Source organism: Nicotiana tomentosiformis, chromosome 4 (genome assembly GCF_000390325.3).
Source record: "Nicotiana tomentosiformis chromosome 4, ASM39032v3, whole genome shotgun sequence".
Lineage (NCBI taxonomy): Eukaryota > Viridiplantae > Streptophyta > Magnoliopsida > Solanales > Solanaceae > Nicotiana > Nicotiana tomentosiformis.
Genome location: NC_090815.1, coordinates 99,843,713 through 99,915,801, shown reverse-complemented (window position 1 = coordinate 99,915,801; position 72,089 = coordinate 99,843,713). Strand labels below are relative to the sequence as shown.

General features: G+C 38.0%; 2 protein-coding genes across 6 annotated transcripts; both read right to left on the bottom strand.

The window, feature by feature from the left end:
• Positions 1-11,989: 11,989 nt before the first annotated feature.
• Positions 11,990-27,735, bottom strand: LOC104089327 (uncharacterized). 4 transcript variants are annotated; one of them, XM_009594194.4, is made up of 10 exons: positions 27,459-27,735; positions 26,818-27,110; positions 20,099-20,237; positions 19,708-19,829; positions 19,333-19,536; positions 19,033-19,092; positions 14,810-14,948; positions 14,061-14,179; positions 13,430-13,660; positions 11,990-12,266 (listed from the first exon to the last, which is right to left on the bottom strand). In XM_009594194.4, the coding sequence occupies exons 1-10, from the start codon at positions 27,700-27,702 to the stop codon at positions 12,072-12,074; spliced, it is 1,746 nt and encodes a 581-aa protein (XP_009592489.1). In that variant the 5' UTR covers positions 27,703-27,735; the 3' UTR covers positions 11,990-12,071. The 4 variants fall into 4 exon arrangements, with proteins under 4 accessions (XP_009592489.1, XP_009592494.1, XP_009592500.1 ...); XM_009594199.4 differs by having other exon boundaries at positions 13,430-13,654; XM_009594205.4 differs by having other exon boundaries at positions 27,507-27,735.
• Positions 27,736-34,769: 7,034 nt separating this feature from the next.
• On the bottom strand, positions 34,770-40,459 carry LOC104089302 (sulfate transporter 1.3-like). Of its 2 annotated transcripts, none has more exons than XM_009594159.4 (14): positions 40,227-40,459; positions 38,126-38,480; positions 37,978-38,026; positions 37,685-37,892; positions 37,353-37,527; positions 37,193-37,258; positions 36,996-37,109; positions 36,767-36,883; positions 36,554-36,680; positions 36,104-36,390; positions 35,821-36,011; positions 35,617-35,702; positions 35,423-35,499; positions 34,770-35,320 (listed from the first exon to the last, which is right to left on the bottom strand). In XM_009594159.4, the coding sequence occupies exons 2-14, from the start codon at positions 38,453-38,455 to the stop codon at positions 35,174-35,176; spliced, it is 1,974 nt and encodes a 657-aa protein (XP_009592454.1). In that variant the 5' UTR covers positions 38,456-38,480; positions 40,227-40,459; the 3' UTR covers positions 34,770-35,173. The 2 variants fall into 2 exon arrangements, with proteins under 2 accessions (XP_009592454.1, XP_009592462.1); XM_009594167.4 differs by having other exon boundaries at positions 40,232-40,459.
• Positions 40,460-72,089: the final 31,630 nt, after the last annotated feature.

Below are 72,089 nucleotides of genomic sequence, written 5' to 3'. Positions count from 1 at the left end.
ATCAGGGACCGATATCAAACATATAGTGGAGACCATGGGGGGAACAAACCAAGACATAACCCCGTACAAGACAATAAAAGAAGTGATTGAGGCCAAGGGTTTCGGGGGCTGATGAACAGAAATAGGTTCGACAGGCATACCGGACCTAAGGAAGCACCACGGTTATCGGAGTATAACTTCAGCATCGATGCATCTGCTATCGTGTCGGCTATCGGACGCATCAAAGATACTAAATGGCCTCGACCTATGCAGGCCGATCCTGCCCAGAGGAATCCTAATCAAATGTGCGATTATCATGGCACTCATGGCCATAGAACAGAAGATTGCAGGAAACTGAAAGAAGAGGTAGCTCGGGTATTAAATAAAGGGCACCTTCGAGAATTTTTAAGTGACAGGGCCAAAAACCATTTCAAAAACAGGGATTCCAATAGGCAAAACGAACAGGAAGACCCACAACACAACATCTACATGATCATCGATGGGATCGATATCCCTTAAGGGTCAGTGCTTAAACGCACTAAGACGTCGGTTATAAGAGAGAAGCGATCTCAAGCTCAGGATTACACACCCGTAGGAACCCTGTCCTTTAATAACGAAGACGCGGAAGGAATCACACAACCACATAATGATGCACTGGTAATAACTGTACTTATGAATAAAACTCAAGTTAAATGTGTTTTAATTAATCCAGGTAGTTCGGCCAACATCATTTGATCGAGGGTCATAGAAAAACTCGGTCTACAGGACCAGGTCGTGCTCGCAACCTTGGTACTAAACGGATTCAATATGGCATGTGAAACAACTAAGGGAGAAATAATCCTACCAGTTAACGTGGACGGGACCATCCAAGAAACGAAGTTCCACGTGATCGAAGGCGATATTAGATACAACGCCATGTTCGGAAGACCATGGATCCACAATATGAGGGTTGTACCCTCGACCCTCCACCAGGTTTTGAAGTTCCCAACATCGGAGGGAATCAAAACGATTTACGGGGAGCAACCGGCCGCTAAAGAATTTTTTTCCGTCGATGCAGTGATTCAGATATCATCATTATCATCAGCAAAAGTATCGTATTCGAAGGAGGAACGGAATACCAAATAGCAATCACAAACGTCAGCTTCGACCCAATTAAAGAATCAGAAGACTGACGAAGATGATGAACATGGGGTCCCTCGATCCTTCATAGTTCCCGATAATTCCGACGTTACCCAATCAACGGTCGAAGAATTGGATCAAGTCATACTAATTGAATATCTGCCCAAACGAAAGGTATACCTGGGCACGGGGTTAAATCCCGAGCTCAGGAGAAAGCTTATTCAATTTCTTATAGCTAACATAGACTGTTTCTCTTGGTCCCATCTTGACATAACAGGGATCCCACCGAGAATCACCACTCATAAGCTAAGCTTGGACCCAAAGTTCCATCCGGTAAAACAAAAAAAAGGCCCCAGTCCGAGGTCAAACATGCCTTCATCAAAGACGAGGTAACCAAACTTCTTAAAATAGGGTCCATTCGGGAAGTAAGATATCCCGAATGTCTAGCAAATATGGTGGTAGTCCCTAAAAGGGGAACAAGCTTAGAATGTGTGTAGATTATAAAGTCCTCAATAACGCATGTCCTAAGGATTCTTTTCCTTTGCCTAATATCGATCATATGATCGATGCCACGGTCGGCCGCGAGACTCTCAGTTTTCTCGATGCCTATTCTGGGTACAACCAAATATAGATGAACCCGGAGGATTAGGAAAAGACCTTGTTTATCACTAAGTACGGGACTTATTGTTATAATATAATGCCATTCGGTCTAAAAAATGCTGGTGCAACTTACCAACGTATAGTAAACTGAATGTTCAAAAAGCAAATAGGAAAATTAATGGAGGTTTATATTGATGACATGTTAGTTAAATCACTGCGAGCAGAGGACCATTTAAAGCATTTGCAGGAAACTTTCGACATACTAAAGGAATACAATATAAAGCTCAATCCCGAAAAATGTGCATTCGGAGTTGGCTCGGGTAAGTTTCTCAGTTTCATGGTGTCCAATCGAGGAATCGAGATTAACCCCGATAAAATCAAAGCTATCGAGGATATCACAGTGGTAGATAATGTAAAGGTCGTACAAAGGCTAATGGGGCGGATAGCCGCCCTGGGACGATTCATTTTGAGATCCTCAGATAGGAGCCACCGATTTTTCTCCCTGCTTAAAAAGAAAAGCAATTTTTCATGGACTTCGGAATGTCAGCAGGCTTTGGAAGAGCTAAAACAGTATTTATCGAGCCCTTCATTGCTTCGTACCCCGAAGTCAGACGAACAACTTTATTTGTATCTAGTTGTCTCGGAGATAGCGTAAGTAGAGTCCTAATTAAGAAGAGCGAGGTACGCAATTCCATATTTATTATGTCAGTCAAACTTTAGGTGAGGCCGAAACTAGATATCCATACTTAAAAAAATTAGCGCTTGCTTTAATAAGTGCCTCTAGGAAACTAAAACCATATTTCCAGTGCCATCCCATACATGTTGTAACGACTTATCCTTTATGAAATATTTTACACAAACCTGAGCTTTCAGGTCGATTGGCCAAATGGGCCATACAGATCGGCGGGTACGACATCGAGTATCGACCTCAAATCGCTATCAAATCTCAAATCTTAGCAGACTTCGTGGCTGACTTTACAATGGCCTTTGTACCCGAGATTGAAAAAGAATTACTAATAAAATCGGGTACCTCTTCGGGAGTCTGGACCCTCTTTACGGACGGTGCCTCAAACGAAAAGGGGTCTGGACTGGGCATCGTACTAAAATCACCCACAAGTAATGTAGTTAGACAGTCTATTAAAACTACAAAATTGACTAACAATGAGGCTGAGTATGAGGCCGTGATTGCAGGTCTCGAACTAGCTAGAAGTTTGGGAGCCGAGATCGTGGAGGCTAAATGTGATTCCCTCCTCATGGTAAATCAAGTCAACGGGACTTTTGAGGTCCGAGAAGAACGAATGCAGAGGTACTTGGATAAATTACAAGTGACCCTACATCGATTTAAGGAATGGACTTTGCAACATGTACTTCGAGAGAAGAACAGTGAGGCCGACGCTCTTGCAAACTTAGGTTCGTCGGTCGAGGATGACGAACTCAACTCGGGGACTATCATACAACTCATGAAATCAGTAATCGAAGAAGGCCACACCGAGATAAACTACATGAGTTTAACCTGGGATTGGAGAAACAAATACATAGAGTACTTCAATAACGGGAAGCTTCCGTCAGATCCAAAAGAATCGAGGGCTCTGCACACAAAGGCAGGATGGTTCACCTTATCCGAAGACGGAACGCTATTTAGGAGGACGTTATATGGTCCACTGGTAATATGTTTGGGACCGGGAGACATCGATTACATCTTACCTGAAATTCACGAAGGCATTTGTGGAAATCATTCCGGTGCCGATTCGTTGGTTCACAAAATAATCAGAGCAGGGTATTATTGGACCGATATGAACAAGGATGCAAAGGAGTTCGTTCAAAATTACGACAAATGCCAAAGGCATGCGCCCATGATTCATTAACCCGGGGAACTTCTCCACTCGGTCCTATCTGCCTTTCATGAAATGGGGGATGGACATCGTCGGCCCCTCCCATCGGCCCCAGGTAAGGCTCAGTTTATTTTGTTTATGACTGATTAGTTTTCTAAATGGGTTGAAGCACATGCTTTTGAGAAAGTCAGAGAAAAGGAAGTAATAGACTTTATTTGGGACCATATCATATGTCGGTTCGGGATGCCATCCGAGATTGTATATGATAATGGAAAGCAATTCATCGGCAGTAAGGTAACTAAATTTCTCGAGGACCATAAAATCAAAAGGATCCTATCAACACCTTATCATCCCAGTGGGAACGGACAGGCTGAATCAACAAACAAAACCATCATCCAAAATCTTAAGAAAAGATTAACCGACACTAAAGGAAAATAGAGAGAAATACTACCCGAAGTCCTATGGGCATACCGAACAACATCGAAATCCAGTATCGGAGCAACACCATTCTTGTTGGTTTATGGCGCTGAAGCCCTTATCCCAATTGAGGTCGGAGAACCTAGCGTTAGATTTCGGTATGCAACAAATGAGTCGAATAACGAAACAATGAACACGAGCCTTGAATTATTGGATGAAAAACGAGAAGCAGCTCTCGTCCGATTGGCCGCCCAAAAATAACGGATCGAAAGATACTATAATCAAAGAACCAATCTTCGCCATTTTAAAATCGGGGACTTAGTGCTAAGGAAAGTCACCCGAAATCCAAATGAAGAAAAACTGGGTCCTAACTGGGAAGGACCATATCAGATTCTCGAAATAGTCGGTAAAGGATCCTACAAGCTCGGTGTTATAAACAGCAAACAACTACCAAGCAACTGGAATGTGTCGCACCTAAAATGATACTACTGCAGAGTACTGCTAAGGTATGACCCTCCCATGTTCATTTATATTTCGAAACTAACCCTTGTAGGAGTTCGACCAGGAACAGGGATGGATTATTCAACCCAAAGCCTTTAGGCCTGAAAGCACGCGTTGCACTCTTTTTCCCTTAGCCCGATTTTATCCCAAATGGGTTTTTCGGCAAGGTTTTTAATGATGAAACCATTAATCGTCCTAACTTAGAATAATTCAACAGTATCCAATGCCTCTTTACAATTAACCTCGAATACCGGGGGGCATTGCCATCGAATATATCAAGTTCGATCATCAAGTTCGAAGCAGGGAAGTTACTTCATGATAATAAGGTTTCGATAGGAAAAATTGTAAGAGCCAAATGGTCAAAATGAACCATGCTCGTGTAGTTTTCTCGATCCCTAGTACAAAACATGAACACATGTATAATGACATAAAGAGAAATTTCTCCTTTATCGATATCTCATATCTCAGAATCCATCCTCTATTTTGTTATCTATTATGCAAACAGGCTTAAGGGCTGACCATTACCCCATAAATCGGGGACTGCCAACCGAAAAATCAACAAGATCAAGCCCCACATAAGCCTAAGGGCTACGTCACTCACATTACTTCGAGTTTGAGCAATCACTCACTCGACTACTAAGCCTACGGGCTACATTACTTCGAGTTCGAGCAAATACTCACTCGACTACTAAGCCTAAGGGCTAATCTTATTTCGAGTTCGAGAAAACACTCACTCGACTATTAAAGCCTACTGGCTACTCTTACTTTAAGTTCGAGCAAACACTCACTCGACTATTAAAGCCTACAGGCTACATTACTTCGAGTTCGGGAAAACACTCACTCGACCTTAAAGCCTAAGGGCTACCTTATAAAGCCTACGGGTTACATTACTTCGAGTTCTAGCAAACACTCACTCGACCTTAAAGCCTAAGGTCTACCTTATAAAGACTACAGGATACATTACTTCGAGCTCGAGCAAGCACTCACTCGACTACTAAGCCTAAGGGCTAATCTTATTTTGAGTTCGAGAAAACACTCACTCGACCATAAAAGCCTATGGGCTATATTACTTCGAGTTCGAGCAAACACTCACTCGACTATTAAAGCCTACAGGCTACATTACTTTGAGTTCGAGCAAACACTCACTCGACTACTAAGCCTACGGGCTACATTTTTCGAGTTCGAGCAAACACTCACTCAACTACTAAGCCTACGGGCTACATTACTTCGAGTTCGAGCAAGCACACACTCGACTACTAAGCCTACGGGCTACATTACTTCGAGTTCGAGCAATCACTCACTCGACTATTAAAGCCTATGGGTTACTCTTACTTCGAGTTCGAGCAAACACTCACTCGACTACTAAGTGTAAGGGCTACTCTTTCTTTGAGTTCGAGCAAACACTTACTCGACCATAAAAGCCTACGGGCTACATTACTTCGAGTTCGAGCAAACACTCACTCAACTATTAAACCTAAAGGCTACTTTTTCGAGAAACCAAATACACTCGACTATTAAGCCTAACGGCTACTTTTTATTTCAAGTTCGAACAAACGCTCACTCGGTTATAAAGGCTAAAAGGTCCGACCTCGATCAAATTGCCTAAGGCCTCAAACTTATGAAAACCTTCATAAGGCATGAATGAAACAAAATCTTCATAAGGCAGAGAATAAAACAGAGACAAGTCGGGAAAGGAAAAGATCTTTTTATATATATAAGAGTATTTACAACGTACGATCAAGACCCTACACAAAAAATCAAAATGGAAGAAACCCTAAGTTTCTTGGTTATATCCGGGGGCAGTCTCTTCTCCATCGGGCTCCTCCCCGCTCTCAGACCCACTATTGCTTCCATCATCATCATCATCATCGAAAGCCAAGGCTCCGGCATCGGCTTCAAGCTCTTTAGCCTTTTTTTATCTCTTCGGTAAGATCAAAACCTCGAGCAAGGATCTCCTCGAGGGTTTCCTTTCGAGATTGACATTTGGCGAGTTCAGAAACCCAATATGCTCGAGTTGAGCGGTCTCGGCTGCCTTTTTCGCTTGTACTTGAGTGCCTTCAACATCGGCCCGATAGACGGACACGAATGCATCTGCCTCGACCTTTGCTTTTTTGGCTTCAGATTTGGCCTTGGCAAGTTCAGAAGCCAACCGAGCCTCGAGCTCCTCTATTTTTCTTGCTTGAACCGAGCTCTTCTCCTTCATGCCTTGAAGTTGACTTTCGACCGATGACAATTGGGCTCGAGTAGTCTCTTTTTCTGCAGCGAGGCGGTTCATGCCTTCTTTCCACCCCAAGGTCTCCGCCCTTATCGTATCGACCTCCTCACGAAACAACCCGATCACCTCAAGCATTTGTTGCAGCTGTGAGATCGAAATATTAGCCATTGTTCCCGAATCGAGCCCATGATTTTTTAAGATTATCATTACCTGCTCGGGCAGGTCGGTCTGATCTTGGTATGCCTTGGCCAACTCGGCTCGAAGATCTTTGATCTCTTCCGTTTTCTGCCCATTAAGAAGTTTGAGGGCATTTCTCTCCTTCGAAAGTACTCAGAAGTCGGCCTCACATCGGTTCAGCTCTGCACGAGATTTGGAAAACTCCTCTTGATGAAGAGCTAAAGCCTATACGAAAAATAGAAAAAATTAGGCAGAAAATGGAAAAATAAGACATCAACAAAGGAAATCGAGACTTACCCGATTCAGGGCTCGTTGAACCTCGAAGAAAAGACCCGGCGCGTCACTCGAACTGTCAGCATCCTCGATACCGGTAAAAAATCATGAAAGGGGTCCTCATCCTCATGGGCCCCGGCTACCTCGAGGGTCCCCAAACCTCGGGCTTCCCGAATTTCCCATTCGGAAAAAGCGGGGAGAGTAGGCGAGTTTCCAATTACTATTGCCCCATGCGAGTCGCTTGGGGCATTCTCCTCAGTTCGAAGAGCTTCAAGGTCGGCCCCTTCTGATATACTCATCGATTGATGACTTCGGTGGGAGGCATCCTCGATCTCTAATGACTCGGGGACTTTATCCGAGTCCTTCTTCGATATCCCCTCAGTTCGAGATGGAGCCTCATCAACCGCCATCGACCCAGTTGACTTTGGGGCATCGATGGTTTTCTTCACTCGGGCCACCAGTATGGACCCGTCGTTTTCTTCTTCTTCGTCGTCTTCATCCCTTAGAAGCCGAACAGATTCTTCGGTCAAAGGGATGATGTTCTTCCTCAGATTACGAGTCGTCCTCGTCTTAAGCTTTGGATCCTCGGTAGTAGAGGCCCTTTTCCTCTTGTTATTATTCGCCGGTTTCGGAACCGGGGCCAAAGTCTCTTCCTCGCCAGACGAGGGTCTCATGACTGCATCTTTGCCCAGGCCTACACACAAGAAAATTGGTTAAGTATAAAAAAAACTTTTTGTTCGAATCATCGAAGACATGGGAAAGAGGCTTACCATTATTTTTAGCCTCTCATCGGCCCTTTGATAAGTCGCGCCACGAGCGCTCGGCATATGTGGAGGTCGAAGCCAAGTCTCGTACCCAGCTCTTAAGGTTAGGAATAGCACTGGGCATCCAAGCAACCGCTACATTACGGAAAAGGATATCGGTGAGAAAGAAACAAAGGAGAAAAATAATAGGAGGTAACAATAGAAATTATACTTATGCTTCGTGTTCCATTCCTCGAAAAACGGCATCTTCTCGGTCGGGATTAAGTCAAAAGTCTTCACTCGAACGAACCTGCCCATCCAGCCTCGATCATTGTCCTCGTTTATGCTCGAGACAATACTTTGGTAGCCTGGTGCTGGAGTTTTATTAACCCACCTCGATAGAGGCGGGAGCTGTACAATCTAATGAGGTGGTCGAGGGTGAAAGGCATCCCCTCGACTTTGCTCACAAAGAAGCGGATCAGAATAACGATCCGCCAAAAAGAAGGATGGATTTGGCCTAGGGTTATTTGGTATTGGCGGCAAAAATTGATGACAACTGGGTCGAGTGGGCCCAACATGAAAGGGTAAGTATAAACACTTAAAACCCATTTTCAAATGAGTAGTAATATCTTCTTCGGGATCCGGGATTATCACTTATTTGTCCTCCCAGTTGCAATCTTTTCTTAACTGTTTAAGATGGCCCTCGGTTATCGAGCACATATACCTTGATACTAGCTCGCATCGACCAGGGACCGGTGAAGCTTTGTCGATCTTAAAATCGGAGGTAAGAACACACCCCCCGGGAACACACTCCTCAGGTAGTGGCTCCACCGGTGTTTTATCGCCGGCAGGCCGCGAAGAAGAACCATTTTCTTTTTGAGGAACGGTTTTCAATGTTTTTGCCATTGGGATTTGAAGATAAAAGAATATGACAAGATTTGGTGTTCTAAAGAGGGATTTTACAGTGAAAATCAGAAATTTACAGATGAAGAACTCAAAAGATGCGAAAGGGAACTTAGAAGATTTGGAGATGTAAAAGTAAAAAGTAGTAAAAGGAGGGGCTATTTATAGGGTTGGCAATGACGGTTCAATGTCGACAATGGCCGACCATCGTCTGACACGCATTTAATGCCTTGGTAAACTGAACCGACGGGACATCTATCATGTACGTCATGGTCGGGCTCGATGCAAACGTCATTTTATATCGAGTCATACCGTTGGAAAATCATGTCGTTTCTCGCCATATTCTTCCCGAGAAACGAGGGGACTATCTGTATACGATCAAAATCGGTTTCGACCTTCGTATGATTAGTCAAGATTGGAACATAATGACCGAAGGTCATCTTCATAATATCGGGTATGAGATCCGAAGCCAGATTACCGAGCTCAAATTCCTGGGACCGATCAAATATCGAGCTCGAAGTCATTACCGAGCTCGAATCCAAATCGAACTATAATGCGAAGCGGGGTTATTGAGCTTGAGAGCCAGAGACCGACCAATACCGAGCCCGAGTCAATACCGGACCCCGAGTCAATATCGAGCTCAAGTCAATATCAGGCTCTAAATCTGAAAACCAACCAAAACCAAGTCCGATCAAGATCGAGCCAAGGGACAAAAGTTGTTACAGCCGCACTAAGGGAGAAAATCTCGGCGGGAATTAGGGAAAAGCTAATCTATCATAGGTTCTCCACTATATATTTTTAATTATATCCAAAGTAGGATCCCTCCACTATAAGAGAGATGGCTATTATTTCTGTAAGGGGATCCAACATCAAGGCATACATACACTTTCATATTCAGATATTACCATTCATAGAGAAATACAGTAGAGATTATCCTCTTGTGAGCTTTATACATTGATTCATCTTGCTTGTTCATAAAATCGCATTATATTCAATATTGGTTCGTATTTCATTCTTTACAGTCAATATTCGATATATTTCTACTTACTTTTCTGATTTGTGCCAAGTTATACCACGTACCCTTAGAAGTTATAACTACGTATAAATTCAACTCTATCCGTTTTTCGAGTAAACAGTCTCAAGAAAGATTAAATGGTTGGTTATATTATCAATTGAAAAGCAACTATTGGAAGAAATCGATCATAAAAAATTATTAATAACTTTGTATCTCAATAAGTAAAAAAATATATATAATAATTGTTTCAAAAAAAAAATTAGACCTCACGTTAAACTTTAGTTTTAGATCGCATATATGTTTGAGTAACCCCTGCCATTGTCCTGTCTTATTATAGTACGTAGTTAGTTATCACCTTACGTGGGAGGAAAACACATCATCATTTATTTATAGAAAAAAGTTACAAAGAGAAAGGTAAACAATTAAGAAAGCTAACCTGGTTGGGTAGACTGTCTATGCTCTTGCACGGGGGCAGCTCAAGGGGAAGTGAAGCATTTGCTGTAACCTGTAAGTCTCAAAATTTTGAGGCCTCAAAAGATTTTAAGTAGTGAATTTTAAGATTTTGTGTTTCGTTTAGACAATATTAAAATTTATAGGAAAAAAGTATGAAATCTTATAAGAAAGAAAGAAAGAAAGACTAATTTTTAATAATAGAAATATTTTAAAACTGTGAATTAAACTAATTAAATCTTCATATTAATAAATAAAGTTTTTTTACAACAAGATCCAAGGTAATGTATTGCAAGCACATGGTTAACATCATATTAACTTGAGTTATCATTAAATATAACAAAAAAGAAAGGCATTAGTAATTTTTGGAAAAAGATAAAACTAAAAAACATATTATTCATCCAAATTTCAATTTAAAATTCTTTTAGTTAACCCTAAACGAGGATACATCCATGAGAAATCTTATTAGATTTTATTAGGTATGATATAAATCCAAATGGAACACAAAAAGAAATGAATATTAAACCGTATGAGATAAGAAATTTTATTGAGCTACTCTTGCCCCTCCACCAGTTTGAGCACCAACTCCTAATCTTCATGCTCTAGTTTTAGCGTCCTCTTATAAAGCACTTAGTACATTTTCGGAATTTTTCTCTTTGCTATGTTTCACGTCACAGCGGCAGCAACGACGGAGCAGAAACAGAAGCAGACAGCGGCGAAGCAGAATCAAAAGGTGGCGGCAATTGTGCAAGAACAAAAGCCAGAAGGCGGCAGCAGCAGAGCGGAAACAGAACGTGCGAGTCCACGCTCTTTCATTATTCGAGCATAAATGCCGAATTTTTTTTCTTGGTCTGTTGATGTCATTTTGACTGGTTAATCGATATTATGTTATTTCCTATCATTAATTGTAATTTCACCTGAAATTTATACAACAAAGACAAGATGATGCTTTTTACTGCGGTCTCTGTTCCACTTTACGTGACATATAATTTATTAGGAGTACGAAGGTCGTACTCACTAATTTTAAGTATAAAATTACGTAAAAAGTACTATACTTTACAATAATTAACAATTCAAAATATTTAAAATCTTCAACTAAATTTAAGGGCAGCATACTGTGACTACCACTTTTCCGTATTCAAATTCTTCTTTTCCCATTTCTCACTCTTCTCCATTCTTTAAATCATTTTACCATCTTTAATTTTTATGTTGTCAATTTTTTTCTTTTTATGTCACCCTTCATACTGTCAAGTGATCCTCATAAATTACTGAAAGATCTTGAATTTGGGTAAAAATGTCAAAGATTAGTGATATATCTAGAGTAAGTTCAAAGAATATTTTTATGCAGTTGGTGGAGGAAGCTAAACGAGTGAGGAGGATTATTAAGGGAAAACATTATTTTTAACATGAGTATCTAACCCAAGGTGGAAAGATAACATGATCACGTTCATAAGAGATCATGTTCATGTTTTTAAGAGATCAAAACAATAACCTGCACATTCACTTTCTTTTCTCCTCCTCTTCTTGTACTTTCTATGTGATAATTATAATTTTTGCATTGGTCTTTGTTTTACACATTCCCAGCTCCTCCGGCAAATGTCGGCATTTTGGATTCTAATTCTTGTAATTTTTTATGTCAAATGATGCCCTTTTTTTTCTTCTTTTTTTCTAATGGAATATTACAATTACTTTCGAGATTTTCAGTATTTTATGTATATAGCCGCTTACATTGAAGACAGGTTGATAATTATATTGAAACATATGATTTATGATCCCTTGAAATAATCATATATCATAGAAAATTTTCAGATGTCAGATAATATACATCAGTCTAGATGGTTGCAGTACTATTTGCCAATACAAAATTTACCAAATATGTTGGACAATATTTCTTCAGAAATATCTTCTCCACTTATTTGTCCAAGTGCCAAAGCAGCTTCCCTTAGGTCTATTGTCCAGAAATCAAGGGGCATATCTTCCTGAATTGATGACTTTAACCTCACGAAAGCCTCCTTGGTTCGAATAAGCTGCTCGCATTGTCTCTGGAAATTATAAAACCAAAACGCAGCTCTCGTTTAGCTAAAACCATGAAATATGAATGGACTTTAAACAAAGGATAAGCTGCCTAAAAATGGTTATTTCGTACTTCGTAGAAGACGATAAATAAATAAAAGACAGAAGTACTCAAAAAAATAAAAGCACAGTAGTTATAGTGAAGAATAAGGATACAATACTCTCTAGTTCGCAGTGACATGGCCTGGTTCATTGCCAAGCAATAACCTTTTGACGATAGGCAGAAAGGGGCAAGCAAATAGGGACTTCTACCTAAATTTGGAACGCAACAACAGTCTACGGCTACAAAGGTTGGTCTTTTAGAGTATAAATAATAGATTTTCAGGGCAAATAGTGATTCAGGTTGAAGGATTTCCCAAGCAATTCCAAGTTTCTTAGTAGGGCCAGTTCGGTTGGACATTTGACAAGACGCTTGGAGGCAAACTGAAAAACTAGATTGCTGAACCAAGGGTTGAGGACTGCAGACTAAAATGGTCACACCAACACCTAATGTGTGAAGATATCGATATGAGAAGATCTAGAAAACACACAGTTGTCCTGTCTTAATAACTTTTAACTTAGAGGGAGGAACAAGCATCACATTTCATTTATAAAGTTACAAAGAGAAAGATAGAAATAACAAAGATCTTCTGTAATGACAGATGAATTCAGATTAGATGTGACAAGAGGTTTAATAACTTATGCAGAGAATCAACCTCTATTTATGGGTAACCTTTGTGTTTAAGATAGGATATGGATAAAGATATAAACAAGAGGATTTTTCAGTTACTAACTCTCATTGCATCATTCAGTCGTCCTCTCATTCCCTTTTGTCCTTTTGGGAACAAAAGCTAGATAGTAGAGTATTACTACAGGAAGGGAATGAGAACAATTTGATTTCTTTTCAGGGATCGGGTCTGAAGATTACTTTTACTTTTTCTTATGATTTCACTCCTGACATAAGGTTCAAAAATCCGAAGCAGATTCACATCAGGGGTATCTAGTAACAAATCAGCATTCTCCTCTTTCCTTTTACATAGAATTAAGCCATTGTCTATTAATACTTTTTTACTAGCACAACTCTAGGTAACAATGTCACTACACGGCACTACTTATGCATTCTATTATAGAAGAAGAAGATCAGGAAGCTAACCTGGTTGACTGCCCATCTGCGACCGCCAACAGGGATCTTATTGAGACCCATAATTTCTATTATTGCTGCCTCAAGTTCTTGAATCCCTTGACCATTGACAGCACATGTTGGAATGTGCTTGTTGAAGGAGAAGCCGCATGTATTGACCCATTCATAAGAGTCGGAGGGAGCGCAGTCTATTTTGTTGATTACCAGAATCAGTGGAGAGCTACATCCAGCCGCGGTCTGAAACTATAGGAATAAACTTAATCTCAAATGTGTCTCCTAATACCAGAAAACAATAACAGAGCTGCAGAAACAAGAATCAAGCTCTCTAACAGTAACAGAAAACAAAAGCTAAGTCATTACTCATTACAGAGACTTTCTTCTATAAGTTCCATGAGAAAGGAGAGAGTAAAGTTCCATGTTGGCTGCATAATATAGAGCACACCAACTTTCAGCAGTTGAAAAAAATTTCATATTAGACTGACTTCGACAAAATCAATTAATGGAAACCAATGATAACAAGACAAAATAAAGCAAGACTATTTTTATTCAACTTAACGCAAAACAGATTATAGAAGTTCGTAGATCAGGGAAGAAACAAGTATTTCATATTCAAAGTTATATGTGAATGGAATAGTTTATAAACCTGATTCCTTTGGATTCTCTCAAGGAGCTGTGTATCCTCCAGAGTCCACCCCTCTGCTGCACTTATGGTCATTATTACGACATCAGCATTTCTAGCAACAGCTTCAGATCTTTCCACACCTGTGAACAGAATGCTACGAGAATCAAATAAAATAAAAACTCAACACAGGTAGTTCATGTCATATTTCATCGACCTAAGAAAAAGAGACTAGGAAAAGGAAACAATATCATTAATTGGGTTCAACAAAGCTGAGGTACCATCACAGGGACCATCATTGGATGACGACTACATTCACCAAGAACTTTGACCGGAGATTCAACAGAAAAATGTAGGGCCGATGATAACTCTGACCAAGTGTTACAGTTTGGACTCTTCATATAATCAACTAACATATGATTCTTTCGAGACACAATTACGAGCAAACTCTTAAAATGATGTTATGTTTCAGATCTAAATGCTAAATTCCACAAGTTAGATGAGAAAACCAATGTAGCAATGAGAGAAATACATTTGATTAAGGTTATGAGAACTATTGACCGTCTGACTCGGAAATACACAGTAGACCCCAAAAGCAACAACAAAGAAGAACCATATTTTTTCACGCACACTTAATCTGTGTATAAGGAGCTGCTAAATTGCCCTTCAAAGACTTTAAATGTTCAATGACCAAAATTTTCAACAGATAAGAAAATGGCAGGCTTCAGTCAACATTGGAAAAGATATAAACTTGGCAAACAGATAGGTCTTACCTATTTTTTCCACAACATCATCAGTCTCCCTGATTCCTGCTGTATCAAGAAGTGTAACAGGAACACCACAGACAGAAACATTGGCTTCTACGACATCCCGCGTAGTACCAGCAATATTTGTAACTATTGCTCTATCAGTCTGCACGCTAATATAAGGCACGTGATTAGAAATGAATGCCAGTACAATAATAACACAGGAAGCAGACACTTTAAACTAGAGAAATTCTAAAGAATTGGGGAGTGCTTAATATGACATTTTACTTTTTGAGGAAATTATTTGTCATGAAAAACATTTTATAAAGTTTTTTGGCCTTTTTACTACTAGAAGTAGCAGTAGTAGTAGGGCTTTGATAGAGTAAAGTTAGACAATCATGTTTATATGTTCGAGAAGCGACTGGAACGCAATACGAGTTAAATACTTGTAGCGGAAAATGACTTGCACTCCTAAGAACACAAGTTTTTTCATTTTATGCAACAAATTAAGGGAGACAATTATATATTAGGGGATTGAAATAGCTCATTATTATTTTTTTTACACTGTCTTATAGTTTTAGGTTTGGGAAGAAGTTCCGAACTGTGGCTTGTAGATAAATTAAATGTGATCAACCGAGTCTAGCACAACCTATTGCTGGCTAAATGTATATAATTTAGATTGTAAAACTAGCGATTCAACCACTATATATACTTTCTATACCAAAAGGAGCAAATTGGTCTATAGCAATATGAAGCAAGGTGATGAAAGAGTTCTTGAATTGATCCCTGGTGTTAGTTTACAGATATGTATAGTGTAGTCTTGTCCCACATTGGAAGATGAGTAATATCTCCTTGTAGTGTATAGCTATAAATAGGGACCTCTTGTATTGTATTTATCATTCAATATCAATAACATATTTTCTCCCGTACTTTCTCACATGGTATCAGAGCATTAGTGAGAAACTCGTCGTTGTGCATCATTCAAGCAACTTCCGGGAAGAAAGACCTCTTCGCCGTGCAATTTTCCGGCGACTTAGAAGGTTGTCCGTAAGCAAATCACTTTTTGTTGGTGTTGTGCAAAAACCTACACCACCACAAGACTCCTCAGGCTCCGGCGACCAAACCCCAGTCAACCCCACCTGAAAACACACGTCCACGCGCCCTCACGCGTTTGGAAAAGAAAAAAATTTCGGCGAGATCTGACCCACGCGCCGGCGCGTGAGCACTGTTCCGGCCAGATTTTGAAAAAGTTCCAGTTGAACAGTAGGATCGCCTGGTAATTCCGATCCTACCCTCACTGGTTTTGTTTCATTCCGACGACTTTGAGTTTTTCCCTCAGCTACAGTAGATTCCAGCGTGCACAATGTTTCCGGCGCAAAACATCGTTCTGTTTTCCTGCTGTAAACAGTGTTTTTCAAGCTTTTTCTTCAGTTTTTTCACAGGAGTTACTTATTTTCACTATTTCAAGTTAACCATACTACTACAAATTGTAGCGACATGGGAAAACATGACAGAGAATGGAACTTGGTTCTGAATAGCTGAAGATGACATACGATTAATAAGATAGCAAGATGTAAGAACTGCATCCCCCAAAAACGCAACGGAGCATGAGATTGTATGAGTAGGGTATAAGCAGTTTCAATAAGATGTCTATTCATTCTCTCTTCCACCCCGTATCTTTGGAAGCACTTGTTTTGTCCATAACCTTACTCCAGGAACAGATAAGTTAGCTCCTCGTGCTCTTAAGTGCGTATTTCTGGGTTTCTCGAGAACACAAAAGGGGTATCGATGCTACTCTCCTGACCTCCAGTGGTACCTTATGTCTGTTGATGTTACCTTCTTTGAAACTCAATCATACTTCACAGGTTCAGGTCATCACTTAGATATTTCTGAGGTACTACCAGTTTCATCTTTTGGAGATTCAGTCACTCCAGTTCCACCACCTACAGCTCCAGTTGTAGCTCCACCACCTGTAGCTCCACCACTTATAGCTCCAGTTCCTCCACATAATCCAGTTCAACCTTCTGCAGCTCCACCACTCTTGACTTATCATCGTCGTCCACATCCACCATCAGGCCCAGGCGATTCACGCCCCGCATCAGATTCTGCACCTATTGCGGACTTGTCTCCTCTTAGTCAACCAATTGCACTCCGCAAAGGTGTACGATCCACACTTAATCCTAATCCCCACTATGTCAGTTTAAGTTATCATCGTTTGTCGTCACCTCATTATGTTTTTATATCTTCTTTGTCCACTGTTTCTATCCCTTAAGTCTACAGGTGAGGCACTATCTCATCCAGGATGGCGACATGCTATGATTGACGAGATGTCTGTTTTACATGCGAGTGGCACTTGGGAGCTTGTTCCTCTTCCTGCAAGTAAGTCTAATGTTGGTTGTCGTTGGGTTTATGTAGTCAAAGTCGGCCCGGATGGCTAGGTTGATCGGTTTAAGGCTCGTCTTGTTGCAAAAGGATATACTCAGATTTTTGGGCTTGATTATAGTGATACTTTCTCTCCCGTGGCTAAAGTAGCATATGTTCGTCTCTTTTTTGTCCATGGCTACTGTACGTCATTGGTCTCTTTATCAGTTAGACATTAAGAATGATTTTCTCCACGGTGATCTTGAGGAAGAAGTTTATATGGAGTAACCACCTGGTTTTGTTGCTCCAGGGGAGTTTAATGGTTGTGTGTGCAGATTGCGCAAGTCACTATATGGTTTGAAACATTCCCATCGAGCTTGGTTTGGTAAGTTCAGCACAATTATTCAGGAGTTCGGCATGACTCGTAGTGAGGCCGATCACTCTGTGTTTTATCGGCATTCTGCTCCTAATCTATGTATTTATCTAGTGGTTTATGTTGATGATATTGTTATTACTAGCAATGATCAGGATGGTATTACTAATCTGAAACAGCATCTCTTTCAGCACTTCCAGACTAAGAATCTGGGCAGATTGAAGTATTTTCTAGGTATTGAGGTCGCTTAGTTTAGCTCAGGTATTGTTATTTCACAGCGGAAGTATGCCTTAGACATTCTCGAGGAGACTGGAATGATGGGTTGCAGACCTATTGACTCTCCTATGGATCTGAATGCTAAGCTTCTGCCTGGACAGGGGAGCCTCTTAGAGACCCTACGAGATATAGGAGGTTGGTTGGCAAATTGAATTACCTCACAGTGACTAGACCTGACATTTCTTTTCCGGTGAGTGTTGTAAGTTAGTTTATGGATTCTCCCTGTGCTAGTCACTGGGATGCAGTTGTTTGCATTCTTCGGTATATAAAGTCAGCTCCAGGCAAAGGATTACTATTCGAGGATCGAGGATCGAGGCCACGAGCATATTGTTGGGTATACAGATGTTGATTGGGCAGGATCACCTTTTGATAGACGTTCTACGTCTGGATATTGTGTTCTAATAGGAGGTAATTTGGTCTCGTGGAAGAGCAAGAAACAGAATGTAGTTGCTCGATCTAGCGCCAAAGCCGAATATCGGGCCATGGCTATGGCAACGTGTGAGTTAGTTTGGGTCAAGCAGTTGCTTAAGGAGTTAAAGTTTGGAGAAATCAGCAAGATGGAACTGGTGTGTGATAACCAAGCTGCTCTTCATATAGCGTCAAATCCAATATTCCATGAGAGGACTAAACACATTGAGATCGACTGTCACTTTGTAAGAGAAAAAATACTTTCAGGAGATATTGTTACAAAGTTTGTAAAGTCGAATGATCAACTAGCAGATATTTTCACTAAGTCTCTTACTGGTACTCGTATTAGTTACATGTGTAACAAGCTCGGTACATATGATGTGTATGCACCAGCTTGAGGGGGAGTGTTAGTTTACAGATATGTATAGTGTAGTCTTGTCCCACATTGTAAGAGGAGTAATATCTCCTTGTAGTGTATAGTTATAAATAGGGACCTCTTGTATTGTATTTATCATCTAATATCAATAACATATTTTCTCCCGTGCCTTCTCACACCTGGAAATGTCTCAAGTAGAGCTAATGGTGCAAGTCGCATCCTGCGCAAATTATAAAAAAAAAGAGAGCTGGCCATTGCATGGAACCTCCCTTAGTATGTGTCTCCAGTTACAGTCTTACGGATGGGATTTCTATTTACTGGTCTACATTTTGCTTCAGATTTAGTTGCTGATTCATAAGTCTATGCCACTGTTAAGAGAAGTAATGATAACTAATCAGGAAAATAATCAAGTACAAGGATGAGATGGTAAATAATGGATATAATTTTGGAACATACTTTGCTCCATGCATTAAGAAGGCTTGATTTCCCAACATTCGGTCGACCAACAATTGCAATCTGCAAGATATTCATTAAAAATCATGTTATCTTAATTATTAGTTGAAAGCAGGGAAAAATTAAAAAGGCCATTCTTTGGATGGCCAGCTAAAAAGCTAGATGTGCTTTAAGCTATTCTCAAATTCTATGAGAAATTTATGACATGTGTCCTTTGTGTCTTTCTCCTTTTCGCTTTTAATAATTAGTTCCTAGAGACAACATTCACTAGCCTTGAATAAGAACTTGGTCCGTATTAGTAACCTGTAGTCCTGACTGCAGAAGCTTGTCATAGTTAGCAGTTTCCAGTGCATCATCCAGATCATGCAGCATCCCATATATTTTGTCCATAATAAGATTTAGATCAATGGGTGGCATCTCATCGTCGAAATCAAGACGAGCCTCAATTTCAGTTAGCAACTCAATGCACTGCGTTCTTAGTGATTTGACCAAAGAAGAAAAAAACCCCTGACAAAATGAACACATTGTTCAGCATCATTCCCTAGCACTAAGATAAAAGGCAAAAAAAAAAATGCCGAATTTATTCTTTATTGATATATAGAAGGGTCAACAACTCTTTTCCTTTAAAAAGAGTCAAAAACTCTTGTAATTAGAAAGTGATTTTATACAGCTGAGCACCTCGATTCCTGCCAATGCAGCATCTGCAGCAGCCACTGACTTGGCCGATATTAACTTTTCCACATTCTCAGCTTGAGAGAGATCCAAACGACCATTTAAGAAGGCGCGGAGAGTGAACTCGCCTAGTAAAAGTGAGAACATAAAAAGAGGTGAGTTGGAGGAGAAAGACTCTCACCTCTTCTATCGCTGCGTAGAAAAAAAGTGACAGTTGCTGTGTAATATAGCATAGTAATTAAGATTTAGCAATGCAATGAAACTATACAATGATGTACAGACAAATGAATCTTCATAACAGTTTTCAATCTACAGAAACCAACTCTTCCCAAAAACTTAGCTGCTGCGGGTTTAGACATTAAAACAGTCAATTAAAGAATATAAGGATGACGCTAACCTGGCTCTGCGAGCCTCGCACCAGCCTCCAAACAAGCCCTCAAAACACGTTGAAGGCACACTTCACTTCCATGACACTGAAGCTCAACCACATCTTCTCTAGTGTATGACTTTGGGGCCAGCATAGGAATCACCAGAACCTAAGCAAAAAAGATATTTAGAGAGAGAGAGAGAGAGAGAGAGAGAGAGGAAGAAAAAAATATGGCTCCAAGAAAATATTCATACATACAGTTTCGAACCACTATTCACAATGGCCTTAACTAGGATAATTTTTTTTCCCTTGAGTCTGGACATCTATTAGCACATTGACCGCCTTTCTTCCTACTTATCCCTTCTTTCTTACATCAAAATCTAGAAAACAATGCACCTAGCCCATATGTAATATGACATCATGTACGAAAGATTGCATAAATTCCATATGTTGGTGCTTTCTTTCCCCAATTTTTCTCCCTCGGAAAATGGATAAATGATAAACTTGCTCAGAAATAAAAATAGAAGGACGATCATACAAATGCAGCAAAATCTGCATATATATTCTAAAAATCGGTGCCTCTTTTTCCTCCATTTGTTTTCTCTAATGCACAAATGATAAACTCAAAATAACTTTGAGACAAGCACAAACAGATGATACTATCTCATTTGGGCTATAACCAACCACATAATACGAAAAAGGGCACTAAGACACCCTCCAATTTCCCTTCTCCTCCCCCACCCCTACCCAAAAAGAAAATATTCACCCAAGCTAGTCCCAAATTTCAGTAAAGTCTTCCTTTTAATAAAAGCAGAGCCAAATGAATGTCATTAGAGGTATTCATTACCAAGCTCCTTAACTATGATCAAATTTCGTAAATTCTTTTTTCAAAACCTGTTCTACGCATGGAATTCATTCAGTAATTTTATGACAAAGAACTAGACAAAATATTGAAAATCTAAAAATTTAGATAATTCCCTATGTGCCAAATTTATCAATAAAAAAGTATGTCTATGATGCGTAATATATTTAACAAGCTAAAAAAAGAACATGTATAAGTACACGTACTTTATTTATCACAGAAATCTGACACGGATTTCCATCGGAACCTATAGTTGGGCATCCAAAATGTGAGTTGAAGACACAATCGAACTTAATTCCAAGCAATTTATAGACTATGCAGGATTACCAACTTATAGAAACATTGATTACTTTACTATCTCTTTATTTCTTCAAGGTAAAGGCATAAAACACATTAAGCTAGCCCGAACACCGCGGTTAAAAAAAAGAAGAAAAAGGCATGAAACATATGTAACCAGTAGGAATTTTAATAAGCTATAGGACAGGAAGTTTTGCCCTGAAACACTCGCTCTTTTTCATTCTACAGACACCTTTCCCTCACCTTATCTAAGGGGTTATAGAATTAAAAACATACCCAATTCTCAAAGATATGAAAATAAGAAGAACAGATAAAAGTACTAGAAATAGTAAGGAGAAGTAGTAACTAGTAAGGGCTAAATTCAGATATGACGCAACAGAGGCACCAAACTGTTATGAACCCGTCATTGGACACAGTGTTGGATAATGATGTAGTTGGGCTGAAAGACCAAATGGGAGAAGAACTTGGGCCTGGGGATCAACTGCGTAGGAGCAGAAGATTGAAACAGCCCAATAGGCTTTTGGGGGATTTTATATGGCAAGCTGGATGAGGCAAGTGTCAATAGCTGGTTGGTTATAGAGGAATATTATATTGTTATAATAGACATGTCTAGTATCAGTAGTGGTATGGTTAATGTGTAATGTTGCATCTCTTTCTCTATCTCTTTCCCACCTTCTTGGTGTAATCCCTTCTCACCTCTTACCCTTCTGTTACAGCTTTTCAATTTCCTTCAAGTTTGTAATTTCCTTTCAGTTGTTGAATCAAATTCCCCTATTAGTTGCTATCAAAAGTTTGGTTTACTTCATTGGTGCTTTCATTGTTATCTGCCAAATGGTGGATACTCGACTCAAGCAACTGGAAGACACGCAAACGGGCATGGCCCGAAGATGTCGGAACTCCGCATAGCATTTGATGGTCAGCATAAATTGATGCAAGAGGTTCTTTCTCAGGTGGCTTCCATTGGATCTCAGTTGAACGGGTCCGTAGCAGAGACGTCTCGTTCGAAGACGACTGAGCTGGTTCTGTCCACAAACGATAGTGGTGGTAACTCTGTCGTGCTCCGGCACAAACCTGCTTCTGTGGAGTTGAGTCGGTTCTCCGGCGATCCCCCAGATGCTTGGGTTTTTCAGGTTGACAGGTATTTTTCGTTCTACAAAATTCCTCCAGAACAGAGGCTGACGATTGCTTCGTTTTACTTAAGACGGGGAGGCTCTCGAATGGTATCACTGGCTCTTCCGTAACAAACAACTGGTTGACTGGCCTCATTTTGTGGCTAAGTTGGTAATTCGATTTTAAAAAAAGAGCTGGAAGAACCTGAAGGTCGCTTGGCCAAGCTCCGTCAGTTTTCCACCGTTGCCGACTACCAGGCTCGGTTCGAAGCAATAGCTAATGAAACGGAAGATGTTTCTAAATCCTTGATGCTCAAGTTATTTGTGTCTGGGCTCCGTTCGGATATTAAAACGTCAGTTTTGGTTCACAGGCCCAAAACACTTGATGAGGCCATTTCTTTGGCCCAAACTCATGAGCAGCGTTTGCAGATAGAAAGAGGGCCAATGCAACCTGCTTTTTCTAGAACCCAACCCTTACTGCCTACTCCTCCGTCCAAAGTTATAGTGCCAGCACGCAAGGCCTCCACATCGGGCCCTCGAGTGCCCGCCAAACAGCTAACGCCGAGGGAGATGCAGCAACGTCGCGATAAGGGGTTGTGTTATTATTGTGATGAGAAATACGTGGCAAATCACAAATGCAAATCCCTACCCCAAATCCTTCTGCTTGAAGACGATTCCGAACCACTCATTGCCGAATCCGCACAAATCACGTCTGATGAAATGTTGGCAGAGGAACTTCAGTGCTTGGAGTTACAGGCCCAATCGACAATGTCTTATCACGCCTTAGCTGGTGGTCATTCTCCAACAATTCTTCGCTTCAAGGGTCATGTCCATGGTTCCCCTGTTACTGTCTTGATTGATGGTGGGAGTACACATAATTTTATTCAGACACGAGCAGCCAAATTCCTGAATCTTACAGTTGAACCCACCACTAATTTTTCGGTGGTTGTGGGAAATGGCCAGCGTTTGCGTTGTGAAAGAGTAATTCGTGCTGTTTCGTTTACTGTCCAGGGAACAGACCTCATAATGGACTTATATCTCTTGGATTTCCATGGCGCGGATATTGTTCTGGGCGGCGCTTGGCTAGCCACTATAGGTCCGGTACTGGCCAACCATTCCACTCGCCAAATGGAGTTTTATTTGGAAGGCCAGCAAGTTAAGTGGGTGGGTGACCCCCCGGATGATCTGCAACCGGCTCAATTACAAACATTACGCCGATATCATGCCACTGATGCCATTGCTACTTGTTTTTTCCTGTTTCTAGTGCACGAAGATTCTGGGGCACCACAGGATATACCTTCAGAGTTAGGGGCATTACTGGATTCACATGCTGCTGTCTTCACTAAACCACACGGACTTCCACCAGTGCGAACAACTGATCATTCCATTCATCTTGCCCCCGAGGCTAGTCCAGTCAATGTCAAGCCCTATCGATACCCTCATTTTCAGAAGCAAATAATGGAACAACTCGTATCTGATATGTTAAGGGACGAAGTAATACAACCCAGTACAAGTCCGTTCTCATCACCAATCTTGTTGGTGCGAAAGAAGGATGGATCATGGCGCTTCTGTGTTGACTATAGGGCCCTTAATGCCATTACCGTGCGTGACAGATTTCCAATTCCCTCAGTTGACGAGTTGTTTGATGAATTATATGGGGCTAAATTTTTCTCAAAGTTGGATCTCTTGTCTGGTTATCATCAGATCCGTGTTCGCCCTATTGATGTTCCTAAAACGGCATTCCGGACACATGATGGCCATTACGAGTTTTTGGTTATGCCGTTCAGTTTATCCAATGCCCCATCGACCTTTCAAGCAACCATGAATGACATTTTTCGGCCTCATCTTCGCAAATTTGTACTCGTATTCTTTGATGATATTCTCATCTATAGTTCATCCTGGTCGTTGCATTTGGAGCATTTGGAGTTAGTCCTCAAATTGCTCCAACGACACCAATTGGTTGCAAAGCGCAACAAATGACAGTTTGGGCAGACCAAGGTGGATTATTTGGGCCATGTTATATCTTCAGATGGGCTTGCCGTCGACCCCTCAAAAATTTCTATTGTACAACAATGGTCCACACCTAAGTCAGTTAAAGAGGTCCGCAGTTTCTTGGGCCTTGCGGGTTATTATAGGCGCTTTATTCGTCACTTTGCCACTGTGGCCAGTCCATTGTCTGATTTACTCCGGAAAGACGCCTTTGTTTGGAATGAGCAAGCTCAACAAGCCTTTGAGGACCTGAAGTCTAGGCTTAGCTCTACTCCAGTTCTGGCCCTGCCCAACTTCGATGATGATTTTACTCTGGAGACTGATGCCTCTGGCGTAGAGATTGGGGTAATCCTGTCACAGAAAGGGCACCCCATTGCCTTTTATAGTCAAAACTTATGTCCCAGGATGCAAAAAGCCTCAACTTACCACCGAGAGATGTATGCCATCACGCAAGTTGTGGCAAAATGGAGGCAATATCTCTTAGGGCGACGTTTCACAATAATCACTGACCAGCAGTCCCTCAAAAACCTCACAACTCAGATAATTCAGACCCCAGAACAACAAAAGTGGCTAGGAAAATTAGTTGGGTATGATTTCACCATCAATTATCGACCGGGAAAACAGAATAAGGTTGTGGATACCCTGTCTAGACCACCTGAGGTTGGCACATTTTATGCCATTTCTGAGCGTTCATTTGAGTGGCTTGCTGAGTTGATAGAGGCAAACAAAATTCATCCTGAGTTGTTGGCCATCCAGCAGGGCATGGAAAACAAACCTACGGATTATGCAGCCTACTCTTTTCGCAAAGGGTTGCTCTTTTACAAAGGTAGTCTGGTCATACCACGCGATTCTTCCTTAAAGCAACTTTTGCTTCAGGAATTTCATGATTCAAAGATAGGCGGACATGCTGGTGTTGCTCGTACTTTTCATCGCTTATCCTCGAACTTTTACTGGCCAGCAATGCGTAATGATGTTAAGGTTTACATTGCCTCATGCCAAATATGCCAACGATCCAAGGACATCAATAAGCTACCTGCAGGTCTTTTACAACCGTTAACCGTTCCCGAAATGGTTTTTGAGGAGATAGCTATGGATTTCATCACTTGTTTGCCGAGCTCTAAGGGAAAAGCCACCATTATGACCGTGGTTGACAGACTTTCTAAGTACAGGCACTTTATTCCTTTACCGGCAACTTTCACTGCCCAGTCCGTGGCTGAAGCTTTTGTAGTCCATATCATTAAGTTGCATGGTCCTCCTCGAACAATTGTGACGGATCGAGACCCTCGCTTCCTACATTCATTTTGGCAAGAGCTTCATCGTTTACAGGGGACTGTTCTAGCCATGAGTACTGCTTACCATCCCCAAACCGACGGGCAATCTGAGGCATTAAATAAGTGTGTGGAGCAATATTTAAGGTGTTTTGTGGCTGACAACCCGCATGAATGGGTACCCACGTTACCATGGGCCGAGTTTTGGTATAATACAGCTTTTCAAACTTCAGCGGGGATGACACCCTTCCAAGCATTATATGGCAGAGAACCTCCCACCATCGCTCGCTATGTGTTGGGCAGTGCTTCCGATGATTTGATTGAGCAGTACATGCTACGGCGAGATGAAGTATTGGGGATCCTGAAGTTTAATCTGTCCAAGTCACAATCCCGCATGAAAAAAGATGTTGATAAGGGGTGAACTGATGATCATTTTGAGGAAGGTGACTGGGTGTTCGTGAAATTGCAGCCATATAAGCAACAGTCTTTGAGGAGCGCTCACCAACACAAGCTAAGTAGGAAGTACTTTGGACTTTACAAGGTATTGAAGCGGATTGGCTCTGTGGCATACAAGCTTCAATTACCTGAAGAAGCTAGGATTCATTCAGTGTTCCACATTTCCTTACTCAAGCGCTGTAAGGGGCAGCCAGATGAACAGATTACACCATTACAACTTCAAGATTCAGCTGTCAGAACCTTGGGGACAAGGTTCTCTTTTCAGGAGGGAGTAATGTTATGAACCCGTCATTGGACCCAGTGTTGGATAATGATGTAGTTGGGCTGAAAGACCAAATGGGAGAAGAACTTGGGCCTGGGGATCAACTGCGTAGGAGCAGAAGATTGAAACAGCCCAATAGGCGTTTGGGGGATTTTATATGGCAAGCGGATGAGGCAAGTGTCAATAGCTGGTTGGTTATAGGGGAATATTATAGTATCAGTAGTGGTATGGTTAATGTGTAATGTTGCATCTCTTTCTCTATCTCTTCCCCACTTTCTTGGTGTAATCCCTTCTCACATCTTACCCTTCTGTTGCAGCTTTTCAATTTCCTTCAAGTTTGTAATTTCCTTTCAGTTGTTGAATCAAATTCCCCTATTAGTTGCTATCAAAAGTTTGGTTTACTTCACAAACCCTTCAATATCTCCAATGTAGTACAATTTACATGTCAAAATTGAAGAACAAATGCACCAAAATAAGAAGGGAAAAACAAGAGTTTGAAATTATACCTCATCAATCACATTCCCATGAGAGTCAGAAACAACACCATACTCTATAACATGGCTCTTAGGCCTCCACTCAGAAGAACTCCTTTTCTTCTTTTTCAAATTGGGACGAAATACACGACCAACTATAGGAACTGCAGAGGGACCAGATAACCGGATAATCCCAACTGCAGCTGCTGGGCCACCCAAAGAAGTAACAATAGCGGCAATGGTGCTAGTATTCGCAGCTGGGTCAAGAGGGCTCACTGTTCCACACCCAAATAACCTCTCATCTTGCTTCAGCACCAGAGTACTCTCTGCAATAAAAAAAGATTCAAACTTTACCACTAAAACCCCAATTCTTTCAGCACCACAATATTCTCAGCAATAAAAAAGATTGAAACTTCAGCATTAAAAACCAATTATTTCAGCAGCACAGTATTATCTGCAATAAAAAGATTAAGATTTTAGCATTAAAGCCCAATGTTTTCAGCACTAGCGTACTCTCTGCAATAAACAGATTGAAACTTAAGCATTAAACCCCAATTCTTTCAGCACTACAGAGTTCTCTGCAGTAGAAAGACAGAAAGTTTAAAAACTATTCCATTATTTCAGCAATACAGTACTCTCTGCAATAAAAGGATAGTAGCTTTAGCATTAAAAACCAGTTGTTTTAAGCAAATGGGGGTATGAAGGAAGATGAAAGGAGTCACCGTTAGCAGTAGTATGAGGTCTGGGAGTAGGTTGGGAAGAAGAAGAAGAAGAAGAAGAAGAAGAAAGAGGGAATAGAGAAGAAAATGTTGTATGAATCGGGATTGACAATTTTGGGAAGATGGAGGAGGCTAAGGGTGGGGGCAAAGGGGAACGTAGGTGGGTGAGGAGATGGCGGAATGCTGGTAGCAAAGCCATTATCGTGGCTTTGGGGTTTTAGGATTTGGGGTTGCTTATCATAACTGATAAACCCATTTGTGTTTCTTGATTAACCTTTCAATTCCAATCACGTGCGTTCCACGTGACCGCGCAACCACTCTCACAAGAACGACCGTAGGTATCATCTTTTGGCAATTTTGTATTAGATACGTTATAAAAAAAAATCAAATTATGGTGGATGTCTATTCTTTCTTTATGATCTTTCCAAATACTTAATGACATATTCAATGATATATTTTTATGTTTAATGACATATTCAATGACATATTTTTCTTCACGTTTCATGTCTATATAAAGGTCTTGTAATAGATAGGAAAATACACACAATTGAAGAAGAAATAAAAATCTCTCCTCTCTTTCTCTTTATATCTCTTAGCTTATTTTTTCTTGTTCTATATTGTTACTTTGAGCTATATTTCATAACATATTATCAGCACGAAGTCTCTAACCTCAAGGTTGAATTCCACTTCTATGTTGCATGCACGTCTTTTTGCTACAGCAACAAGTCCGAGCTTTAAACCATATAAGTTTATACCAATATTTGGAATAAGCAAGGTCCGGTTATTAGAAAAATTAGTATTTATGTGGCTGCTAAGGATGCCACCTTGTTAAATTTTCATGAACTAAATAATAGGTGGTATGCGGTATACTAAATAATCTACAAAATTAAAATTATACTTTATTATGTATGCTTATGGTTTTACCTTATAATACGATTTTAGTATGCCTAGTATAATAATTATACATTAGTTTACTGGCAAATATAATATAATAATAATAATACTCGTAACTATTTTATTTTAATAAGATAAAATATTAGTACAAGAAGTATATACTACACCAAATTTTTCATTGATGATAGTTCTTATCAAATTAACATGTTGAATCATTTCTATATGGAAAGCATATAGTAGTAGATAGTAGACGGAGATTTGTCCCCTAATTTTTCTTTTTGATTCCACGATTAACCTAAAGGTTCTGCTATATATCTTTGCTTTTCTAAAGAGCATAATCCTAATTTCCACAAAAGTGCATGGTAACTAGTAGTGCTATATTATTCTATTTAATACATCATTTTTTTAATGTTTTGGTCATATCACTTTCATCTTATAGTAAGCTTATTGCAGCAAATACCACATGTGAATTTTTAATATTATTTTGTATTTTCATATATCTGTTTGACACTAATAACTTAGCTGATTTGAGTAAACGAAAGTCTATTGTTGAGAATTATATCCAAATGACATTACGAAGAGTTTAACTCAAGAGGTAAGCATTTCCTTCGTATTTGAAAGTGTTTTTGTCATTTGCTATTAATGATATAAACTTCAATGAGTTCAACTCACAATGCACCATGAGGGTAAGACATCAGGATCAAGTCCTTATGCTCCATGATGATAAGAGTTGGGTTTGAGCCCAATTCATCATGGCTTAACATGCATTTGTATTGGTAAGATATTGGGTTTGAGTCTCACTATACCATATTGATGATATACAACAACAACAACCCAGTATAATCCCACTAGTGGGGTCTGGGGAGGGTAGTGTGTACACAGACCTTACCCCTACCCTGAGGTAGAGAGGCTGTTTCCAATAGACCCTCGACTCCCTCCCTCCAAGAACTCCCCACATTGCTCTTGGGGTGACTCGAACTCACAACCTTTTGGTTGGAAGTGGATGGTGCTCACCACTAGAGTAACTCACTCTAGTCATATTGATGATATAATGATGACTAAAGAAAAATAATATATTTTTCATGAAAGTCATGAATATTGTCCCACTTGATTTGCTCCATTCTTGAAGTGAATGTGGTAGCGGCGCATAATAAGTCTAAATAAAGACAAGTGGTTGAATAATAAACGTGGGCGTTCCAAAGATCAAAATAATAATAATAATAATAATAATAATAATAATAATAATAATAATAATAATAATAATAATAATAATAATAATAATAATAATAATAATAATAATAATAATCACTATGATTATAAGAGGAGAACAATAAGGGTTCTCAAAATAGTCCTTCAAAATGTGAAGACAATGTTTATCATCAAATTGATATAAAAAATAATAAAATACGCCATTGATTATAATCCATTCCTTGAAGAGAATGTGACTTGTGATAAGCATTGAGAATGCAGACCCATTCCTAAAGGTGAATGTGGCAGTATGTGATAAAAGTAATGAATAAAGACATGCAATGCATGATTAGATGAATACCACACAACTCACCTCTAAGGGAGGTTTGAGTGAAATAAAGAGAATAAATATTATTGTGTGGTTACATGAATATGTCATTGGTCGCGTACATGTGATACGCCAAAAAAATATTTTGGTGTGCCTTATAAAAGATCATTAAAGGCAAAATTAAAGCAAAAAATAATTTTTCTTATGATGATTTTGACCATGACAATTTATTATGATATAATTTTCTCCGTGAAGGAGACATTTACCATATGAATGGTGTGACAAAAAAAAATTGTAGTACAAAAGTTGTTAAGAACTCCGGAAAAATTAATTTGTTACTACCCAGATAAATAAAATTATTCACGACATTGACATTGTAAAGTCTCAAAAGAAACTTTTTGAGTTTCAAATGTATAAGTCAAAGTGGTTGGCATATTGAGATTATAAATGAAAGGAATATTGAATATCTTCGTATTTCTATAATCATAACCGGTAAATATGAAAGATTACCTGATTTTCTTTCTATTTGTACTACACAAATATAAGCATGATAATGAAATCATATGTCACAGATAAACTAGAGGTTTACTGAAATAAATATTAGTTTGTATGACCGGTTGACCATCTCGGTTCAATTATGATGCGAAAAATTAATAGAGAATTACATTGACATATATTGAAGAAATATAAGATTCTTCAAGAATTCTCTTGTGCTGCTTATTCTCACGATATACCAGTTAAGGTTGGGATTGAATCCTTTGATTTCTGGAACGAATAAAAAGTGATAAATATATGGGCTCAGTCACCTTCCATGTGGACTGTTTACTATTATATGATTTTAATAGATGCATATATTATATGGTCACATGTGCATTTGTTATCAACTTGCAGTTTGGCTTTTGGAAGATTGATTGCTCAAATTATTAGAGCACAGTTCCGGAATATAAATTATGATGATTTATCTTGATAATATTGGTTTAAATACAAGTTGATTTAGCAGAAATTGTATGCCTCCAATTATATCTAAACCATTGGTTATGATAATAAAATTGCCAAAATAAAATTTGGTATGTGATGTATTATTTAATATACAACATCACTTGTACGCATCTAGCCAAGTTATGATAAGTTCTCCCTATCACAATCGGTTCAGGGTCAGGAACTAAATAATTTCCATCTAAAAATATGAATGTGCTATATGATTTAATTATTCCACCACAATGTACAAAGATGGATCCTCAAATAAGGCTAGGGATATGTTTTGGTGATCCCAACAATAGGGGGAGAAAATGGGCAGCTGAAAAAGTAATGCATGTAATGAATTATTATGAGTACATCTAGATCCTCGTATGAGAAAATGTGAACTTGAAGTTCAAGAGATTATTTATTTGTAAAATATTGCCAGACGTATTTGCTGACCCAAAGCTAAATGTCATATTCAGCTGCTAATGCTCCAAATAAAATGAAGTTCATAATGAATAGAGTCTATGGCATGCACGAAGCATAATAGACTAATCGGTTCCAAAGATAAAACTCCTTGAAGAAGGAGATGAGCAAATGTTCAAGATGGTCATAATAAGGAGGCAAGTGCTCTAGAAGAGCACCGCGACATAACACTTCATAAAACATCATAAGAGAGGCTCGGGTACCTGAAAATAATAAGTTAAAGAGATCTCAATAAGTTATATCTTTATTGGGTAATAGTAGAACCGATATAAAATGATCGTCGACGATATTGTTAATATAATGTAGTGCTCAATATTATTAATATTGACGAGGATTTTGAGCTCAAATCTGTCATGAAATTTGGACAGATAAATGATTGGCCAAATAAAAAATACGCAATGAAAATTGATTTCACCTGAAAAATATGAAGTTGGACGGATAGTCCCAACATCTGAAAGTATAAAGCCAGTGGAGGTATAAATATGTTCTTGTGCGAAAAAAGGTCAAGTCCATAGACATAAAGACGACTTGTGTCATAAGAAGATTTGTAAATATCCTGGTATTGATTATATAGAGACATGTTCTCCTGTGTTGGATGTCGCAATTTCAGGTTTTAATCTGGCAATACAAGAAAAATGTGATATGTGTATAATGGAAATCATTGAAAGATTTAAATTGTTCTGATGCATATTAAGGTTTCCAAGAAATTTATTAAATAAAGCTTCAAAAATCCTTATACGGATTGAAACAATTAGGGAGTATGTGGTATAATCGCCTGAGTGAGTACTTGTTGAAAGAGGGGTACAAGAATGATTCAATTTGTTCTTGTGTCTTTATAAAAAGATGTGAATCTAAATTTGTTATAATCGCCGTGTATGTTGATGATTTAAATATCATTGGAACTCCTAGGGAGCTTCCTACAGCAGTAGACTATTTAAAGAAAGGATTTGAAATAAAAGATCTTGAAAAGACAAAATTTTGTCTTGGTCTACAAATTGAGTATATGAAAGATGGAATATTTTTCCATCAATCAACATACACTAAATTTTTTTTTAAAGCGATTCTATATGGATAAAGCACATCCATTTAGTACCCCGATAGTTGTGAGATCACTCGATATAAATAAAGATCCATTCTGACCTCATGAAAATAATAATGAGATTCTTGGTCCTGAAGTACCATATCTTAGTGCAATTTGTGCACTAATGTATCTTTCTAATATTACAAGGTCTGACATAACTTTTCCAGTTAATGTCTTAATAAGATATAGCTCAGCTCCTACAAGGAGACATTGGAATGGAATCAAACACATATTGCGGTATCTAAAAGGAACTACCGATATTGGATTATTTTATGGCAATGATTACAGTCCCGATCTTGTTGGTTATGCCGATACTGGGTATTTATCTGACCCATACAAGGCTCGATCTCAAACAGGCTATGTGTTTACATATGGAGGCACTGCCATATCTTGGTGATCGACTAAGCAATCAATCGTGGCTACTTCATCTAATCATGCTGAGATAATTGATATTCATGAAGCAAGTTGAGAATGTGTATGGTTGAGGTCTATAATACACCTTATTCGAGACAAATATGGTTTGAAGTGTGACAAACTACCCATAATTTTGTATGAAGACAATGCAACATGCATATATAGTCCAATTGAAGGGCAGATTCATAAAAGGGGATAAGACAAAACACATTTCACCAAAGTTATTTTTCACACATGATCTTCAAAAGAATGGTGATATCAATGTGCAACAGATCCGTTCAAGTAAAAATATGGCTGATTTGTTTACCAAATCTCTACCGACGTCAACCTTCAAGAGACTAGTGTACAAGATTGGGATGCGAAGACTTAAGGATGTGAATTGATGCTCTCATCAGGGGGAGTTAATACGCGTTGTACTCTTTTTTCCTTACAAGGTTTTGTCCCACTGAGTTTTCCTTACATGATTTTTAACGAGGCAACTAAAAGGCGTATTTCTAAACATGTGTACTATTTTTCCTTCACTAGGATTTTTTCCCATAGATTTTTTTCCTAATAAGGTTTTAATGAGGCACATTATCTATGGACATCTAAGGGGAGTGTTATAAGAAAAATCAAATTATGGTGGATGTCTACTCTTCCTCCATGATCTTTTCAAATGTTTAATGACATATTCAATGCCATATTTTTCTTCACTTTTCATGTATATATAAAGACCTTGTAATAGATAGAAAAATACACACAATTGAAGAAGAAATAAAAATTTCTCATCTCTTTCTCTCTATATCTCTTAGCTTGTTTTTTCTTGTTCTATATTATTATTTTGAGCTATGTTTCATAATAAGATGCTTTTATTTAAGTATTACTTTAAAGTTAAACCAAAAATAGAATATTATATTAGTTACTACTAGATATTATTATAATGATGATTTGAATATTTTAAACAACACATTATATTAGTTATACAAGATTCTATGATCGGATTATTTTTTAAAACCAAATGACACCTACGCCTCAATTTCTATTCTTCCACACAAATTGTTGCAAATTTGACATTTTCCTTCCTCTTATCTTCCGAAAACTTTATTGGCGAAAGATAGGAGTATGATATATTGTTATAAACAGTTTTATTGTAAATCAAGCTCATTGAGTCATATGTTTGATATTTCTCTCATACTCTACTAACGTTAAGATTATAACAATTCCTCAAAGTTCTTACTTCCCCCTTTTTGTTTGTATAAAATTTGTAAGACTTGAAATGCCATATAAGAGCAAGTCTTGTGCCTCCAAGGTTCAACATATTCACAAGATGAATCTCGTAAAAATAATACTATATATGTATGTTAAATTGGTGTGCTATCATAATTGATCGGATGAGAATAGTAATGATTATATTTGACGAAGAACATAAGTAGGACATGTAGAGTTTAAAATGAGATATAATTGTTTAAGATGATTTTACATGTCCTAGGAATACTCCATACACATCAATTCGTAGGTATTACAATATACTTAATTGAAAATAAATAGGAAAGAGTTAAACCTAAAATCACAAAGAATAAGTTATTTTACATGGATTTATTTAAAATTAAGCACAATGACAAGAAAATAAGGTTCTTGTAGACGACAACAAATATGAATATACGTGTAATTGCTATTCATGTTAGGTCCAATATTTGTAAGAATAAGCACAATGATAATAAAAGGTTCTTAAAAACTATAGCACATCTGAATATACGTTTAATTGCTATATACGTTAGGTCCATATGAGTTGAGAGCTCTTTTAGCCTGGTTAGCATCTGTCTAAATATATGTATTAGACGTAGAGAACCTCTAATTTTAGAGCAAGCGTTAAAAAGACAAATCATTTCCTATTGGAATGAAAAACACTTGAATAGAATGGAAATATCACAAACGATACATAAAGCTGACGACTCCAATTAAATTTGGATTGAGCCATAGTTAATTGATTCATTATTTCAAACTTTAGTTTAACCTCTTGGTTATTGTTGGTGAATGGTATATATATAATGGGCTCACATGCATTCCTGGTAATTTCAACATTGCTTTTAGCAAGCTCTCATTGAGAAGAAAGTCTTGAACTCCCTATACAATCTAAACTGTAGCTAAGACAACTTAACAACCCAACAAGAGCATTATCACAATTGGCTTATATATGGACCATTTTCTGCTCCAACGTCCCTTTCGATTCACTATATATCAATATATGCAAGTTGGTTTTCTCTTGCTATCTCTGGCTGATTTTTCTTTCTCCCAGTCCGAGAGCGTAGGGGTGATTTTTCATGTATGTTATTTACAACTTCAGACTATTACTTCAGGGAACTTAGAGGAACAAGTTAGCACAGCATCTGCAACAGTGAGAAATATCTTGTCCTCGCCAATTTGGCTCACGAAATTGGATGCGTGCAGCTTGTCGATCACTTGTCTTCCAGGGTTTGAGAGAATAAGCTGTTCGTGCGCGCACAAACACACAAAGGGTAAGATATCAAGAGACCTATGGTTTTATTTTTAGTTCAGATACTATGTTTGGGTATGATTATTAAGCTTTACCTGAACTTCTCTCTTATGTAGGCTTCTGTGCAACTCTTCAAAGGCATGGATGCCACTGGTGTCAATGTCAGTCACGGCTGCAAAAGAGTAAGTGGAAAAACATGAAATATAAGTATCATTTGCAAGAAGTGTGGTAGCATATATATTGCTTGATTTTTTTATTTTTTTTTACAAGGTAATCGTTCCCCACTTACGTGACATGTCAACAATCAAGAACCTAATTTTAGGAAAGCCAGCGGATTCTAGTTGCTCGTCCTCATCCGTTACCCATCTCAATATCCTGGAAAACAAGTTCATTCTCTTGAATTACACACACTTTTATCTATCTATCTATCTATCTATCTATCTATCTATTTATCTATCTACTCAGATTGAAGATAGAAGAAATAATGGCTTACCTTTCTCTCGTGTAGTTAGAATTTGAAAAGTAGATAGCAGAATCAACTCTCACAATTAGTACACCGGGAACTTGTGTTGCCTCGGGATATTGTTGAATGTTCCTATATACATTTGTCCTGGGGATCTTGCCAAGAATAGCTGTTCGTGGCCTGGTGACTTGGAGGAGAATCTTAGCAAATGATATTGAGACCTATTTAATAATAAAGACAACAAAATCCAATCATTAAACCATCACGGCTTTCCCTTATGAAATTGTTAAGCCTTCCTGAGAGAACTACTTACCGCAATTAAAAGACCTATCTCAACAGAGGCGAAAACCACACCAAAAAATGCTCCCATACAAGCAACAAAATCAAATTTGTCGATCTTCCAAATCAAAATTGCGGCTTCATAGTCTATTAATCCAATGACAGCTGAGATAATGATGGCAGCGAGGATTGCATTTGGAGTGTACTCAAAAAGAGGGGTTATGAACAACAACGTCAAGAACACAACAACAGACATGATAATGTTGGAAACTGCAGTTTGGCATCCAGCCATGTAATTTACTGCTGATCGAGAGAAGGAACCTGCAAGAGTGAATTGATCCATTAATTAAAGAATGCCAGGATAAATGAAACACATTAACAGATCAATCAAACATTGATTCCTTAGGCTGCATGGATTTGAAGCCTAGGCATCGGATCGTTAAATATCATATGTTTTATTAGAACTTTATTCATTTTTATCTACCTGTTGTCACATAGCATGATGTCATTGAGCCAACGACATTCATTGCTCCAAGTGCCACCATTTCTTTGTTTCCATCCAACTGGTAGTCCTTCATTGAAGCAAATGTTCTTCCAATTGCAACGGCTTCCTATAAACGAGAAGGTAGAAGTACGACAATTGAGTGGAAGAACATAAAAAGCTCCTGTTTCAACTTTTATTAATCAATTTTCTTACCGTCAATGCAATCATTCCAGCTACAACACCAATCTTTAGCCCTTTTAGGAGATAATCACCAGTGAAATAGATTTCACTGACAGAAGGAGGATTGATTCCTTTCTCAATGTGCCTCACCTGGTAAGGTCATCACAGGAAATTTTTCATTAAGTTCAAGTTAAGTGATACCAGAAACTTATCAGAAAAAAAAGTCAATGGTACCAAAGAAGCACCTAAAGCAAGCACTTACAATCTCGACTCCCTTTTTTTCAGCATGGGTTATGTAGACCAAGAAGGTGGAAAGAATGACAGAGATCAGAGGAGCAATTGCAGGTATCCAAAACAGCTTTTTGTTCTTCTTTCCCTGATTTTCAAAATCATTTAGGAATCAACAAAAGCTACCAAAGCACTTCAACTTAAGTTATAGACAAACGTTAGAACTCTTACAGTGTACTTCGCGAACAAAAGGAAAGTTAAAAATGTTGCTCCAATGAGAATTGTCGGCCAGTTCCACTGCAAGTTTTTTGCCAAAAAAAGAAGGTGCTATTAGTCATTTATGCAGATAAAACCTCTTAAGAAGGATGCCTAGAAGGACAAGATAACTCACTCCATGGTGAGCCGAACGGCATACTGATTTCATCACAGAAATGATATCAGTTTCCTTAGTAAACTTTTTGATGCCAAGAAAACCTTTAAGTTGCTGGAGAGCAATTGTAATGGCTGCACCACCCATGAAACCCACGACAGCAGCATGAGATAAGAAATCGATTAAAAATCCCAACCTGAAAAGGAAGCAAAGCAGTAGTTAAAGGTAGCTGTCCGTTGGCAAGTCAGAAAGGAAAAAGAAAGCAACAAGTGTCTTTGCATCAAATGAGATGAAGAAAATCGAAAGCATAAGTGCACAACTACAAGCTTTTAATCTTGGCAATTCTTGTATACCTTAAGATTCCAAGAGTAGCTTGGGTAATGCCAGCGAAAAAAGTAGCTGTAAATGCAAGTCTCCTGTATTCATTTGGATTTGTAGTTGGATCAATTTCATTGCTAAGCAGAGACCCTAGCAATAGTGATACAACAGCAACAGGTCCTATCGCTATATCTCTCGAGCTACCCATGAAGGCATAAATCAAAGGTGGAACAAAGCTGGAGTCTGGCAAAATTAAGAAAAAACATGCATGAAAGAGGGTTCATGCAACTTTACCAAAGGTATACTAATTAAGCAAATGCACACTTACATAGCCCATACTGAGGAGCTAAGTTTGCGAGCTTTGAATAGCCAATGTCCTGTTAAACCAGTTGCAATATAGTCAAACTCATGAAACATAAAAGTCCAAACTTGTTCAATTGATTTACACAGGTCCTATGTGCATGCTCTAAATATACCTGAGGAATGCAGAGACTTGCAATAGTCAAACCAGCAATAAGATCACCTCTAAACTTAGAAACATTATAGCTTCTACCCCAATCTAGTATGGGAAATACAGCCTGCCAACCAAGGACAAACTTCCGAGACCTTGACTGATCTTTAAAGGAGCGTAGAGGATCATCTGCAAACAATGTTTCCTTTACAGTAGTCTTAAATTCATCGAATAGTTTCTGTTTCGGTGGGACTCCAACCTTGTGCATATATGGTGCTTGTTGGTGTTGAGGGGATGGCAAACTTTGGTAGTCCATTTCTTTTGTTTCTATTGCCTCAACGCTAGATCGACCCATCTTAGATTAGAATTGGCTAATTCACCTGTAAGGCAGAGGTAACATAATTTCTATTACATCAGTAAGAGAAATACTAAATTCCAATACAAGCCAAATCAGCAAAATGCATTTGACACCTCACAAAGGCTGGTGCTCAATTTAACTAGCTTCTACTCAGCACTAAACAAATACTCCAATGTTAGCATTATTCAGTGATACATTCACAAAACCTTGATAGTAACTAATAAGAGAAAGATGACAGCAAAAACAATCAATTCTATAGAGATGGAGCCATGACAATATACTAAATACCCTCTCAAATCTCACGCATGCAGGAAATGACGGAGAGCTATATTGCTATTAAAAACTTTGTGATCTTCTTGAACTTTGGAGTGCCTTAGCTTGGAAAGTTCTTGCTTTCACTTAATATAAATTGTCAGAAAATTCGAGCATCAAGCTTTATTATCTTAAAGAAAGGGTTACTGGTATATGCAACTAAGCACGAATCTTGATCATTTTGCTTAGTGCATACTGGTGTTGGAAACTAAAAGAAAACCTTTTGTATTTTATCTAACAGAAATGGATGTCCACAGCCATTGGTTTATTTACAGTGAGAATTTGGATCGTTTTTAATGTTAGTATTTCTTGAAAGCATATTTAATATGATAGATTCACGAAGACAAGATTGACATCCAAAATGTAAAAATAACAGCTAAAATTTTCAAGCTACGTTCTCCTTTCTGTCTAGGTATTTGGAAATACAATAGTCAATGTAGGCCGGTCCTTGCATTTGGGAGCGCCAAATGGCTTTAGCACGTAGAGATTTCATGGTTACAGATAAGATCACGTAACTAGACAGTACCACAAAAATAACGGAGTCACAATTTACACGGTGCACGCCCACACGCCCGTCACCTAGCATGTGTGTTACCTCAACACCAAAACACATAACACGTATATTCAGGGTTCATACCCTCAAGTGCAACGGACTGTTCTTTTTTGACCGAGAGGTATTTAGCAACAGGGAAACTTAATTGATGTGGACATTCTAGAAAAGGTCCTTTTGCACCTTATCATGTTAAACTTAGCTGATTTCTTAGCTTATAATACTCCCTTTTTCGTCTCCTCTCCATTCCCAACCCCTTTCTTCTCTTCTATACGAGGGGGAATCTTAAATTCCAAAACAAGGATAGAATAAATCAAAAATCACTAAAATCCACCCTACCCCACCCCCACCCCTCTCCAAAAAAAACTTGCTAGAAATATAAAAATAACACAAAGTATAAGATTTCTGAAAAAAAATCACGGAATCTCTTTGATAAATCTCAAGACATTTCAATTTCTCCAACTATTAAGTATTAACAAAAATGAAAAAAGGGACAAATCTCAGTACAATGGGTGCATCAATGCCACTGACTACACTGTTCTCCTCTTTTTCCTGTTTTCACCCTTAAACTATAAATGGAAAACTGATAAAAGACATTTTCTTTTACATTTAACATATAACACTCCACTTTTCATTCCATACGCCTTTCCTATACCATTGATAGTGATGATTTGGTGCATTAGTACCTTTGCTAATATAGAAGATAAGGTCCCCGGCCCACTTAGGTCACGCTCCACATGCAGAGCCAAATATACGTATTAAACTAAACTAAACATACAACAAATTGAACTAAAGAAAGGCGTAAAAGGTGGTAATAAAAAAATACTTGAAACAATTAAAGATACTCCTAAAAATATATCACGAAAAGGACATATATAAAGAGAGACACTCAGATTAAGTAACTACCTTGCCTTATTATATTGTTCGCACAATCAATGGTCCTTGTAACTTCTGGGCATCAAAAAAGAATTCCCATGTCTAGGTTCAATGTGTTGCAATTTTGCTATCCTCTAATTTGGTTAATTAACAAGGATAAAAAATGTAACAAATCAAGAAAGATGCCCAGATAAATGCATGTGTTGGGAAAATGGTTTTTGAGTGTAAACAAGAAGACGAGGGTAAAAGAAAAGAAATGATTTGTGTTTTTTATACTAGTTCTTGTTTGAGGCCAAGGTAAAAGAAAAGTGGGAAAATAACGACGTAGTTTGTGCAACTACTTTTTTGGAAGTCAGTTCTCAGCAGTTCGCGGTATTCATTTCCTCGAATGTAGGGCCTATAAAATGCCTGAATCTTGACGTATTACGGTCCATGTTCATAAAGTTGACCATAATCTTAGTGTATGAAACCTCTATTGTTGTTTTTTTGGCAAAAAAACAGAAAAAGTCTAATGTGGACCCAGTTTTGGGCTTTTTAAAATGTAGATGTTTGAGCTCACTTTTCCCAAGAGACGTAGGTAAATTTTTGCCGGTTCTCCTTTATGTATCAGTTATTTAGTTAATAAATTTTTTCATGTATTAATATGTATCTTTTAGATCACGATCTAATTTGTTTTTTAAATAAACTAAAAGTTTGATGAGAAAATATTAAATTACGGTCTAAAATTTTGTAAATTATTGCAAACGTTAGACCATAATCTAATAATTCGAGTGCAACATGAAAATTATATGAGCAAATATTAGACTGACTCTAACGTTTACGTTGTGCAAGAAGAGTAAGTTTCGAGGGATTATATTTTTTCAAGTTTTTAAAATGGGGACAAAATCTAAGGAGTAGCCTGAAATAGGACATTTGCGTAAATCAGCCATAACTTTTAAGGCCCAACTGACGAAGGAAATAGAAAAATTATTATACTGTATATATTTTGCTTTCCCACAGTTTTTACGTAAATTTTTTGTTACTCAATAGCAGTGTTGTTCAACTTGATATACTGGCATGTTCTGTTTAGTTTACGTCTAAGTTTGATGGAGTCTTGTAACTTGAGATCAGTTGGTCATTGTAATTTCAAATATATTACTTTTGGTATGACAATCAACTAATTTACCGACTTAAGAGGTACAAATTGATGAGATTTATATTGAATTTTTACGCGCTTGATCCTTTTTTAACTATTATTTAAAAAATAGCATTATTTATTGTTTATTCCATAAAGATCACTTTTTTTCATTATTAGCATATTATAAAAATTAAGCTCAATATTTAATAATTTAACTGATTCACTAATCACAGAAAGTATTTTTTTGTCCATTTTCATTCTTCCTTTCCAACATTCATCTTCTTCACTCTATTTTTTAAAATCTGATGCATATATGAATGCCACCTAAATTCAAGATGTATTGATTTATACGTCTTTTATACTTTGTATATCAAGTATAATTTTAATTCAAAATATATTTTTATGTATATAATTTTTGTATATTTATTTGTGAAGTGCCATTTTATTTTAATATGTATTTTTAATGTATATTTCAAATATATTTTATATGTCAAGAGCCATTTTAATTCAGGATGTATTTTTTTTATATATATTTTTTGTGTATTTATATGCCATCTTAATTAAATTTAAGATATATATTTTTTTAATGTATATTTCACATGTCTAAGTGTTATCTTAATTGAAGATATATTTTTTATGTATATTTTTTGTATATTTTATATGTGTTACTTCAATGTATATTTTATATATATATGTTTTGTATATATTAACATATATTATTATCGAAGTAAGATCTTTATGTTAAGAAAGGAAGAAAGAAGGGAGAGAAAAACTTAAGAAAGATAATTAAAAAGAAAACGAATGGAACAAATTTTAAAAATATATTGGTTTCGGCAGAAAACAAAATCAAGAAGATGAAGAAAAAGAAGAAAAACTAATAGATAAAGAGAGAAAAAAGGCACGATTTTTGTACAAAGAATTATTGACTTTCCATTCAAATTGCTTATGTTTAGGGATTAATAATTAATATTCCTATTTTAATGGAACTGTGTGCTACAAATATAAATATTTTTCTGTCACAGATATAATATTGGGTTTCATGTTGTGAATTTGTTATATTTCTTTTAAACCGTAACAATTATGTAAAGTTCCCATTTATATTTTGGATTGTTATAATAACAAAATTGAATTGCGGAAGTATACTATGAAGAGGAAAACCATAACTCGAAAAAGGAATCGAAGAGAGAGAAATTTTATTATCTCAGAAATAAAAGAATGAAATATCTATCTTACACATATCTATATACAAAGAATAAAAAATTACAAAATTAGGCAAAATAGTTAAAGAGTAAATAAGTGACTGTCCATGTAAAAATTAATTACATACTTATTACAAAAGTGTAGATGGGCCATATCAGATGGTTGGGCTAGTCGTGTGGGATGCTGTGTGTGAAGAGGTCCAGTGTTAACACCCCCCTCCCCGTCAAGCTGGAGGGTGATAACACTCCAAGCTTTCCCAAAATGGAGTGATGGGAAGCACCAAGCAAAGCCTTTTGTAAAAATGTCTGCCAGTTGATATGCACTTCTGATAAAATGAAGAAAAATCAGACATGAATTTAAGCAATCTCTAACATAATGACAGTCGATTTCAATATGTTTTGTGCGTTCGTGAAACACTAGATTTTTGGCAATGTGTAGTGTAGCTTGACCGTCACAGTGAACAGGGACACGAACAAGGTTGACACTATAAAAAGAAGAAGGGATGTCTGTACAAGGTGAAAAAGGAGGAGGAAAGGTAGAAGGAGAGGTGGAAGAGTGATAGGGAAAGATATCTTCATGGAAGGTAACATCCCTAGAAGAGAATACATAATGATTAGCCAAATTAAGTAACTTGTAACCCTTTTTTACCACAGGGTACCCCAAGAAAATGCTTGAAATTGTTCTAGAATGGAACTTGTCTCTACCCTACTTAGGAGTGGCTGCATAGCACAGACACCCAAAAGATTTCAGATAATCATAGAAAGGAGGATGGCCGTGTAGTTTCTCAAAGGGGGAGACATTTTGTAAAACAATAGAAGACGTCATGTTTATAAGGTAGGTAGTTGTTAAGACACACTCTCTCCAATACTTCAAGGGGAGTTTAGATTGAAACAAAATGGCCCTAGAGACTTCCAGAAGATGTTTATGTTTTCTTTCAACTACCCCATTCTGTTGAGGGGAATAGGGAATGACAGTTTGATATAATATACCATGGTTAGCAAAAATATTATTGTGCTTCAGAACTGCTGCCTAATTCATAGGCATTGTCAGATCTGAAGCACTGAATATTAGATTTGAAATGTACTTGAACCATAAAAGTAAAAGCTTAAGAATGGAGAGGGCATTGCTTTTACAGGAAAGAAGATGACTACAAGTCACCCTACAGTAATCATCAACCAGTGTGATAAAGTATTTAAAACCATTATAGGTCCTAATAGTGGCGGAGCTACAGTGCTCCAAGGGTGGTCAGCGCATAACCTTCGCCAGAAAATTGCATTGCGTATATAATTAAAATGTTGTTCTATTTTAATATATACAATAGCTTGCATACCCTTGACACAACCGGAAGAGGTAGCCCAATGGTGAAGGGTGTGCAAAATATTCCACTGATTATAGGTTCGAATCTCAGTGCAAGTTTTTGGTACAAACCATTTATTTTATATTATTATTTTTTCAAGAAGCAATATAAGTGTAACCTTCAGATCCACTTTTCCAAATCCCAACCAACCTTTGAATTTCTTTTTATTTTTTTATTTTTTCAATAAATAAATATTAAAGATCATTATTCAATTGAAAGCTACTTAATAAAAAATTATAAAAGCTCTTTTCTAGACCTAAACCTAACTTTGTCAAAATAAAAAGAAGAAACACAGAGTAGAGAAATAAAAGACCATCCCTTACTTTTTGCCTTGCTGGCCTGCTGCGCTATTGTCAGATACCTGTGAAATCTTGCACTCTAACTCTGAATCTAATTCAATTTCAGGTTAGACTCTTTTGTCTTTTTGTTTTTTTGCTCAATTTATAATCTGAATTTTATTGTTAGAGTCTTTAGAGATTGAAAATTTACTAAATATTTCTAAATCTCTTAAACAATTTACAACTAGAATAAAATAATTGATACTTAGATGATCCGATTCATCATTTCCGAACATATATTTGTTCTTTAAACAAGAAAATAAGGAAAAAATTGGTGGATGTGTATACGAATTTGGGACATAGTTTGAATTTTCAGATTTTGATTTTCATCGTTCATTATATTATAAAGGCATTTCACATGGCACGAGCTGGAGATAATAGAATTTAATTATGGACTTCTTCTATGATGATAACTCTCTGAAAGAATATTGATTAGGAACTATTTGATTTTTAAATGTTTCCTTCATGATGCCTAAACTCATATTTAAGAAGCAAAACTTGTATATTGCTCTTGGATCGTGTGGATGTGTTTTATAAGATTATTGATAGGCAACTTCAAGAACTTAACGTATGTTTCAATAAGGTGACAAGCGATTTGTTTCATGGAGTAGCTTGCCTAAATCCAGTTAATTCATTTTCTAGTTTTGACATCAGGAAGATAGTGAGAATGGCTAAATTATATCCTGATGACTTCGATGAATTTAATTTGGGTGTCCTTGAGAATCAACTTGCTAATTATATTATTGATGTACGTGATATTGATCAAAGGTTTTTCAATTTAGGTGGACTTGGTGAACTTTCAAAAAAACTAGTTGAGACAAAGAAGAATATTACTTATCCTCTTGTATTATGCTTAGTGAAACTTGCTTTGCTTCTGCCAGTTGCCACTGCAACTGTTGAAAGAGCTTTTTCTGCAATGAAGTTTATTAAGAATGACTTGCGGAATCGAATGGATGATGAATTTTTGGACGGTTGCATAGTGCCTTATGTAAAAAAAAGAAGAAGGTATTTCGTACTATTTCTAATGAGGTTATTATAAAAATATTTCAAGAGATGAGACCTCGTCGAGTACAATTGTAATACTCCCTCCGTTTCAATTTATGTAAACCTATTTCCTTTTTAGTCTGTGCCAAAAAGAATGACACATTTCTTTATTTGGAAACAATTTACCTTTATGTAATGATTTATAGCCACACAATATATATGTACCTTATTTTACACCACAAGTTCAAAAGTCTTTACTCTTTTTTTAAACTCCGTGCCCAGTCAAATGGGTTCACATAAAATAAAAAGGAGGGAGTAATATATTTAAATTGTGCTTTCAGTAGTAATATTTTTTTGGTTGATTCCTTTATATTGGTTTTGATTTATACAATAGTTAATTCTGTTAAAGTATTTTTATGATTTAGCTAAATATTGTATATTTTATTATAAAAATATTCGGTGCACCCATTCATAAAAAAATTATTTACTTATCCAAAGGTTGAACACCCTTCATGAAATTTCTGACTACGCCACTGGGTTCTAATATTGTATGGTCCCTAAACATCAACATGAATTAATTGAAAAGGTGTAGTAGAATGAATGACACTATCAGGAAAAGGAAGTCTGTGTTGTCATGCCATAGGACAAACATCACATAGAAATTGTTGTTTAGTGGAAAGCTTACCATATAAGAAAGGAATAGACTCCATTCTATGAAAAGGCATGTGGCCCATTCTTTGATGCCGAAACACATCAGTTTTATTAATAGCAGTGGATGAATTACATGTAGAACTATGAGAACTATTTACATGAGAGGAAACATCACAAGTAGACACTGAATTGAAAACATTACATCGAGGAACAACATGTGAAACATTAGGTGAAACAATAGACAAGGAAGTGTACATGTAGTGGAATTGAGATAGTACAGACCATTTACAGTCCTACCAATTTTCAGTGGCCTCTTCAGAGATAGGCCCTGTAAATAACAATGAGAACTGGTAAGGAGTGCATAACAATGTAACATATTGATTAACTTGTGAATTGAAATTAGATTGAAATAAAAAAATGGAACTAATAGAACATTAAGTAGAGTAATATCTGGTCTAAGATTTAAAGAACCAGTAAAGATAACTTTAACCCTATATCCATTTGGTAAAGTAACCATATAAGGAGTAGCCAAGGGTTAAAGATTATGAAGTAGGTATTTGTGAGGAGTCATGTGGTTTGTGGTACCTGACTCTAGTATCCAAGGGCTTCTATCTATTTGTGAATGCGCACATACACTATAACCATCAGCAGTAAAAACAGAACATCTAAACAAACTTGTAAAATTTGCAAGGGCAACATTTTCACCATTGGAACCTTTAGAGTTAAAAGGAGGAGAAAGGTGTGCCTGCTGAAAAAGTGTCATGAGGTGTTGGTATTATTTTTTGCTGAAACCATGAGTATGAGATTCAGATGATTTGGTAGACCTAACAGAGACACCAGACCCAGCAAAATCTCCACATACCCTTTAGACTGAACACAAGATGCAACCCCTTTGCTTCTTGTGAATTTAAAATCCTGAGGAAACCCATGCAACCTGTAGCACTTCTCAATAGTGTGCCCGAGTTTTTTTTTACAGTATTTGCAAGTGAGGTTGGATGTTGATCCCTTTTTTAAGTCAAATTGAACCCTTTGGCTGATTCCTTTATTGTTGTTGAAATTACTAGAAAAAGGAGAACCAGTAGACACAGAAAAAGAGGTCGATTCATTTGAGAAGCTAGGGACATGACTCGAAGTTTCCTTTTGCTTCTCATCATGTTGTAGCATAGAGTAAGCCTTATTGTTTGAAGGAAGAGAGGGCATCATCCGGATATTGCTCTTACAGGTGGAATAACAGTCATTTAGACCACCGGTGAATTGAAATATTTCTTGTTCTTCAATATGTTTGGGTAGAACACCACAGGTGCAATCAGGTCCTACATAGATAGTGCTAAGCTCATCCCACAAATTCCTCAATTTTGTGAAATACGTTGCAATGTCTGAAGATCCTTGGGATGTGGCAGCTGATTCCTTTTGGAGTTGTATGTATTTGAAACTATTAGACTATCCAAACATTTTATTTATGTCAAACCAAATGTCCTTAGCAATACTAAAACGCATGACACTAGTAGCTATATCTTTGGATAAAGAGTTAGTAATCCACGCTATAATCATATCGTTACAACGCACCCAGAAAGGATAGTAAGGGGAATTTAGGCTAGGCTGAGGAACTCGACAATTCATGAGTCCTAGCTTGTTCTTAGAAGAAAGAGCAACTAACATATTCTTCCTCTAGAGAACAAAGCCATTTCCATCAAATATGTCAGAAATTAGACGACTAATGGGACTATCCGAAGGGTGAATATAGAAATGACGAGTAGGTTTGATGGAATCATCAGAGGAAGTAAATGTCCTAGTTTCATTTCCAAATTCTACAGCACTACCCATATTGAAGCAAATAGAAGCATGCAACAGCTAAAATACACAAAATTTATGTTAAACATGGAGCTATAGAGAGTATGTGTTACCATCCTTCTCAAAAACCTGGAGAAATAGGTCTTCTTCAGCTGAAAAATGACGAACGAAGTCGAATCGGATGAAGACCTTCAAATTGCGACATCACAAATATTGTCATAACCCAAAATTCAAATAGTCGTGATGATACCTAACCTCACTCGCTATGTAAGCCAAATACTAACAATCCGATTCAATTAATATTTAACTGACTCTAATACACTCCCCAAGGACTGGTAGTACAAATTATGAGCTATTAAGATTTAGAATGTACAAAGCTGGTGTGAAATAAAAATATGTCATTTGTTTGAAATATACATGAACGGGTTTTAAAAAAAATTCTAAAGCTACCTAGAACAAGAGGCAGTTGTGACTGGATCATATGTACATCTTCAATGCTAGCTCCCGCCATGTACAATAGCATCAATATCCAAAATCTGCACGCAAGGTGCAGAAGTGTAGTATGAGTACAACCGACCCCATGTACTTAATAAGTAACAAACCTAATATTAGGTTGAAAGTAGTGACGAGTTGGAACAAGGGTCAGAGTCCACTCCAATAACCAGCAACAGTTCATAACAGTATAATAAAGATAGTACAAGAAATAATCCGGCTGGTTCACAGTTACAAAAAATAGGCATGCTTTTCAAATATAATAGTAAATCCCAGATCTTTCACCGAAAACCTTAAAATATGAGTAAGCTTGTAAAATCGTGATTTTCTTTCCAAACCCCTTTCAAAAATAAATAGGATGTTTCATTTTTTCCAGATAGCATGAGGAAAATTCATCTCTATGCCTACATGTCAATATACAGATGAAGTCATGAATGTCACCGAAACCGGGTAGCAAGAAGAAATGCATCTCTATGCCTATATCTAAAGTATGCATGTCAATTGCAATGCATCTCAATGATGAACTCATGCACTCAAATTCTCATAATACTCAATCACTCAGTATTGTATATAGCCAATCCAGCCCAGGGAAGATCCATCCCCAAATATATATCACTGACAGTCAGTCATTTAGTACTGTATAAGGCCAATCCAGCCCAGTGAAGATCCATCACTCAATATAGATAATTAGGCAAGATCCATGCCAGGTAAAATCCATCCCATAAATATAAAATCAACTGCGCTCATTGTGTGGGGTGCAGACTCCGGAGGGACTCCTTAAGCCCTAACGCTATAATCCGTACGGACAACTCACGTGCCATAGTACCAATATCTGGATCCACATGGATAACTCGTGCATACAGACAACTCACGTGTAGTATCAATATCTGGATAATAAATAATAGGGACGCTCCCGAGGTACCGCCTCGTAGTCCCAAAAAGTAAATACATAGTAGGGGAGCTCTCGAGGTACCGCCTTGATAAGTAGGGATTTTGATCGCTTATTTGCTCTCTTTTGCTTATGTTTTAGCTCAAAAATGCTTAAAGGTATTCTTGAGAACTAATGAAATGTGCTTTCTTGCAAGAATATTGGGAAACGAGCCAAAGAAGTGAAAATCAACTCAAAAAGGAGTAAAGTTGGTCAAGAACCAAAACAAGACAAAAAAGGCTATAATGCAGGCCGCACAATACTGTGTGCGGACACAAACTCTGAAGATGCACTGATAGAATTTCTTAACAGAGTGCGGCCCGCACAATTATTGTGCTGCCACAGAAGACTAGATTCAGAGACTTATAGTTTGGGAGCTTAAAGATGTGCGGATCGCACTATTATTATGCGGCCGCAGGATGCCAAAATACGGCCGCACTCATAAATGTGCGGTCCGCAGAATGAAGCCCAGATCTAGTCCAAGAACAAGAGTGCGGTCGCACAATTAGAGAAAGTGCGGCCGCATCTCACTTTTATGCGACCGTAGAAAGCCAACCTGACCAGTCAATCTCAAAGTGTGGACCGCACACATAATTGTGCGGTCGCACGACCTTCGCAGGGGCAATTTTGTCAGATATTTTCAACTGGATATAAATAGATCTTTTTGTCATTTTTAGGATGAGTTTGGTGCACCTGAATACTTAGAGCCGTTTTTATTTACTGTATTGGGTAACTTTGTACTAGTTTAGCATTTAAACATTAGATTTTCTTTCCTTAGTCAATTTTTATGCATTTTATCTTAGTTTCTCCTTTAATTTCTTCATTTTTCAAGAGTAGCTAAGTCCTTAGCTAGGGTTATGACCCAAACATAGTATGAGTACTTAATGGGTGATTGATTTAGGACTTATTTATGATTGGGTATATGAATTTTAGCCTAGTTCTTGCTTGAATTTGAGAATTGATGGTTGCAAATATTGATTCATGCCTAATTGACTTAGTCTATACTTGAGAAAGTGAAACTAAGTCTAGGAAAACTTGGCTAACAAGAATTTGGGGTGAACTCAAGAAATTGATAGCCCTAATTAAAGGGTCGAATCTAGAGATAGTAAGACCCGACTTAAGCATTTATCACTTGTTTCGTGAGATACCCATTTGGACTTGAGAAAGCCAAATTGGACAAAATCACCGAGAGGTATAAAGTGAGTAATTACGTGTGATTGTTATATTGTATCACGATCAACCAAACATGACCTAAAGCTCTAAATCTGTTAGGTAACCAACTAGGTGAAAGTCGCAACCCTAGATCTTTTATAACTTGAAAAACAACCAAAACCAAAAACATTGCTTTACAATTACAAGCATTAGCGTAAAAGTAGAAGTAGAAACAACAATTGAAAATGTGGAAGTGTAATCTTAGGCACGTCATACATCCACACTAGGTATATACCTAATCCCACATCAAGCTCCATGTGGAATCGACCCCGACTCGCGTTGGGTTTTTATTATTGCATCAACCGCCTCACAACCTAAATTAGTGGTATGAGTTTGGGCTATATCAATTTTTGGCACCGTTGCCGGGGAGCTAAAAACGGATTTAGCTATATATTTAATTTTGTATGTGACTTGTCTTCTTTTCCTTCTGGGTTACTAACCTTTTTGTGAATCGATTGTAGGTACAAAAAAAATGGCTCTCAACAATGATCCTCTCGGAAACATGCCTTTGGGGGATGTGGACGTGGAAGATGACCCAGTTCAAGAAATTCCTCTTGAACCTCAAGCAAATAGACGAGGCCGACCGCCTCAAGACAATATTCCCGTTCCTCCCCCAAATCCACCAAGAGCGGCTCTACACCGGGTGTTGCCGAATGAAGGGTATGCAAGTGCCATAGTTCTGCCACACATTAGGGCGGGCAACTTTCAAATCACAAATGTTATGCTTACATTGCTTGAGCAATGGGGATTCTTCACTGGGGCTCCGAATTAAAATGCGTACAAGCACTTGAAATGATTTGTGGACACCTGCTGGGGGAGTAAACAGACCAACATTTCCGAGGATGCTTTAAGGTTGAGACTATTTCCCTTTTCTCAAAGGGGGAAAGCCTCAGACTGGTTAGAAAGATTATCAAACCCTTCTATCCATACATAGGATGAATTGGCGGAAAAATTCATTGCCAAATTCTTTTCTCCCGGGCATATGGTTATTCTTAGAGACGAGATTCTAGTATTCAAACAAGAATCCAATGAGCCTTTGCAGGAGATATGGGAGAGGTACCGCACTATGGTGAAAGAGTGCCTAAATAATGACATAACCGAGGATATGATTCAACAAACCTTCTACGGGGGATCAATACTATCAATCAATGCATGGTCAACCAACTTGCCGGTGGAAATTTCATGACAACACCATATGCCGAAGATTGTGAAATCTTAGATGAAATGGCGGATACTTCATCGGCATAGAAAAGTAGAGCAAATATTCCTCAAGGTGATCCAAATGTGATTTACCTACACAAAGAATTGCACGATCATGGTCAAGTAATTACCGAGTTGACCACTACAATGAATCAATTGGCCAAAGCTCAACTTCAACATGTCCAAGGTCCTAAACAAGTAAATGCAATGGAATGTGTCAAAATGATGGTGAACAAGCAAAGGCAAAAGGGTAAACAAGTGCAAAACCGTGTACAACAATTTGTGCAAGATAATAATGGGTTCAACCAAGACGAATCATACAATGAGCAGTAGGAAGAAGTGCAATATGTGAATACCTATCAAGGGCAAATGAATAACTCTCAAGGCCCAAATCAACAACAATGACGATCTCAAGGAAATCAAGGAAATTGGAACAATCAAAACCATCAAGGCAATTGGAGTGGTGGTACCAATAATCAAGGTAATTGGAACAATAACAATAATCAAGGCAATTGGAACAATCAAGGAAACCAAGGCAATTGGGGTAGCAACAATCAAGGATATTGGGGAGGCAACAACCAAGGGGGTTAGAACGGTCACTAAGGGAATCGGGGGCCGGGCTCTCAAAGGCCCCCGATGTATCAACAACCAAACAACCTGCCTCCTTATCTGTCTCAAGGTTATAGTTCTTCCAACAATGAGATGGGACAGATCGGAAATATGTTCAAATAAATAATGGAGAAAAATGCCGACTCCGATGCTCAATTAGCCTCTCACAACACTTCAATCCGCAATTTGGAAGTTCAATTGAGGCAAATCTGGTAAGCTTTAAACACTCGTCCTAAGGGGGCACTACCTAGTGATACGGTGGTGAACCCGAAGGGTGGGAATAACACGGGACATGCCATAGCTGTAACAACAAGGAGTGGAATAGGTGGAGATGCAACCACCTCAAATCAAAGAAGAATTGTGGATGATGATGTAGTGGTTCAAGAAGATGAGATCCAAGCAATGTGGTTCAAGCTAATGAATAAGTGAGACTTGATATTGATGAGAATGTGGAGGAGACCCAAGAAGAAGTGAACCCGTCTAGGGAACACGTGATTGACATACTGGAACCGGTAGTGCCAAAGGCCAAGGCACCAATGCCAAGGCCTCCTCCTCCATACCCTCAAAGGCTCGCCAAGCAAAATAGTGAGAACCAATTCAAGAAGTTTATTAACATGACGAAGAGCTTATCCATTAATGTGCCATTGGTTGAGGCGTTGGAACAAATGCCTAGTTATGCAAAGTTCATGAAAGATTTGGTGACAAAGAAAAGATCAATGAATTGTGAGACTATCAAGACAAGTGAGTGCTATTGTGCACTCAATGGCTCCGAAATTGGAAGATCCCAGTGCTTTCACAATCCCTTGCACTATTGAAAGCGTCGACTTTGCCAAAACTCTATGTGATCTAGGGGCGAGTATCAACTTGATGCCCTACTCGGTGTTCAAAACTTTGGGAATTGGGCAACCAAGACCCACATCTATGAGGTTATAAATGGTGGATCATTCTATGAAGAGACCATTAGGTGTTATTGATGATGTATTGGTTCGTGTTGATAAGTTTATCCTTCCGGCGGACTTTGTGATTCTTGATTGCGAAGTGGACTATGAGGTGCCTATTATCTTGGGTAGACTTTTCCTTGCTACGGGGAAGGATCTTGTTGATGTGGAAGCCGGTGAGCTCACCTTTCAGGTGGGCGATGAAAAGGTGGTTTTTCATGTGTGCAAATCTATGAGGCATCTGAATAGCAACGAAGTTTGTTCGTTTGTGGACTTAGTGACCGAGGTAATTGTTGATGATGCTAGTGCAATAATGAATGTTGATAATACTATGGAAGCCGTACTGATTAATCATGATGATGATGAGAAGGATGACTATGTGGAATATGTAGATGCATTACAAGGAATGGGGTCGTATACTTATGAATCCCGAAAATTATCCTTAGATCTTGGGAATCGGAAGACTCCTCCAACAAAGCCCTCAATCGAGGAGCCTCCCACTTTGGATTTGAAGCCATTGCCTTCACATCTCAGGTATGAGTTCCTTGGCCCATGTTCTACCTTACCTGTTATTCTTTCCTCTTGCTTAACTAACGTGCAGGTAGATTCTACTTTGACGGTGCTCCAAAAGAGGAAGAAAGATATAGGATGGACATTGGCGAATATTCGGGGTATAAGCCCTGCCTTTTGCATGCACAAGATTATTTTGGAGGAGGAAGCCAAACCCTCCATTGAACATCAAAGAAGATTAAATGAAGCAATGCAAGAGGTAGTGAAGAAGGAGATCATTAAATGGTTGGATGTAAGGGTTGTCTACCCCATTTCCGATAGCTCGTGGACCTCTCCGGTGCAATGTGTCCCAAAGAAAGGGGGCATGACTGTGGTAACAAATGACAAGAACAAGTTGATCCCCACAAGGATGGTCATCGGGTGGAGAGTTTGCATGGACTATAGGAAGCTCAACAAAGTCACTTAGAAAGATCATTTTCCACTTCCATTTCTTGATCAAATGCTTGATCGGTTGGTCGGACGTGCTTTTTATTATTTCCTTGATGGATACTCCGGCTACAATCAAATTCTTATTGCTCCTGAGGACCAAGAGAAGACTACTTTCACTTCTACCTATGGTACTTTCACATTCTCGTGGATGCCATTTGGGTTATGCAATGCACCGATAACTTTTCTATGGTGTATGATGGCCATCTTCACCGATATGGTGGAGGATTTTCTTGAGGTCTTCATGGATGACTTTTCTATGGTGGGAAATTCTTTTGATGAGTGCTTGGACAACTTGGACAAGGTATTGGCAAGATGCAAGGAAACAAACTTGGTTTTGAATTGGGATAAATGTCACTTCATGGTCGAGGAAGGCATAGTCCTCGGCCACGAAATTTCAAAGCATGGTATTGAGGTCGATAAGGCCAAAATTGAGGTGATCACCAAACTCCCTCCCCTACATCTGTGAAGGGAGTGAGGAGCTTTTTGGGTCATGCAGGGTTCTATCGCCGATTCATTAAGGACTTTTCTAAGGTGGTAAAACCCTTGTGCAAACTTTTGGAGAAGGATGCCAAGTTCCATTTCAACGAAGATTGTATGAAGGCATTCAAATTGCTCAAGTTTAAGTTGACTACTACTCCTATTATCACCGCACTGGATTGGAGCTTACCTTTTGAGCTCATGTGTGATGCAAGTGATGTGGTGGTTGGAGCGGTGTTAGGGCAACGTATCAACAAAATCTTCCATCCGGTCTACTATGCTAGTAAGACCATGAATGATGCCCAAGTCAACTACACAATGATCGAAAAAGAGCTCCTTGCTATTATTTTTGCTATGGAGAATTTCGTCCGTACTTGATGGGTACAAAGGTAATTGTTCACACCGACCATGCGGCGCTTCGATATTTGATGGGCAAAATAGATTCTAAAGTAAGACTAATGCAGTGAGTGCTTCGTTTGCAAGAGTTTGATCTAGAGATTCAAGACCGCATAGGTAGTGAAAACCAAGTGGCGGACCACTTGTCTCGCTTGGAGGAAGAGGGGAAGCCACATGATGGCCTTGAGATAAATGATTCATTTCCTGACGAGCAACTCCTAGCCATTTCTATGACTGGGATGCCATGGTTCACCAACTTTGCTAATTATCTTGTGAGTGGCACTGTACCGAATGAGTTCTCTTCAAATCAAAGGAAGAAGCTCAAACGGGATTGCCTTGACTATTATTGGGATGAGCCTTATCTCTTCCTGATTTGTACTGATGGTGTGATTCGACGATGTGTACCGGAGGAGGAACAAATGAAAATTCTTTAGGCTTTCCACTCTTCGCCATATGGTAGTCACCATGGTGGAGCTAGAACGGCAACAAAAGTGTTGAGTTGTGGATTCTATTGGCCTACTCTTTACAAGGACGCTAGCATTCTCGTCAAGCGTTGTGATGAATGTCAAAGGGCTGGTGGGATTTCTTAGAAAAATGAGATGCCCCTCACCATCATCTTGGAGATTGACATTTTTGATGTGCGGGGCATTGATTTCATGGGTCCATTCGTGAGCTCTTGCGGGAACACTTACATATTGGTAGCTGTGGATTATGTGTCAAAGTGGGTGGAAGCCGTGGCTTTTCCCAACAATGAAGCTCGGAGTGTGGTGGCATTTTTGAAAAAGAACATCTTCACAAGGTTTGGTACTCCAAGGGCCATTATTAGTGATGAGGGATCGCATTTTTGTAACAAAGATTTTGATACCTTACTCACAAAGTATGGTGTCACTCACAAAGTGTCGACTCCCTATCATCCTCAAGCAAGTGGGCAAGTCGAAGTCTCCAACCGGGAGATCATGAGTATTTTGTTGAAGACTGTGAATTCCAACCGGACGAATTGGTCAAAGAAACTTGATGATGCTCTTTGGGCTTATAGGACGGCTTACAAAACGCCGATTGGTATGTCTCCGTATCGGTTAGTATTCGGGAAAGCTTATCACCTACCGGTGGAACTTGAGAACAAGGCTATGAGGGCATTGAAGAAGCTTAATCTTGAATGGGATGTCACCGCCAACTTAAAGGTGGCACAATTGAATGAGCTTGATGAATTCCGATTCCATGCATATTCAAGTTCGTCCTTGTACAAGGACAAGATGAAGTACCTCCATGACAAGTACAACCGGAACACGGAGTTCAAAGAAGGCGATCTTGTGCTATTGTTCAATTCTCGGTTGCGGATGTTTCCAGGAAAGTTGAAATCCAAGTGGAGTGGTCCATTTGAGGTTGTGCATGTGACACCCTTTAGTGCATTAGACTTGAAGAACAAGAATGATGAAGTGTTTAGAGTCAATGGTCACCGGGTGAAACATTATCTTGGAAAAATTGATGATGGCCACGTTGTGGCGTTAATTCATTTTAAGTGATTGATGGTAACCTGCATCGTGCAGCGACGTTAAATCAGGCGCTTCTTGGGAAGCAACCCATGTGCCTTTTCCTTTTTCTTTTTCATTAGATAGGCTTTGTTTTGTGCTAACTAGTTTTGAAGTGTATGCAGGAATGGATGTGCATTGCAGGGACTGTGTCATAGAAAAATTTGGCTAATTGTTGAAAGAGTGCGGACCACACATTAGTTGTGCGGACCGCACAATTCTAAAGGTAGAAGCAGAAATCACTCTGCGGCCGCAAAATTCTGTGTGCGGTCGCACAACTGGAAGACCAAAATTGCAAGTTCTCTGAAGTTGACCTGTCAAAATTCATAGCCAATCTGCGGCCGCACACAAAATTGTGGGGTTCGCACAAATTCTGCGGCCGCACTCACTTTTATGCGGACTGCAGAGTTACTTCAAGATCCAGGTACCGCACTCAAAATTGTGCGGCCACACTCTCCTTATGTTTGGGATGACTTGATCAACCTATATGTAAAACCTCAAGGCACTATTCATAACTTTACCACTCTGAGTTCTTGAACCCTAAGCAAACACAGTGCACGATCAATTAGTTTACAATCTTCCTTCATTTCATCAGTCTAGATTCTTACCTGCATCCTTCATAACTGGTATGTTCATTACATCTTTAGATTTTGCAATTTCTTTTAGTTTTTATTCTTTTGTGGTAGAGTTATTGTTAGACCTAAAATGTCAATTGTTAGTCATGGGTGCTTAAAATCATTTGGGTAGTTTCATATATGTTCATTAGGGACTGGGTAGACCATTAATCATGTTAATTTGTGCATGCCATGTCTAAATTGTGAAAACTTGCATGAACCCTAACCTTACTGTCGTAAATGTTCAAATTATGTGGCCGCACACAAATTTGTGCAGTCCACAAACCACTTGATTAGGTCAAATATTGTGCTTGAAAAGTGCGGACCGCACTCAAAATTGTGTGGTCCACAGTAAAATTGTGCGGCCGTATAAAAATGTATGAAACCGCACTTTTGAACTTCAGAGAAACAGTATCTCAGGATTGGACTTGTGCGGCCGTACTCAAAATTGTGCGGTCCGCACTTCAGGATGTGCGGCCGCACTCACAATTATGCAGTCCGCACTTCAGGGGATGTGACCGCACTTCAAAATTGTGTGGTCCGCACTAGACAGTCTGCGGCCGCACTCAGAATTGTGTGGTTCGCACTGTCTCCTTTGATGACTGTTGTGCTGCAATTGTTTGAATTGTTTTGAACTCAACTGACCTATGTACCTTGTATTGCAGACAATGGTTAGATCACGTGGTTAAGGCGATACATCAAAAGGGAGAGGTGAATCCTCCCGAGGTAGAGGAAAAGGCACTCGCCCTCTGCGAGTGCAATCGAAGCCTATTGCTAAAAATCCAACCACCGGGAGAGAAAGGGCCACAGATCCCTCAGAATCTAGTTCTTATGCCCCATCCAGGGAAGCCTCCGAGTGTCATTCAATGGAGGTCCAACCTGAGGCCTAGTCCCAACCATCCCAACCCACTGGGCGTTATCAATTGCGCGACGAACCTACATCTAGTTCTTCTGGGGGTTCTGATGCGGGAAGCTAGGGTTCCAAGCCCTCCTCTACACCTACTCCTACGGCACCAGTAGCTATTCATGTCAATGATGATGATGTCCCGGATGATGGTAAAGGGGGAGACACTCGAGTGGGCGGCCTTGAGAGGTCGAAGAGAAAGGAAATATGGGAGGATCGGTTCGTGAGCTTCACAGCCTTCAACAGGTTTCGGGAATTGTGGCCCTAGAGGTCGCTCACACTTGAGCGACAGATCTTAATGAATGATTTGGATATTCATAATCCAAATGTCCTTAGACAGTTTCATGAGCACAATGGGTGGAAGTGTTCACCCACAATGTCATCGATGCAAATGAGCACTTGGTCAGGGAGTTCTACGCCAATGTGGCTCACATCAAGAAGGGGACAAAAGTAACAAAGGTGAGATATTTGAAAGTCTGCTTCGACGCCTGCTCTTTGAAAACTTATGTGGGATTAGAAGAAGTAGAGGCAATCTAGTACCTAGAGAAGTTGGCTCTGGGTGATGCATCTCGCCCTTGGCTAGCTGATATTTTGACCGCTTGAGGAGCATCACCACCATGGATTATAGCAGGAGTTACTATCCTCCGGGCCACCCTCAATTTTGAAGCTAAAAGGGTGGCAAACCTTTGTGTGTAGCTGGATTGATCCGAGTTTGAATGAGAACAATCTCCCACTTCCCCGGGCAGTTTTGGTGGCTTCTATAATGGTGGGGTACCCGATCAATATGGGTGCCATCATGTCAACCAATATCACATTGGCAGTCCGAAAAAGTGAAAAGTCCTACCCTTATCCAAACACCCTCACAGAGTATTTCAATGATGCCAAGGTGGAGCCGAGGCCATATGACACAAAAGTAAAGGCCAAGAAGCCTTTCTCATGGTACCACCTGCAGGGTGCTGACAACCTAAAGTTCAAGGGTAAGGTCACTACCACCATTGGCCAGTCTGACGAGCTATCGGTGGTGGGTTCTGAGGCTGCTGCTGAGCCATTTACAGATCCCATACCTTCCATAGTAGCCAGGCCTTCCACCGGGATAGCCAAAATGCCAACACCTTGATCTTCTAGGCCATCAGTTGCAGTACCAGTGCCAGCCTCATCCACTTATCCTCTCACTGTGCTATGAGTCTCCTAGACTTTGGAGAGCCTCAACAACTGGATGCAGACAACCACTTCTAAGCTGTCTGACACATCCAGTATTGTTGCAGCACAGTCCTCTACCCCAGCAGCACCACAGGTCTCTCCGTCAGTGGAGGAAATATTGAAGAATATTCTGGACAACCAGAAGACTATTATGGATACACTGGTGACTCACGGGGGTGCTATTGAGGAGTTGTCTAAGTAGGTGAAGAAGATGAGGAAATCCCAGGCTTCAAAGAAAGCAATGGAGAGTTTGAGAAAGTAGGTGACAAAGATAGCAGTAGCAGGTGATTTGCCTTTTACCCACTGATGGAGACAGATCCATCAGTACCAGCTGACCCAGCGGCACCATCAGCAGAGGCACCAGCTGGCCAGTCTGACGAGCCAAATCTCATTGCCCCTACTGCTCAGGAGATACTTCAGATGCTCACCAACCCTGTTGTTCCTCATCCCGGTGATGATGAGATACAGTTGGATGAGACTGAGGGTGGTGATGCTGCCAGTCACCCTGAGACCACATAAGGAGTTTTATTTACTCTCTAACCTCTTTTGTTTTGATTGTGCTAAGCATTGGGGACAATGCTTGTTCTTATTCTGGGGGGTGGTCTATTTGGTTCGTTTTGGATTACTGTGATACATTTTGATGACATTTGATTACTTTTGGGCCTGTAATAACTTTTATACTCTTTTTCTTTTATTTTTATTTTCTCTCTCATTATGTATATATTCATCCCTCATGTATATATTCTATTCCTCTTGGTTTGTATATTCATTTGCCTTACTTTCAGTAGTTTATTTCATAGCTTCTTCATTTTGTTTTCTTAATAGTATAGCTTCTTAGTTACTTTATTAGCTTCTTTTTATGTTTTAGTGAACAATAAGCCTTTGGATTTTTTTAATGCTACGGTTCTTTCCAAAGGTGGGTATTGTGTGAACCGGGTGACTCTTCCCAACAATGGATGGCGGGACAACCTTCTTAAGGGATCGATTCAGTTTTTGATGATTAGATAGAAACAAGTAGTATTAATGAATAAATAAGGGTCAAGCATGCTTCACTTGGTACCAACACACTTAACTATGCACTTATGGTTAAAAATAAGTTTTTGTAAAGAAATAGCCCTAGTTAGTGACCTTGTGATTCTTGTGTTGACTTAGGCAATCATCGGGTGGTTTAGTTGAACCATTAGCGATTTTCAATCTTGAATGCAGTTGTTGTGGGCCCTCAACTCTATTCTCTTTGACAATCCGGTTGTGTGAGAGGTGAGGTATTTTGTTACAAGTCCAAGTACCCGTGCAAGTGGTCTAGAACTTGCCCCGAATGTGTTTCTAGACGAAATTCTAAGTTAGCCTGGCTTGAGAAGTGATTGTAGGCTTTCCTTGACCCGTTTTAAAATCTTATATGGCCCACCAATGATATCATCCTTAGTAAACCCTTTTGAGCCTAAAGCCTTTTTATTACAAGCCTTAACCCATTTTATAGTGACTCTCTCTTGGCACCCGAACTTTCTTTAGCACTCATGTGATTCAAATGGAAAAAACATAAGTTTGGGGGATAGCCGAGGAGTTTAAAGATGGTCTCAAGGAATAAAAAGAGAAAAGAAATGAAGAAGAGGAAAGGCAAAGAAAAAAAAAGGAAGAACAAAAGAAAAACACAAAAAGAAAGTGAATAATGTGAAAGGGTTGAAAAGATGCAAAAGAAAGCAAAAGTTCAAAGCATGGAGATAATAAAGAAGGAAAGTATGAATAGCATGGCAAAGAAAGAGTGATGTCAAGTTTCTCTAATCCCTCTAAGGAAAAAGAAAATGACTCAAATAGTCGGCAAAGTAAGAGCCAAAAAGAGAATATGAAGTGCTAAAGGAAAAATAAACCAATTCCATTCCGATACTTCCCTTCTTAGTCTAAAAGCCTTCATTACATGCCGAAAAAGCCCTACGTGATTTCAAGCCGAGCGAGCTTATATTAGTGGTGATCTAGGTGAGGGGCAAGTATATGGTACTTAGAGTCGGGCTTGTGACATTCTTTTAAGAGTGATGAGCGAATCTTTCTCGAGTCATTGAATTGAATTCTTCATTCGTGAGTGAGATGAGCTTCCGGAGAGTATAAGAGGAGGAGTTTGGGATCCATAGTGACCTGCATGAAAGTGCGAGATTCCTTGATGAACAAAGTCAACCCTTGATGCTCAGGCGTCACATTAAAGCCATTTGTGCTTTAACATTCAAATCATAATCTTGATAATGATTCATGAGCGTGTGGGTAGTTGTTGGTCCCAATTGATTTGTGTTTGATTCAACTTAGGCTAGCTGAAATAGCCCTTTTCTAGTGGAGGTGAGAAATTGCCTTAATTGCTTGAGTACAAGCAAAATCTTAAGTTTGGGAGAGTTGATAAGTAGGGATTTTGACCGCTTATTTTCTCTCTTTTAATTACGTTTTAGCTCAAAAATACTTAAAGGTATTCCCGAAAACTAATGAAATGTACTTTCTTGCAGGAATATTGGGAAACGAGCCAAAGAAGTGAAAATCAACTCAAAAAGGAGTAAAATTGGACAAGAACCAAAACAAGGCAAAAGGGCTGCAATGCGGACCACACAATACTGTGTATTGCCGCAAACTCTGAAGATTCACTGATAGAATTTCTTCACAGAGTACGGACCGCACAATTATTATGCGGCCGCAGAAGACTAGATTCAGAGACTTGTCGTTTGGGAGCTTAAAGATGTGCGGACCGCGCTATTATTGTGCGGTCGCACTCATAAATGTGCTGTCCGCAGAATGAAGCCCAGATCCAGTCTAAGAGCAAGAGTGCGGTCACACTCAGAAATGTGTGGTACACACAATTAGAGTAAGTGCGGCCGCATCTCACTTTTATGCGGCCGCAGAAAGCCAACCTGACCAGTCAATCTCAAAGTGCGGACCGCACACATAATTGTGCGACCGCACAACCTTCACAGGGGCAATTTTGTCAGATATTTTTAACTAGGTATAAATAGATCTTTTTGTCATTTTTAGGTTAAGTTTGGTGTACCTAAATACTTAGAGCCGTTTTTATTTACTGTATTGGGTAACTTTGTACTAGTTTAGCATTTAAATATTAGATTTTCTTTCCTTAATCAATTATTATGCATTTTATCTTAGTTTCTCATTTAAAATCTTCATTTTCCATGAGTAGCTAAACCCTTAGCTAGGGTTGTGACCCAACCCTAGTATGGGTACTTAATGGGTGATTGATTTAGGGCTTATTTGTGATTGGATATATGAATTTTAGCCTAGTTCTTGCTTGAATTTGAGAATTGATGGTTGCAAATATTGATTCATGCCTAATTGACTTAGTCTATACTTGAAAAAGTGAGACTAAGTCTAGGAAAACTTGGCTAACAAGAGTTTGGGGTGAACTCAAGAAATTGATAGCCCTAATTAAAGGGTCGAATCTAGAGATAGTAAGACCAGACTTGAGCATTTATCACTTGTTTCGTGAGATACCCATTTGGACTTGAGAAAGCCAAATTGGGCAAAATCACTCAAACTACCGAGAGGTATAGAGTGAGCAATTGCGTGTGATTGCTATATTGTATCCCGATCAACCAAACATGCCCTAAAGCTCTAAATCCGTTAGGTAACCAACTAGGTGGAAGTCGCAACCCTAGATCTTTTGTAACTAGAAAAAACAACCAAAACCAAAAATATTATCTCTTAGCTTTACAATTACAAGCATTAGCGTAAAAGTGGAAGTAGAAACAATAATTAAAAATGTGAAAGTGTAATCTTAGGCACGTCATACATTCACACTAGGTATATACCTAATCCCACATCAAGCTCCCTGTGTAATCGACCCCGACTCGCGTTGGCTTTTTATTATTGCATCGACCGCCTCGCAACCTAAATTAGTGGTGTGAGTTTGGGCGATATCACGCCTCATAGTCCCAAAAGTAAATATGCAACAGGGAAGCTCCCGAGGTACCGCCTCGTAGTCCCAAAAGTAAATACATCACTCATAACCTATGGAACGACGAATTTAAAGCAAGGAATCCTACAATTAAGGACTGAATATGAAATCAAGGAAACATGTAATTCAACTAAGCATGTTGCACAAATTGCAAGTAAGAGTTAAAATACGTAGACATGAGACATTAGGCTAAACATGATGACTGCACAATTTCACGGAATCAATTACGTCACAGTTTCTACGGTGCACGTCCACACGCCTGTCACCTAGCATATGCGTCACCCCCAAACAAATCATATAACACGTGTTTTCAGGGTTTATACCCTGAGCTTCAAGTTTAGAAATATTACTTACCTCAAACTATGCAATTCTTTATTTCAATAAGCCTTTTCCTTGCGAATTGGCCTCTGAATGCCTCGAATCTAGTCACAATTAATTCGATATAGTCAACACTAATTATAGGAAGCGATTCCATATGAAAATACTAAATTTTCCAATAAAAATTCGAAATTCAACTCCAAAAATCAACTGTGGTTCTCATGTCTCGGAACCCAATAAAAGTTACAAAATATGAATGCCCATTCAACTACGAGTCCAACCATACCAATTTTACCAAATTCCGACATCAACTCGACATTCAAATCCCAAATATTCATTTTATGAAATTTTACAATTTTCTTAAATTTTCATCTCAAAATACTAATTATATGATGAAAACAATGATATATTCATGTATATTAATCAAATCCGAGTTAGAATCACTTACCCCGATAAATTTCTTAAAAAACTCACGAAATATCGCCACAAACCGAGCTCCCAAAGTCCAAAAATAAAATAATACTCTAACCCTCGTTTATAAAGTACAACAATCGATCTCCCATTGTGCTGATCGCACATTCCAGGTTCCGCGGCCATAATCCAAATTGTGCGGTCGCACTTCAGCAGTGATTGCACTACGAGATTTCAGTAAATTTGCCATAACGTTTGATACCAATGTCCAAATGATGAATGGTTTACCTTTCTGAAAACTAGACTCAAAGGGCTACAAATTTCTTTTTTTTGGATCATCTCCAAATTCCTTGTAGATTAAAAGATATAAGCTTCCGAAGTAAGACCATCAGACTTGCAGATTTTCCTTTCTGCGGCTGCAAGGGGATTTCTGCGGTCCGCACATTTCTTCTGCGGTCCTCACATTTCCTCTACGGTCCGCACATGAGGCTTTGCCTCAGCACTCCAAAATGTACCTTCCGCACTTCTAACTATTTCAGAACATCATCAGAGTGCCGAAATGCCTAAATTCATTCAAAACTCTCCCCGAAACACACTCGAGCCACTTAGGACCCCGTCCAAATATACCAACAAGTCCCGTAATATAACACGGACCTACTCGAGGCCTCAAATCACACCTAACAATATCAAAATCATGAATCGCACCTCAAATCGAACTTAATGAACTTTGAATCTTCCAACTTCCAAAACGTGTGCCGAAAGGTATCAAATCAATGCGGAATGACTTCAAATTTCTCACATAAGTCATAAATGACATAAAGAAGCTACTGAAATTTCCGGAACCACAATCCAAACCCGATATCATTAAAGTCAACTCCTAGTCAAACTTATGAACATTCCAAACCTTTAATTTCCAACTTTCGCCAATTGGTGTCGAAACCTTCTAGAAATATCCAAATGAAATTTCGGGCATACGCCCAAGTCCAAAATTATCATGTGGACCCAACGAAATCATCAAAACTCCGATCCGAGGTCGAATACTAAAATGTCAAACTTGGTCAACTCTTCCAACTTAAAACTTCAAACATGAAATTCATTCTTCCGAACTAATTCCGAAACACCTGAAAACCAAAAATGACGATTCACACACGTCGTGATACATCATATGAAGTTATTCAAGAGTTCAAATAGTTAAAAGGAGTGTAAAATACTCAAAAAGACAAGTCGGGTTGTTATAAACATACAACAAGATTCCATCGGAAAACTTTTATCAATTTTTCCCCAAATTTTGCAAAACTCAGAAACCCTAGGTGAGAAATTGATGAACTGAAACACCGAGAAAAACTGTAAGGGTAAGATCGATCGAGAGCCCAGATCGAGTACTATGCGATTCTATGCTCTGATACTATGCTAGAACAATAAAATCGAATGGCGAAAGCACACTATGAAAAATAAAACCATAACTCGAAGGAGGAATCGAAGAGAGAGAAATTTTATTATTTGAGAAATAAAAGAATGAAATATCTATCTTACACATCTGATCCTTCTGAAACTTTATATACAAAGGATAAAAAATTGCAAAACTAGGCAAAATAGCTAGAGTAAACAAATGACTATCCATGTAAAAACTAATTACAGACTTATTACAAAAGTGTAGATGGGTGTAGATGGGCCATATCAGCTGGTTGGGCCTTCTCGTGTGGGTTGCTGTGTGTGAAGAGGTCTAGTGTTAACATGGATTGCAGTTGTCAACTACAATTTAATTTTTTTTTTGGGTTCAATGACTAAACCGTTGGTATAAATTCAATGGGGGCAGAATATCTTTCTATAAATGTTAGTAGAACTGAACTTGCAAATCATCAGTGCAATGAAATGCAATAGAGACGAAAAATACAAAATTGAATTTGAAGAACTTAAAATGAAAGAATAATTTAAATAGAAAAAAAGGGAATTTATATATGTTAGTCCAATTTTATTCTCCACCTGGATTATTGTTGTTGTTTTAGAGAGTTAAATTGATCGTCTTCTTTCGTGAACGCTTGTTGATATTTGCTTTTATCTTTTTTTTTTTGCTATCGTATTTATTTTAATCCTTTGCATGCTGTATCATACTGTCTATTATTTTTTTCGTTTATTTATATGCGTCTATTTTACAAACTGGAACTGATTCGACAAGTTATTTTAAGGACCATATGATAATTGAGCATCAATGAGAATCCAATATATTATGGAGGATCCTCCTAGAATCTCCTAATTGCAGATTAAAGACTTTGAACATGTGCTAGAAGCACAAACATTGTCATCCCATCTGCACGAACTCTACTTGACAAGACGTCCCTTCCCACATTAACCTAAATATTCTCATATCAATTGGCAAATTATGATAATATAAAAATTAAAATGAGCACATGGCCCCTTGTTTTCTTCGCGACAGGGCTATCGTTGATGGTATAATTAAGAGCGAGTTATATATTTGACTGGTTAGTCAAAAATAATTATATTCTCTAACTAAATATATAAAAAATACTTATATTAAACATTAATATATAAAAAATACACATTTTGTAGATTACTATTTTTTGGAGGGACTCTGCGGACTAGTTTTTCGTATAATAATTAACAATAGAGGACCGGCCGGAAGTGACCAATCAAATAGACCAACTTGCTCCTATTTGACATATGTGAGCTTTACTTATCTTTCTTTTCATTTTGGCTTACCTTTTCCTCTTAATGGTCATCGAGAACGTGTCCTTGGTGAAGCTATTACTTGCTCCACAAATTGCATAATTTAGTAATCATCTAATTATATACTCCTTTCGTTCACTTTTACTTGTCCACTATGAACTTCTCACACCCCTTAAAAAATAATAAAAAAAAGGTATAATTTACCAAGATACCCATATTTATTGATGCATATATTTAATGAATTTGAAAAAATAATTTGAAATAAGTAATTAATATTGTGGGTATAAAAGAAAAAAATAAATTGTCTTCTCTTGATATGCTAAAAGTGACAAGTAAAAGTAAAAATTTATTTTTAGGATACTAGACAAGTAAAAGTGAACGGAGGGAGTATCTAATTAGCATCTAATTGTACTTATTCATTTTGAATGTTTCTTTCACAAATTTTATGTGTAATCAACTTGTTATGTTCTAGTAATTTCAAATTAACTAGTAGTAGTAAACCTTTTAATTTTGTACAGTTAAAAGTGAAGTGTATTATAAATTATAACGAAATAGAAGGAAAAAAGGTTCTTAATGCACCAGTTGAAACTTCCAGTTCTCAGGCATAACTTCAGGGAAGGAAATGGGGTGGCACACCTCCTAGCAAAGGAAGCCTTAAACCACTTTAAACCAGCTAAATGTAGTTAATTACCTTACTCGTCCACCCCTTTTTGTTGAACTAGAACTCCATAGGAACAAGCAAGGAGTAAGTAGTAGTACTAAGTATCTTCCTACCTCCGTTTGTAATAACCTTGCCGCTTTGGACAATGGCAATATCCTTAGGGACTATGTAATGACTGTGTAATCTTTTGTTTTAGCAATATAATCCTCGTTTTACTTTCAAAAAAAAGAAGGAAGAAAGGATTTAAAATTGAGGAATTTTCAGAAACCACTATTGTTTAGTGGCTATTAACTTCCTATAGCTACCATATACATAATTACTTCATATAGCTACTATTCAGTTATTACGGTAGTGTATTCGTTATATTCGCGCTGCTGTATTCATGAATACAGCAGCAAAAAGCGCTTAAAATCAGGGCAATACAACTGTACGCGCATGTATTCACATGTATTCGTGCCATGTATTCATGAATACAGTAACGTCAATCACCTTAAAAATAGTTATGTCCAGCCATCTAATAACAGAAATAATATAAATTAGTTTGATACACTCCTAATATAACACAACAAAATCGATTCTAACCTGCCTCATAATAAATCCAATTAATTAGAATGATTTTTCAGTTGTATATAACTGTTGTATTTAACTTTTGTATTTAGTGTGTTTCAATATTTTCTTTTACCGTTGCATTCATTAGATTCAATGTTTGTATTTACTGTATTCGCTATATTTTTTATTCAGTGTATTCAAATGTATTTGTATTAACAATATTTTAATTATTCCTAATACATGTTATTACTGCTGTATTCAGTATATATCATTGGTTGTATTTACTATATTTCTATTTGTATTCAGTGTATTTTACTTTATTTCACTGTATCTTAAAATTAAATATATTCACTATTTATATTCTGTTCTATTTTAATGTTTGTGTTCAGTGTATTTCAATATTTTGTATCTTGTATTCATGCATATTGTACATGTGTATTCAGCGGTATTAAAAAATACAACAACAACAATATCAACCCAGTAGTAATTCCACTAGTGGGGTCTGGGGAGGGTAGAGTGTACGCAAACCTTACCCCTACCCCGAGGGGTAGAAAGGCTATTTTCGAGAGATGTATTAAAAAAATACAGATCCTCAAAATACATAAATACATGCAAAAAAATATATTTATAAAAAATACAATATGTTTGAGTGAATTTGTACATAATACAATGCATTTGTATCATTGTATGTGACTAAATAATAAAGAAGAGAAGAAAGTTTGCCGGAGATGGCATTTTCCGGCCAAGAAGAGAATAAAGTTCGTCGGATCCGTACAACAAATTTATGATAAGAGTTCATCATATTTCTCCATTCTGTTCGAAAAATTCACTATTTTCTGTTTCCTGACTGCCTTCTTCTCTATTCTAATGTCTCGTCAGCCATCAATACTAGGGCGTGTATCTTGAGTTGATCGAAGAGAGAGAGATTCTTCCTTCTTGTTGGCCATCAATACTAAGGCTTGAGTTGCTCGAAGAGAGAGAGAAGGAAGAAAGAGAGAGAGAAAGAAGAAAAAATCTGAGAGAGAATCGAAGAGAGAGAGATTCTTTTTTCTCGTCGGCCATCAATACTAGGGCTTGAGTTGCTCGAAGAGAGAGAAGGAAGAGAGAGAGAAAGAAGAAAAAACCAGAGAGAGAATCTTGTGTTAATTGAAAGAAAGAGAGAGGAAAAACATAAATAGTGTATTTCATGCCTCAATGGTAGAATATACCATAAATACATATTTTGTAATAAAATATAAAAGGTAACTATAAAAAATAATATTTTAAAATAATTTTGATTTATAATAAATAGGGTGTATACCTTCGCTATAGAAGGTAAAACTTTCTTTAAAATTCCAAAGTCTCACAAGAATTGGCCCATTTATTTGACCCATTTATTTGACCCATTCGGCCAGCAAGAATTGGCCCAAAGAGCTAACCCCACAAATGGTCCAAACTCCCATTTTTGAAAAAAATTCAAAGCTCCTCCATCCAAAATCAGAACTAGTACGATTCATTTTCGTGCAAATCTCGTCTCTACCACGTCTGAATGAGTCACGTGAAGCTCCAAATCCTCTTTTCAGAAGATATGCCGAGTACTTTGAAGATTTTCATCAATGCTATTTCATCCTTCAAAGTCTGCGTTTTTCACCTATAAATACCTCTCTAAGTCTTCAGCGGAAAATCAAGTTTCAAGTTTCAACCATTGAAAATTCTCTCGTCTAATTTATTCATTAATATTGTCAACCATTTTAAAAAAATCATACTTTCAAGTGTTTCTGTTTGCTTAGATATTCATGTTTCTATGTTGTTATTGACATAGGAGCGTATGAATTTGTTTACAGAATTAACGCAACTAATTGTATTAAGACAACCCTTAATCAGCTAAAACAGCTTCTGAATTGTGTTTACAAAAATATTTTAGCAAAGTAATTTTAGTATGTTGTTTTATTTTTCTGTTGGATGGTTTTGTAATTTGGATTAGTAATGGACTCTTAGTAATCTATATTTTGCTCTTTAGTTGTGTTTTACTAATTTGAAAGTATTGTTTATATGAAGTTTTTTAAGCTTCATTTTTTCTTGATATTTTATTGTTGATGGTACTTGAAAGAAAAGAACCTTTTTATAACCCCTACAAAAGTTTCGACAGAGAAAAGAAACATTTTTATGGGTATTACATTTAGAAATGGAAAAAGAAAATATTTTTTTGGTAATATAAACATAAAAAATAGGAGAAAAGAAAACCATGAGTTGTACATAATTTTCAACAGGGAACAGAAAAGGAACATAAAAATCTGCGGTACATAAAAAAGAGATTTTCTTTTGGGTTGTACGAACGTAAATTAAAGAAAAAAGAAAAAACTTTGTTGGGTGGTACAAATATAAAAGATTGTTGGTCAATACACACCTTACGTAAGGAACCTAATAATTTTTTTATGGTTTACTTTTGGAAATTGTGGAAACAACCAAAACTTTAATGTTAGTGCTAGTAGTATTTATTTAATGTTATTTGCTAACTTTTTCAAATTACTTTGGCAATCTTAAGTATTATGGTTATACTATTTTGTGGAAATGTGTTTAAATCAAACTAAACTATGACAACATGCATTAATATTGTGCAATATTATATAGTTGGCTTTCTCCGAATTTACCACATTTTTATCTTTCTTTCTTCGTGTTTAATTATCTCTGAAATGTTCTTTTTAAATATTGTGCTAGGCTGCTAGCGGTATGAAATTTAATAATTACACCAAATGTAAAGAAGATAATTCTAATGCAACAGAATAGATTTTTTTTGAAATTAGAAGGCACATCAAGTATCGGAGAGAAACCTCTAATGTTGAATTTGATAACTAAGCCAACTATCCTGTCAATTACTTAGAGAAATTGAGTGTACGAAACTTTTTTGTGGGAGTGTAAATAACGTTTTTCATACATTTTTGAGTGTTCGAAACTTTTTATTGTGTAACTAACGTTTATCATACAGTTCTTATTTATCTATAAAGACTTTTCGTACTTGTTTAATACATACTTAAGTAGTAGACAGTGATTGAAATATACAGTACATTTAATCCCATTTAGCGTGCACAAATAGTGGAACGATCTCAACTAGAGGACCAGTCTTTTAAGTGATAATGTTATAGTGGGATATCTGCGGTAGATGCAACTCAAATTGATCACGTAATTAATTTCCCTTCAATTTGTAACATATTTCTCTATTAATCTACGAAAAAGACATTAAGAGTTATGACTTTAGTTGGTGCCCCAGACTCTACGTGAAATTACATTAGGTATATTATTGTTTACTTTAGTTGGTGCCAGAATCGTATCTCACTGCCTGGTTCGACCTTAAGATCATGATTCATTTAGCTCTTATGATACATTAACAGTACACTTTAGCAAGTGAATACTTATGTAGTCTCACTAGTCTATTCTCAGGAAGTGCACAAAATAATTAAGAGAAGAATTGATGGACGATGCTAACTTAGCCAAACAGATTATTATCTTATATAATTTTCAAATGAAAGAAAAGGACAGTCTCTGTTCATCAATATATACCTAAATTCATAATGCTAGTGAGACATCTCCATGCGATTTTGTAGATGTTATTTAAATTGATCACGTAATTAATTAATTTCTCTCCAACTGGCGATAGATTTCTATGTTAATGTCACGACCCAGAAATCCCACCCTTGACCGTGATGACGCCTAACATTCATTTGCTAAGCAAAAAAATGTTAGAATAATTTATCCATATTTAACAGTTCAAATTAAAAAATAATAAAGAAACCGAAATAACTGAAATAAATTCTGAAGTAAAGTGCGAAAAACTATAACAACTGAAATATCTAATACAACCCAGAATCCGGTGTCACAAATGCACGAGGTTTGAATAAAAGTAAAGTTGTCTGAAAGAAAATGTCACGACCCAGTTTCACCTATAGGTCGTGATGGCGCCCAACACTACAGCTAGGCAAGCCAACTAATAAGTCAAACATACATTGGTTAAACTTTTATTCCAAGAAGATAATAAAATACCAACTTCTACCAATGTATGTGTGCCAAGACCCGGTGTCACAAGTGCATGAGCATCTAATAGATTATACAAAACTCCAAATACTGTCTGAAATGAAATAGACAGAATATAAATATAAGAAGAGACACTGGTAGCTGCAGAACGGCTCAGAAAGGCAGCTCACCACTATGCCTCGGGATGACGTGGGTATGTGATGATAGGTCCTCCACTAGTACCTGTCTCAAATCCTGCACAAAAAGTGCAGCAAGTGTAGTATGAGTACGTAAACAACATGTACCCAGTAAGTATCAAGCCTAATCTCGAAGTGGTAGAGACGAGATGGCCGACTTTGACACTCACTATGGGTCAATAATAATTGAAATAAAACTAGAATATTTAAAT

What these genes read in the sequence shown, in the direction of transcription:
- LOC104089327 (XM_009594194.4), bottom strand. Translation starts at nt 27,702, where the DNA reads ATGGCTTTGCTACCAGCATTCCGCCATCTCCTCACCCACCTACGTTCC. An exon ending in ATGGGAATGTGATTGATGAG is followed by an intron (nt 20,238 to 26,817) that starts GTATAATTTCAA and finishes TTTTTTGCTTAG; the next exon opens with GTTCTGGTGATTCCTATGCT. An exon ending in TGCGAGGCTCGCAGAGCCAG is followed by an intron (nt 19,830 to 20,098) that starts GTTAGCGTCATC and finishes CACTTTTACTAG; the next exon opens with GCGAGTTCACTCTCCGCGCC.
- LOC104089302 (XM_009594159.4), bottom strand. Translation starts at nt 38,455, where the DNA reads ATGGGTCGATCTAGCGTTGAGGCAATAGAAACAAAAGAAATGGACTAC. An exon ending in AAAAAAAGGGAGTCGAGATT is followed by an intron (nt 36,884 to 36,995) that starts GTAAGTGCTTGC and finishes TGACCTTACCAG; the next exon opens with GTGAGGCACATTGAGAAAGG. An exon ending in AGATAGGTCTTTTAATTGCG is followed by an intron (nt 36,012 to 36,103) that starts GTAAGTAGTTCT and finishes ATTATTAAATAG; the next exon opens with GTCTCAATATCATTTGCTAA.